The following is a 72089-nucleotide window of genomic DNA, read 5'->3' as shown; positions in this document are numbered from 1 at the left end:
AGAAGACCAGACCTTAAGCCTGTAGCTAGAGGATGGTTGGAGTTCATTCAACGCTCAATTATTCCTACTAGCAACCAGTCTGAAATTACTGTAGACCGGGCCATCATGATCCATAGTATCATGATTGGGGAGGAAGTGGAAGTTCACGAGATTATACCTCAAGAACTCTACAAGGTGGCTGACAAGTCCTCCACTTTGGCAAATTTAGCCTTTCCTCACCTCATTTGCCACCTCTGCAATTTGGCTGGAATTGACATAGAGGGAGATATCCTTATTGATGAGGACAAGCCCATCACTAAGAAAAGGATGGAGCAAACAAGAGATCATGAGGAAATTCCTCACCATGAAATCCCTGAGATGCCTCAAGGGATGCACTTCCCTCCACAAAACTATTGGGAGCAAATCAACACCTCCCTAGGAGAATTAAGTTCCAACATGGGACAACTAAGGATGGAGCACCAAGAGCACTCCATCATCCTCCATGAGATTAGAGAAGATCAAAGAGCTATGAGAGAGGAGCAACAAAGACAAGGAAGAGACATAGAGGAGCTCAAGAGCACCATTGGTTCTTCAAGAAGAGGAAGACGCCACCCTCACTAAGGTGGACCCGTTCCTTAATCTCCTTGTTCTTATTTTCCTGTTTTTCGTTTACTATGCTTCATGTTTAATTATGTTTATGCCTTTACTATATGATCATTAGTGTTTAAGTGTCCATGTCTTAAAGTTATGAATGTCCTATGAATCCATCACCTCTCTTAAATGAAAAATGCTTTAATTGCAAAAGAACAAGAAGTACATGAATTTCGAATTCATCCTTGAAATTAGTTTAATTATTTTGATGTGGTGACAATACTTTTTATTTTCTGAATGAATGCTTGAACAGTGCATATGTCTTTTGATATTGTTGTTTATGAATGTTAAATATGTTGGTTCTTGAAAGAACGATGAAAAGGAGAAATGTTATTGATAATCATAAAAATCATAAAATTGATTCTTGAAGCAAGAAAAAGCAGTGAATACAAAAGCTTGCAAAAAAAAAGAAAAGAAAAATGGCGAAAAAAAAGAGAAAGAGAAAGAAAAAGCAAGCAGAAAAAGCCAAAAGCTCTTTAAACCAAAAGGCAAGAGCAAAAAGCCAATAGCCCTTAAAACCAAAAGGCAAGGGTAATAAAAAGGATCCAAGGCTTTGAGCATCAGTGGATAGGAGGGCCCACAAGGAATAAAATCCTGGCCTAAGCGGCTAAACCAAGCTGTCCCTAACCATGTGCTTGTGGCGTGAAGGTGTCAAGTGAAAACTTGAGACTGAGCGGTTAAAGTCGAGGTCCAAAGCAAAAAAAGAGTGTGCTTAAGAACCATGGACACCTCTAATTGGGGACTCTAGCAAAGCTGAGTCACAATCTGAAAAGGTTCACCCAGTTATGTGTCTGTGGCATTTATGTATCCGGTGGTAATACTGGAAAACAAAGTGCTTAGGGCCACGGCCAAGACTCATAAAGTAGCTGCGTTCAAGAATCAACATACTGAACTAGGAGAATCAATAACACTATCTGAATTCTGAGTTCCTATAGATGCCAATCATTCTGAACTTCAAAGGATAAAGTGAGATGCCAAAACTGTTCAGAGGCAAAAAAGCTACTAGTCCCGCTCATCTGATTGGAGCTAAGTTTCATTGATATTTTGGAATTTATAGTATATTCTCTTCTTTTTATCCTATTTGATTTTCAGTTGCTTGAGGACAAGCAACAATTTAAGTTTGGTGTTGTGATGAGCGGATAATTTATACGCTTTTTGGCATTGTTTTTAAGTAGTTTTTAGTATAATTTAGTTAGTTTTTATTATATTTTCATTAGTTTTTAATTAAAAATCACATTTTTGGACTTTACTATGAGTTTGTGTATTTTTCTATGATTTCAGGTAATTTCTGGATGAAATTGAGGGACTTGAGCAAAAATCTGATTCAGAGGCTGAAGAAGGACTGCAGATGCTGTTGGATTCTGACCTCCCTGCACTCGAAATGGATTTTCTGGAACTACAGAAACCCAAATGGCGCGCTCTTAATTGCGTTGGAAAGTAGACATCCAGGGCTTTCCAGAAATATATAATAATCCATACTTTGCCCGAGTTTAGATGACGCAAACTGGCGTTCAACGCCAGCTTTCTGCCCTATTCTGGAGTTAAACGCCAGAAACAAGTTGCAAAGCAGAGTTAAACGCCAGAAACAGATTACAAACTAGCGTTTAACTCCAAGGAAGACCTCTACACGTGAAAGCTTCAATGCTCAGCCCAAGCACACACCAAGTGGGCCCGGAAGTGGATTTCTACATCATTTACTTATCTCTGTAAACCCTAGTAACTAGTTTAGTATAAATAGAACTTTTTACTATTGTTTTTAGAATCTTTTGGGATTATCTTTGGAACGTGGAGTCCTTAGACATTGGAGGCTGGCCATTCGGCCATGCTTGGACCTTCATCACTTATGTATTTTCAACGGTAGAGTTTCTACACACCATAGATTAAGGTGTGGAGCTCTGCTGTTCCTCATGAATTAATGCGAAGTACTATTATTTTTCTATTCAATTCAAGCCTATTTCTTCTCTAAGATATTCATTCGTACCCAAGAACATGATGAATGTGATGATAATGTGACACTCATCACCATTCTCACTTATGAACGCGTGCCTGACAACAACTTCCGTTCTACATGAAGATGAGATAGAATGCGTATCTCTTAGGTATCTAATACAGGGGACCAAGTCTGAGATATTAGAGTCTTCGTGGTATAGGCTAGAATTATTGGCGGCCATTCTTGAGATCCGAAAAGTCTAAACCTTGTCTGTGGTATTCCGAGTAGGATCTGGGAGGGGATGGCTGTGACGAGCTTCAAACTCGCGAGTGTTGGGCGTAGTGACAGACGCAAAAGGATCACTGGATCCTATTCCAACATGATCGTGAACCGACAGATGATTAGCCATGCAGTGACACCGTATTTGGACCATTTTCACTGAGAGGACGGGATGTAGCCATTGACAACAGTGATGCCCAACATACAGCTTGCCATGGAAAGGAGTATGAAGGATTGGATGAAAGCAGTAGGAAAGCAGAGACTCAGAAGGAACTAAGCATCTCCATACGCTTATCAGAAATTCTCACCAATGAATAACATAAGTATCTCTATCCTATTTTACGTTTTAATTATATTTTAATTATCAAAATCCTATAACCATTTGAATCTGCCTGACTGAGATTTACAAGGTGACCATAGCTTGCTTCAAGCCGACAATCTCCGTGGGATCGACCCTTACTCACGTAAGGTTTATTACTTGGACAACCCAGTGCACTTGCTGGTTAGTTGTGCAAAGTTGTGACAAAGAACTAAGATTATGAACGTGCGTATAAAGTTTTTGGCGCCGTTACCAAGGAATGAACGATCACGATTTCGTGCACCAAGTTTTTGGTGCCGTTGCCGGAGAATGAACGATCACGATTTCGTGCACCAAGTTTTTGGCACCGTTGCAAAGGAATGAACGATCATGATTTCGTGCACCAAGTTTTTGGCGCCGTTGCCGGGGATTGTTCGAGTTTGGACAACTGAGGGTTCATCTTGTTGCTCAGATTAGGTAAATTTTATTTTAATTTTAAGCTTTTTGTTTTTGTTATTTTTATTTTTATTTTCAAAAAAAATTTCAAAAAAATAAATTATTCTATGTTCTTCAGAATTTTTAAGAATGAATTCTAGAGTTTCATGAGATATGTTGAAGCCTGGCTGGCTGTAAAGCCATGTCTAAATTCTTTTGGACTGAGGCTTCCTCTTCACATGCTTGAACTATGTATGCTGAAGCTTGGCTGGCCATTGGCCATGTCTAGTATTTTGGACCGGAGCTTTCATTAAAAGCTTGGCTGGCTAGTGAGCCATGTCTAATTCCTAGACCGGAGTTTTAGACTAACATTGCAAGATTCCTAGAATTCTCATTAAAAATTTTGAAATCCTTATTTTTCTTTTTCCAATTAATTTTTGAAACATACAAAAAGAAAAAATTTAATAAAATCATAAAAACCAATAATTTGATGTTTCTTGTTTGAGTCTAGTGTCAAATTGTAAGTTTGGTGTCAATTGCATGCTTTTAATTTTTCTTTAAAATTTTGAAAACTCATGCATGTATTCTTCATGATCTTCAAGTTGTTCTTGATGATTTCCCTTATTTGATCTTTGCATTTTTTTTTTGTTTTGTGTCTTTTCTTATTTTTCATATGCATTTTCAATTTATTAGTGTTTAAGGTTTGAAAATTTCTAAGTTTGGTATCTTGCATGTTTTTCTTTTCTTAAAAATTTTCAAAAATAAGTTCTTGGTGTTCATCATGACATTCAAAGTGTTCTTAGTGTTCATCTTGACATTCAAAGTGTTCTTACATATTTTTCTTGTTTTGATTCATAATTTTTATGTTTTGCATCAATTTTTGTGTTTTTCTCTCTCCTCATAAAAATTCAAAAATAAAAAAATATCTTTCCCTTTTTATCTCATAAATTTTCGAAAATTTGAGTTGACTTTTTCAAAAAAATTTTAAAATCTAGTTATTTCTTATGAATCAAATCAAATATTCAAAAAAAAAAATTTTAAAAATTTAAATTAAAAAAAAAATCTATCTTTTTCAAATCTTTTTCAAAAATCAAATCTTTTTCAATTTTTCTTTCATAATTTCGAAATTTTCAAAATTTATTTTCAAAATCTTTTTCTTATTTCTATTTCATATTTTTGAAATTAATGCTAACAATTAATGTGATTGATTCAAAAATTTTAAGTTTGTTACTTGCCTAGTAAGAAAGGTTCATTCTTTAAATTTTAAAATCATATCTTTTTGGTTTCTTGTTAGTCAAGTAATCAAATTTAATTTTCAAAATCAAATCTTTTTAAGTTTTTTTTTCAAATCTTTTTCAAAATAAATCTCAATCACATCTTTTTCAAAATTAATTTCAAAATCTTTTCTAACTTCTTATCTTTTCAAAATTGATTTTCAAATCTTTTTCAATTAATCTTATCTTTTTGTTTGATTCTTATCTTTTTCAAAACCACCTAACTAATTCTCTCTCTCTAATTTTCGAAACCCTCCCCCCTTTTTTTTAGAAGAAGAAGAAGATTGGTGCGTGATTATCATTTCTCAGAGAGAATAAGGCACTGAGAGAGTTGTTTGTGTGAGGAAGAGTGGTGAGGCACGGAGAGTTGATTTTGCGTTTTACGGTTTAGGTTTTTTATTTTTAAAATTTTAGCTTTTTTTTAGTAACAATAGTTGAAATAGCCATTATAATCTATAGTATTAATGGCAAATATATACTTGCCACTAAAAAATGGTTTTGAGAAGAGAATTTACGACAATAATATTATTGCCGCTAAAAGTTTGTCGCTAAAAATTTTTTTCTTGTAGTGGATGTTCATTCTCAAGAGAGAATGAATTTAATGAAAGTTGAAAATGAAGTCCTCTTACATGTTTAAATAGAGATAGTGTGGCATGTTAATGATACACAAAAACAATCAATAAAATTCTCTCTCTCTCACTTTTATACTACTAAAACACTCTTCTCTCTCTCTTTTATATACGCTATTATATATTGGTAATATATATATATATATATATATATATATATATATATATATATATATAATTTCTATTATATTGAGATATTAATTGTGGTGAATATTAATACTAGAGTCTTCTACTTATACTTCTTTATTTCATATATCTTTTCTATTTATTTATTTTGCAACAATCTCCACTTTTATAGTCCGACAACCTGTAAAAGAACAGTCGCCAAAAAATATCGTTACATGTATAATGCATGAGGTCATCCTATTGTGACGACGAAAAAAAATATCTGCTGAAGAGGCATGGGACCAGGGGAAAGGTGACGTGTGCTAGCATTGCTCCTCCACTCGTAGTCGTAGACAGGTTTTATGTCAAAACAGACTGTGTACGATATGTCAACATCATGAATGTGAAATACATGGGATTAATTTGCTTTTAATGATGATAATTTATTTGTTGGGCTTTATTGATGTGTTACGGACACTTTTTGAAAAGCGTTGTCAACTTTCGATTTTTTGTGAATATTATCCAACAAGTTAGAACTGGGATTAATTTTTTTTATATAAAAAAATATTGATTTTTTGTTAAAAATATGATTATTTGGTGTAATTACAAGTGAGTAAATTTTGCAAGTGGGCAGTCAACACGCAGAGTGCGTATTGAACATGTGTGTATTAACATTCTGACCAACATGCAAAGTGCGTGTTAGATACGTGTCAAGTTATAGCAATACATTACTTGCGTGTTAGATCTGCATTTTTTGCACATCCATAATACTATAATACACTTCAAATATCAATATTCAACCAAAACACCATCTTCATTTTCATATTAAAAATAATTTCTGAAGAATTGGTCCATTAAATAATAATAAGGGTAAAGTACACCTTTTGTCCCTAAAGTTTGACAAAAGTTTCAAAAATACCCCAAGTTTTATTTTGTTTCAATTTTGTCCCAAAAGTTTTCGATTTGCCTCAAATATATTGTTAGAATATAATTAGGATCAATTAGTATTATTTAGTATATCTGAATATTTATTATAGGAGATTACCTCTTTACTATTACGATTCTCTTAGTACCTATAAATATCCTTTTATATTGTATCATTCCAGATAACTTGAACTGACAACTTGGATACACTCAATAATATACCATCTTTTTTCAATTTAGTCTCTTATTTCTAACATGGTATCAGAGCCATGGTATCCTCCTTGAAGAGGATATGTTGTTTTCCTTATGGTAAAATCACCGTAGTTTTTGCATTTTTTTTCTATGCCATTCTTCTTTCCCTTTTGTCACTCCTTTAATGCTTTTTCACCTCACCGACTAGCCTATTTTCTCTGTCTTGTGTTTTTTTTAGTCGAATGATCAAACACCATTGTCATCCGCTGCTTACCTATTCTCATGAAGAAATCATATAGTTTTTGCTCTCTTTCGCCAGTTCCGTCTGCGTTCTCTCATGATAGTTTCGTCTGCGTTCTCTCGTAGCAGTTCCGTTTGTATTCTCTCGTGGCAGTTCCGTCTGCGTTTTCTCGTGGCAGTTTCGTCTGCGTTTCGTCTGTGTTTCCTTGTGGTAGTTCTATCTGCGTTTCTTTCCGACAGTTTCGTCTGCGTTTTCTTGTGGTAGTTTCGTCTGCGTTTCGTCTATGTTTCATTGTGGCAGTTCTATCTGCGTTTCTTTCTGGCAGTTCCGTCTGCACTTCCTTCAGATAGCGGCAGTTCCGTCTGCGCTTCCTTCAGACTAGCGGCAGTTCCGTCTGCGCTTCCTTCAGACTAGCGACAGTTCCGTCTGCGCTTCCTTCAGACTAGCGACAGTTCTATCTGCGCTTCCTTCAGACAAGCGGCAGTTCCATCTGCGCTTCTTTCCGGCAGTTCCGTCTGCACTCGTTTTATCAGTTTATGCATTTTTTTTTCCCTCTTCATTTTGTTGTTTTAAATAAGTTTCAAACTCAAGTTGTCACTTGAGTTTGAGGGGGGATGTTAGAATATAATTAGGATCAATTAAGATCAATTAGAATTATTTAGTATATCTGAATATTTATTATAGGAGATTACCTCTTTATTATTACGATTCTCTTAGTACCTATAAATACCCTTTTATATTGTATCATTCCAGATAACTTGAACTGACAACTTGAATACACTAAATAATACCCAAATCTTTTCTCTAGTTTAGTCTCTTGTTTCAAACATATACCCCTAACAGCTAATTTTTCAAAAAATTTAAGACCAATTCAGCAACAATTTCATAAGAACAACCCCCAACATAAGCAAATCAAGTATAATTTTCATGCATTATTATTAGATTGGTCATAATTTTTTTGAAAATTTAGCCGGTAGGGGTATATTTGATGCAAATCGAAAACTTCTGGAACAAAATTGAAACAAAATAAAATTTAGGGGTATTTTTGAAACTTTTGTCAAACTTCAGGGACAAAAAATATACTTTACCCTAACAACAACAACAACAACAACAACAACAACAACAACAACAACAACAACAACAACAACAACACGACCTAATAACAAGAAAGAGTTAGGATATCATTGTTCAATTCTTTCTTTTTCACCGAAATTTTTATTTAAAATTGTATTTTTATTTTATTTTGAAAACTAAACTAGTTATTAAACTAGAAGATCTAAAAATTCTTTAATATAAGTTTAATTAAACTAGATATAAAAAAATAATATATTTATATATAAAATATAAGTTCTTTAAAAAAATAATGTTTTAATATTTTATTATTTTAAATTGGTTAGTTGTTAAAAAATCAAATAGGTTTGATTGATATATGAATTTTTTTATTGGTTTATCATATTTTAATTGATTTATTTACAAATTGTTTATTATCTTAAATCAAACTGATTTGATAGCAGATCTTTTAATTTGGCCAAATTTATCAATTCGGTCTGATTTTTAGAACCATAAATATAAATGAATGAATTGGATAAAAAAGTATTAATTAATTGTAAATTAAAAACTTACTGAAGTAACTTTCTTGAAATTTTGAGCTGGGTTGGAGCATTCACTGTATGGGAACTCAGAAGTGAAGAGCTCAATCATACACATCCCAAATGAATACACATCAACAAGGTCATTGTATTCCTCTTCATACAGTTTAGGTGCCATAAATTCCGGTGTACCAAAGACACTGTGCATGTTGTGAACCATCACGAAGAATTGCTGCAAGGCCTAAGTCACCAATCTTGACCTGACCCAAATGGCCATTCACAAAGATGTTGTCACATTTGATGTCTTTATGAATCACTCGTGGATCATGGCTGTGTAAATACTCCAATCCTCTTAGAATGTGCCTTGCCCAATTCTTAATTGCTCATATGTCTACTCTCTTGTACTTCTTTCTATGCCTACATATACGTATATATTACACATCACTATCATGTTGTCACAAAAATAACATAATCTATATTGGATAAAATCGATTAGCTTCATATGTAATATTGTCTAATCTAAAAAAGTAAAAGATTTGTAATTTATATACCTCTTGCGAATATCTCGACCAATTAGATTGATAAAGAAGTCGAGTTAAAAAGAAGGAAATCAACATCAAGAATTTCGATTCTTTCGAAATTGTCGAAGGTTGAAGTCAATAAATCGACATATCGAGATCGAAGACAAGCTGTGTGAAGGTGGCAGTTCTTTGGGTCTGCGTTTAGCGGAAATAGTTACTTTGCAATTGTTTAGAGATGACATTTGGTAGCACAAAATTGGTCAAACTGGTCTATAAATAGGCAAAGCTTGGAAGGAACAAGGGTTGGAATTCGATTCTAGAAACTACTCTCGTATACTCATATCGCCAGCGACTTTCTGAGTTTGCCAAGAGCTTTCTTTTTTGTAGGATTTCTTCCATTGTCTTTACATTTCTTTTAAAATTCCTTATAACTTTCCTTTTCTGCAATTTACTTCTTCTTCGCAAGTATTTTCTTTCTTCTTTTAAACATTTTTGCACTGTCTTTTGAATTCAAAGTCCTTCGACTTTGTTGAAGGTATTTTAGTGCTTTATTTTAACTCAAACTCCTTTACTTTGTTTCCTGTGATTTCAATTTCAAGTTATTTAATTTTACTTTACATTTCAAGTTTTTTCTTTCTTTGTTTGTTCAAAAAATGGAATATTTGGTGCACGTTTGAAAACTGATACTCATAAAGAAGAATAAATTTTGCTCCCAAAATTTAAATATCAAACCAGCCAGAATTTGCTTAAAATCTGCATAACAATACCTAAGGTTCAATAAGTGCCAATTTGGTATTAGGTAAGTGTTGAATATGAGTTATTAAACTAAAGCAAATCTATAGTGTATATAGAGAAAGAGATAAATATAATATATCGAGATTAAAATAAGAAAAATTGTAAAATTTAACAATCATGTTATATATATATATATAGTTACCAGATCAGTTTCTAGTATAAAATATATGTTCAAATACAAAATATACATTAAAAATGAGTTAAACAACATATTTATTTATACACGAATATATAGTGATTGATATGATAACTGATTTTAGTATGTAGATAGTGTCTTTAAAAAAATAAATATATATTAAATAATCTAGTCAAATTAAATATGTCAAATCATTTAATAATTTTCAATTATTATCTTTACATAAAGATATTTTTATGTAAATAATCATCGTAATTAAACTCCAATATTGACATATATACCAATTTAAGTGTTCTAATGGATATATCCCTATATTCAAATAATCATACAGAAGATAAATTGGTCCATTACATAATAAACTAAAACAATAATAATAACACCAATATCCTTCCATAACAACAACAATTCTTTCTTTTTTCACCGAAATTTTTATTTAAAGTTGTATTTTTATCAACAACAATTTTCATAATGTTTGCCTCCAAGACTTTGAGTTCTGGTAGGATCGAAGAGAATAATGTGTAATAACTCCAAAGGTCTCTTAGTTGAGACATCTTCCTTTGATTTGAAGAAACTTTTAGTTTGTTTACCCAGTTGATAAGCATCACAAGTGATGTCTTTGTCAAATTTAATTTTAGGAAGACCTCAACAAAATCTTTTTTGACTAGCTTAAAGATTTGAAACATGCTTGTATGTTCCAATCTCTTGTGCCACAACTATTTTTCCGAATCGATGGAGATAAAACATGCTACTTTTTATTCTTTTAGTTTCTCTAAAGTGAGGGCATACACATTGTCGCACCTTTTTGTAACAAACAAAATATCACCAGAATTTTTATTTACAACTAAGCATTCCAACTTTTGGAAGTAACCCAATATCCCAGATTGCAAAGTTGACTAATGCTTAAAAGATTGTGTTTCAATCCATCAAGCAAAAATACATTGTCAATGAAGGTAGAAAAATCTTTATCCACTTTACCTATGGCAATGATCTTGCCCTTTCCATCATCATCGAATGTCACAAATTCTCCATCATACTCGTTGAGTTTGATGAAGAATGTAAACTTTCCGTTCATGTGCCTTGAACATCCACTATTGAGATACTACATGTCTTTCTTTTCTTGGACGCAAGGTAAATCTGCACAAAGTTTCAAGTAATCTTAGGTATCTAAATAAATTTGGATCCTTTGATGTTAATCCTCCTTGATTGTCCAAGGACATTGAAATTATTCACCAATTTGTACACTTTGTTTCCAATTTTTTCTTTAATAATAAAACACTGAAGAGATGAATGACAATATTTTTGCAAGTATGACAATGATTCTTCTCTACTGATTTTTGCAAGTGATAAGAAGTTTCATGGCTTTTGGTTTTTGCGATTGAAGCTTTGGTTTCAACATGAAGTTTTTTAAAAATAGCTTCATTTTTATCAACATACCCAAACCAGATTTTCAAACAAGAATTTTTTACTAGCTAGCAATTTGTCCAAGTTCCAGAACTTTGAGCAAATTGTGTTATGTCTTAGTTCAAACCTCTAATCACTTTATATAATCTCTCATTTTCAACAATTTGGTCCAATGATGCATTAACTGTGTGCTTCCTTTTGAATTTTTCAATTTCAGATTTAAAAAATCTATTTCTTCGATTAAATCAGCAGCACTTTCGGTTTCCATAAGTTTTTTTTAAGGAAAATATTTTATCTTTTAAGGAATCATTTTCTAACTTACAATTATCATATTTATCCAGAATGTTTCTAACATGTGCAATTAGGTCATCAATGATTATATGCAAGTCCTCATTTGATAGGTTAGAATAATTTACTTCTTCCAGTTGATCTTGGCCCGCCATAAAGCACAATTGAGCTTCATGTTCTGATTTTTCTTCTTTTTCTTCTTTCGAGTCGTTTTCAAGATCTTCCCATGACGCCATCAGCACCTTCTTCTTTTTTGTCTTCATCTGGTCCTCCCTTTTGAGTTTGGGACAATCATATTTGAAGTGGCCAGCCTCCTTGCATTGATGACATATAATTTTGCTAAGATCCCTCTTGTGCTCCTTTAAACTCAAGCTTTTACTATTGCCTTTGCTCCTCATGAGTCCTTTCAATCTCCTAACCAAAAAAAAAAAAAAACAATTTCGTACCAAAAAATTATCATTGGAACATCTTCCAATGAATCAACTTTGGATTTTAGGGGCACTCCTTTCCTTTTTGTGTCACGGTTCAAGTGTGTGGTTTCATAGGTAAGAAGTTTTTCTCTCAACTCATCATAGGTCACTTGATTCAGATTATTGCTCTCAGCTATAACAGTTGATTTTGTTTTCCACTCTTTTGTAAGACTTATGAGTATTTTTCTCACTAGAACTTGTTCGGTGTGGGTCATCCCATAGCATCCAAGCTATTGATAATTATTAAAAATCTTTCAAACATTTCGTCTACGGATTCTCCTTCCTTCTTGGAAAACATTTTATATTCCTTTTTAAGCATATCAATCCTTGTTTCCTTGACTTGTTGGGTACCTTTATGAGTGACTTGGAGTTTATCCCAAATCTCTTTTACTATATTGTACCTTGATACCTTCTGATATTCCTCAAAACTGATGGCACAGTGTAACATGTTGATTGCCTTGGCATTCAGCTCCACCTTTTTCTTATCTTCGTCGTTCCATTCGCTCTCTTCTTTGGGAGTCACAACTCCTTTAGCGTTTGTATTTGATGGGACTTGTGGACCATCCACAATTATTTTTCAGATATTGTAGTCAATGGAGTACACAAATATTCGCATTCTCTCCATCCAGTAAGTGTAGTTTTTGACATTGAAGAATAGTAGTTTGTTGTTTGACTGTCCTTCGAAAAGGGTGTATGCAACAACATTTGCCCCCATGTTGGCCATATTGGATCTTTCCTCAAAGTTGTTAAACTTGATATTTGAGATCTGGCTCTAGATACCAATTGAAAATTTTCAATGGCCTAGAGAAGGGGGGTTGAATCTAGGGCCGCTTTTAAGTTCTTTTTATACTTCACCACCAAAAACAGATTCTATTATGTCTGTGAAAATGATTATGCAGGAGATAAATTATTTTTGTCTCATAACGAGCGAAATAAAAATAGAGCAGAAAGAAAAAAAGTACACAACCATATATCCTGGTTGAACCATCTTGTGCAATGTGGCCTACATCCAGTCTTCACCACAACTATGGTAGAATTTCTACTATCTTTTCAAAGATTTACATACACCAATTCCCAAGGATTATTTATAATCCTATCTAGGACAAACCAAACTTCTAACTAAACTTGATTTGGCTAGGTTCATTCTCCAGACTCATAACACTAAGTGCTCATCCAACTTAGCAAGGGATACCTCTTAGGTACAAGAAATAAAACAGAAACTGATTACAAAAGAGACTGACATAATCTTTGGCTTTTCTTCAAGCTAACTCTCTTTGTCTTTTCTCTTAGTGGATTTTTCTAAATTCTCACATATATGCCTTTTTTTTTCATTGAATAAAAATAAAGAAAGATACATTGAAAAACCAGAATATTTAATAAAGAACCATGAAAGAGAAAATTTAAAAAAGCTTGAAAGCCATTAGCATAACCTGATTTCAGAACTATCAAATGTTGCCTTTCATCTTGGTGGAATGCTCTCTTTAGTGTAAGTGTATTGCTTCCAAAATTTCAGACTTGAGTGGTGAGGGTGCTAGATAGATTCAGATCTGTGAGATCTCTCTCCTTGCTTCAATATTTGGATGATTACTCCCTTTTGTATGGGGTAATGCCTCCAAAGTTTGGTTAGAAGGAAGAGTCAACACCTTGAAATTTGAATAAGTTGAATTCTTCTTCTTCTTCTCCCCCCCAAGAAATTGAAACAAAAAATCAGAGTGAAAATCAGAGTTGAATGGAGCAGAGTCACCGAGGAAATGGCAGCAACAAGAGTAGTGTTAAAGTTCTGAAGTCTTCAATGTGTTTGCCAAATTCATACCTTTAATCTTGTGCTTTGGCTCCAAGTTTCATTTTTAACCTTTGGATGTAAATCAGAAAAAGCAATTTCCATTTTTTTTCTTCTTACCAAAATTGTGAATGCAGAGAAGAGGTAGCTTTGTCAGGTCATTTGACTTACACAAAAGTAGAAACAATACAACCTTTTTTTTAAAACTAGATCAGTCCATTAATTTGATTCATGGCTCCATTAATTTAACTTTGCCTCCATGTATTTTTCTTTTTCCTCCACGCCTCTTTGATGATTAAACAAAAGTGAAAACACATTTTTTTTTCTTGTTTTCTTATTTGGGCTGCACAAACAAACTTGGGCCTGCATAAATAAATTATATTTCAAATAACTTTGGGCTTTTAGCCCAACCAAATACAATGTATTTGTCATCACTAAAAATATAATTATTGTTCTCTAAACTCAACAATTGTATACATTATACTTATTTCATTTTTGCTCAATAATACAACATAGATAAACCAGAGTTCAATGTGATAGAAAATATTTGCTGGACCCTCAAGAAAAAGCTCAAGAACAAAATCATAATCATTAACGCAAGATTATTCTCATCTAATTAATTCTCCTCATACACTACTATATGCATGATCTGCTACGATGCAAGAACTGTCGGAGAGTTTAAAAACAACATATACATGCGTTCACTCTTTCACTAAACCATATACTTTCAGCACCTGCATAAGAATATTCTTTTCCTCACGTTAGTATTGACCTAATACATAACCTTTTCAAAATCTTGCAAAGTCTAATCCATTATGGCTGTCACATGTTACACTACAAGAACTAGTGTAATTATCAACGCTAAAAATCGACAGATAAAATTTTCGTTAATATTTTTCGATAGTTTGTCATCGATAAAATGAAAAAATAAAAGTTAAAAATAAAATATTAAAATCGACGATGGGGTTATCTGTTATTTTAGCAACTTAGACCATTTTAATATTATTGTCGCATTGTCGACGGAGAATGGGTTGATTGTTTTCCCCTTTAAAATCAACGAAAATGTCATGTATTTTAATATTTATTATATCAACGACCTTTGCCGTTGATAAATTTAAACGACAAAGATCTCTTTTTGAAATTAAATAAATATTTTAAATTTATTATATAAAATAGACGGTTAAAATATTGATTTTTTTTCAAATAAAATCGACAAAATTACCGTAAATTTTTATCAACAAAAAATTTCACCCAAGTTTACTCCTCGCATCCCTCATTTCGTCCCAATTCACCTCAATGTACCTCAGAAGTTAACCCAAATTCGGGCCTTCTCCATTTACCTCTGCCATTTTATCAACCCTCCATCTTCGATGCCACCGCGCCTCTTTGCTCCGCTGCCACTGTGTCGTCGCTCTGCTGCTCCCGCAACCGTCATCGCCTTGTCACACTCGCGCCGCCGTCCCTTCGTCCCCTGTTTCAAATCGAAAACACATCGTAGCACCTCCTTCTCCGTATATGAATCTCTGGCAATTTGCCACATGAACTATTACGATTGCTACTTTAATTTGCAACACATGATTTCACAGTTCCATTAGTCTTGCAACATCGAATAAGATTCGATTTTCCTTTTCTCTTTACTTTTCTATGTTGTTTTCCTTGTTTTGTGGATTGTGATTCCGAATTTCCGATTTTCGAATGGAGTTCTCTTCGGTTCATAATTTATGCTTACATGTGAGCTTCGCTTTCTTCTTTGCTCTGCAAATTGTTGATTTCTTTCTTTCTTTTTTTTCTGTTCTCTGATTTTTTTTCTTGGCTGCACAATTGATTGAGTTTCATTTTCGTATCCGATTATGTGATTCGTTTTGTTAATTGTAACTTGTGGGTATGTGATTTCAGTTTATATCTTCAGCATTTCAGAGATATCGATTATCGAAGCAGATATGCAAACTCTCAGTGATTCTCGCTCAATCTTTGTCTTCCTCTCTTTGAGTCTCAAGTAACGAGCACAAACCTTTACTATTAGCATGATTTTTTTCCATCAACCATGTGGATAGGGTGCTATTCTGTATAATTGTATCATGGCTTAACATTGAAATAGATTTCAATTATTTAATAGCGTTACTGTGTTGAATATATTTGTTATCAGGATTCTAATTGTAGTTTATGCAAATTATAGGTATTAATGATACTGAGATACATAACTATACGATAAATTTGAAAGCAAATGATTCCTCCAAAATAACTAGACAACCTTCAAACACAAAAAATGGTGCAAGATTCAGGCACGGAAAGTTATTAGAATACATTAATACTAAATTGTTAGTTTCTTAGTTAAGTTTCTTTTTCAATAACTGTGTATTTGGCCTTTTTGCAGTGACAGTGAAGTATGTCTCTCATCTTTTGTTAGCATTGATCTCTTAGTGGTGAGATTCATGTTTTTTTAAGAGAATGTAATGTTAACTTTCTTGTACCATTTCATCTTATCAATTTATGCAATATATTAATAAATTACTTGGGATGAATGTAAATTTGGTGAGAAGACATTTTCAATCTTAAACATGTTTGATCAATTTATAATATTTTTCTACACATGTGTAGATAGTCCTAGCACAATGACAATGGATACATTTTTTCTTTGTGTAAAATTTGAAGCATGAACTCAGATCAAGACTCTTTTGGGACAATTTTTTTATGAAATTAGGAGTATACTGATAGAAGCTAACTAAAAGAAAAAAAAAGAAGAGAAAGAAAAAAATATTAACAAAAAGAGGTTTTAGGATAGATTTACCAAACATGAGTTTGCTACCCCTATTTTTCTCTTCACTTCATACAAAAAATTGAAGTAAGTTTGCACTGAGGATTTTATTGTTGGTTTGATAATGTTTTCTCCCTACAGAACGTGTTGCTGTGTCTTAGAATGATTCACACTCATATATAGAGTACATAGCATTATGAGTAAGCACAAAAAAAAAGGGAAAAGAAAGAGATGAACCCAAAAAGTATGACATATATTTACTCCCTTCTCTTTACCTCTCTGCACATTTTCAATTTGCATGAGAGTAAGCACCTTTTAGAATTCCTCATACTTTTTCTAATTCTTTATTTACTTGTTGATTTTTTGCAGATGATCATTCTAAGTATTCCTATAAGTTGAACTACCATATTTATGGTATTCTCAAATATTCTAATATTCTTTTAAACAGCTATAAAACTTTCAGTGAGTGGGTGTTGCTGTTCGAGATCATTTTTCTTCTATCTCATTTGTAATCAGCAGCAAAGAAAACAAATTCACCAAATTAAATTATATAATTTCACTTTCTTATATAAAGGGAGAAAATGTTAGACTTTTAGAGTGGCGCAGCCGGAAGCGTGACATTCGGATAGTGAGGGTGTTACATTTGTGGTATCAGAGCAGTCTTTCCTATAGAGCCTGGGGAATGGACTGACTATGCTTCAATTGCATACTCTGAGCTTTTGTCATGTAATAGTCTTGTTCGAATAACGAGAATTAGAGCTTTTTTCACATGACAGTCTATCGATTAATGCTGTTAGTCTTGCATTGCATAATTCCTAGTATTAAGTTTGGCCAGCATAAAACGAGTGGATTATGTATATGAATGTACTAATGGGTTATCAAAGACAAGATACGAGTAATAGGTAATGCGATTCGTGGGTTTTGGGACCGTTAGAAACTATTTCTCGAGGTTACTCAGTTATGTGCTTTGGATTCTGTTGGAGTCATGTGACTTATTGCTTCTTAACCTATCTTGATGTTCTTGTTGTCTTTTCTTTTGGAAAGCAGTTTGGTGTTTCCAATCCTATTTTTCTGTTCATATGCATTCTTATTTGATCCTAAATTGCATATGCCGGTTTGAATTTCTTGGTATATCTGTCTTTCTCTGTTTGAACTCTTTTTCTTGATCCATGTGATTTTTCAACATGACTTTGAACTTGTCTTGATACAGTGTGCCTTTTTATGTCCTTACTCCGAGTCCTTTTTAAAAGAAATGGTGATTCAGTTTTTCTCTTAATTGACTGTATTTATAACTAATTTTCAAACTTTGATAAAAATCGCTTTTTATTTGATATACACCTATCTATATAAAACTTTGAAAATTCCTTATGCAATTTAAAAAACTATTTATTTCTAATACCTTGCATGTTCTTTTACTGGTTTACGGAACTCCACTTACTTTAAATACCATTTGACTTTTCAAAATAATTTTACTACGGTTTCTATACGTAACTCTATTTGATTATGTACTTAGCTATTTCTTTAATTCTTAAAGGAAAAGATTTTCGCTTTTATTCCAGTTAGCTTACGTTTGACAAATTGACTTTAATTTGGCATGATACATTATTTATGCATTCGTTGTTCTTTTGAAAATATTGGGTTCATACCTTTCCTCTCAAGTATGGGCTAATTCTTTAAGCTTTGTTTCTATGGTTGTGATACTTGATTTTGTTTTTAACTATTCTTTTCCTTTTTTACGAACACCACCATTAGTCTCAGTTTTCCTTCTCTTATAAATCTCATACTCATTCGAGTCAGCTTGAATTTGTTTCTATCTAGTGTGTTGTTTGTCCTCTCAATTGTCCTTCTTTAGTCAAAGGTTCTTTCTTGAAAATTCACTGTTGATTGAGTTGTCTTTCCTTACGAGTTTGTATTCTTTTGGACCAATGGAAAGCTTGTTTGATGTCCCCTGCTTCGTGGATCTTGTTTGAACTCCCTTGATTTGAGATCCTTTATTGTTTGGTCTGATTTCTTTTTAAGTACATCTTAAATATTTTTGAATGTTCTTATGTGATGGTAATTTCAAGTGTATTCTTAGAGTTTTGAGGTGAACTTTTGAAATAAGTTTTGGGTTCTCTTAAGAAATTTAAATCAATCCTTCTCGCTTAAATTGCATCCATAGCTATTCTTTAAATTGGCAAAGTTGTTTTGAAGTTGGCATGCACTGTTTTAAATAAAGTTTTGAAACCGACTGATAAGTAAATTTTTACCTCAGAGTTTTCTTTTCTAAATAGAGTTTAACTTGTTCCATATTTGCTATAAAATTTTATACACGCTTGTTTGAATATAAACTTTGAGAATTTTTGAACAAACATTTGATTTTCTTACAACCTTGCTGCAATTTCAGTGTATACCTTTAATTGATTGAGCACCTAAATGTCTTTCAGGATTTTCAAAAAATTGTTTTAGCCTTACCCAATTGACTTTCATTTTTCAAACCTCACTTATTCTGTCTTTTACTTGGAAACTATTTGGACAAAATGCAATTTAGTTTTCTTTTAACCCTATTGCAGTCTTGATATATGTTTCTATCATCCTTTTGTGAAATGCGAGTTACATACCTTTCTTTTAGCACATGAGGTGATCTTCCTTCAGTTTTTCATTCTTTATATTCAAATGTATTATGTGTACTTAATTATAAACTTTAAACCTTGAGAATGTCATCACTAGCTTTAGTTAACCTTCTTCTATGATTTTATACTTTTTAACTCAGCTTGATTTAGTTCCAAACTATTGCCTTGCTTATCCTTTTTGTGTTCCTATCAGTTATCTCTGGTTCGGGAGTCATCCTTGAGGTTGTTAAACTGAATTTTCTTCCAAAACTCTTCATCGATTGTACATCCTTGTTTACTTGTAGATTCAGCAGTTCTTTCAAAACTCTTACGGAGATTATCCTCGTTATTTGTCCTTCTTTTTCAAAGTCTTTTATCTTTCTGAGTAAACTCGAGAATTATTTTGATGTCACGTGCGATCTTTAGGTATAATAATGCGATGCGTTAGTTCTTTAAGACCTATTTGTGGATACGGAAGGTGAAGTGGTAAGTGTGCAACGTTATGAGAAGTGTGAGAGTTTCGTTTCACGCAAACGAGTTTGTGGATGTTAGGCTTGCGAGCGGTTATGGAGTTGTGAAGTGATTGATGGAGTTGGAAAGTTGAAGTTTTGAACGGGTATGAAAATGTGAGAGAACGTTATATCCGTTGTTTTAATACCAGCTTACCTTGTAGTCTTTTGCCATATTAACTATAGCTTTGCTTTGTGAACTCCTATCTTGACTTGTACCCTATATTGTTTCTCCAAGCTTTTAAAGTTTTGAAACTATATAACCTTTGCATCGAGCCTATCTTTATCTTTTACCTTGCACTATATTTCACCCTTATATTTAAATCTTATGGATATCAGGTAGTTGAACTTATATATATACATATATGTGTTAAGATCTCTTACTTTTCTAAAAAGTATTTAAAAAGTAGATCACTAAGGCTATGTACTATCTTATGCATTATTTTAATTTCCGAGGACGAAATTTTTTCTAAGGTGGGTGGAATGTAAAACCCAAAACTTTTGAAAAGTCCTATTTTAAAACTAATCTCAAATCAGATATTTATTTACAATTTTAATTTCAAAAAATTCTTTTTATTGAAAGTAATTTAAGGCAATTTTGATTAATTGAATTTGAAATAATTTAAGATTATTATCCAATTTTACAATTGTTGAATTATTTTCTATATTTAAATTATAAAGTTGGTAGTCATGAAATAATAAAAATTTTATATGATTTGAACTAAATAATTAATATTTTAAAATATTAATACTGCTGTTTTTGGAAAATAAAGAATTTAATTATATTATTCCTAATTATTGAATTTGAACATTTTATTAAAAATAATTTGTGAAATTGATGAACAAATAGTATTTTTATACATTATTATTGTTGGATTAAGAATTATTTTTAATTATTATATTATCCCTATTTTTATTTGAAATGACCAAATTACCCTAAAACCTAATTTCTACCCAAACCCTAATTTTCAACCCACACAAACCCTCACCCCCAGCCGCACACCCCACACCCCACAAACAAACACACACACACAAACAAACCTAGCATACGCACCAAGGTTCTGAAAACCAGACCGGACCGGCCGGTTCGACCGGTTTAACCGCGAACCAGCACTACAAACAGTCCGGTCCTCATATAAAAACCGTCCAAACAAAAACCGTTTAAGAACCGGCGAACCGGTCAAAAATCGGCCGGTTAGACCGAACAAATAAAAAAACGGACCCGACTCGACCCGCTCGTTTAGCATGGAGCACCCCACCCTCCTTTCTTCCCCCGACCCCATTCATTCATTCCCCCTTTCTGAATCATCTCCAATGGAGAATGGAGAACCCTAGCCGCCCTGAACCATAGCCCCCCTGTCGCCATCCTTCGTCCCCTGGTGTCGCCATCCTCAGCCCCAGTAACCCTCAAATCTCCATCGTCGCCTTCGCTTGGTTCCTGCCCAGTAGCCCTCCATCTCCATCCTCTGCTCATCTTCTCAACACCAGCACCGCAGCACGCAGTCAACACCGGTAGCCCTCCATCTCCATCGCACGGTCCTCAACAGTCAACACTCAGCACCGGTAGCCCTCCATCGACCCCAGGTCAGTGACTCGTCCTCTGCTCATCTTGTTTGTTCTTCGCCTCTGCTCATGTTCTTCCATCGACCCCGGTAGAAACCTTGCATGAAATTGATACTCTGTGAAGTGTGAACTTCCTCTGTGAAGTGTGAACTGTGGCTGTGGCTGATTAATTTAATCTCTGTGGACTGTGAACTGTGGCTGTGAACTGTGGCTGTGGCTGTGAATTTGATACTATGTGCAGTATGAACTTCCTCAGTAGAAAGTAGAAACCTTGCATGAAATTTATAATCTGAAAATTAACTTCCTGTTTGTTGCACAATTTCATTTTATTTGTCAATTTGTGTTTGATCCTTGGCTCAATTTCTGTTTGCTGCTGAGCATAGGAAATTAATAATCTGAAAATTAAGCAGCCTGGTCTTCTATATCGCAGCTCAATTCCTGTTTGTTGCACAATTTCATTTTGTTTGTCAATTTGTGTTTGATCCTTGGCTCAATTTCTATTTGCTGCTGAGCATAGAAAATTAATAATCTGAAAATTAAGCAGCCTGGTCTTCTATTTTGCTTCATCTGTGAACTGTTCAATTTCTATGAATTTGCTCTGTGAACTCTTCAATTGCTGGAACTTCATCTGTGAACTGTTCAATTTCTGTGTATGTTCATTGTGATGTGTTGTGTTGTGGGTTTGTGGCTGTTTTTACTTTTTAATTTCATATATGTTTTATTAATTTCAGTTATGGAAGATAGTATTAATCAAGAAGCAACTGCTGATAACAATGCTTTTGTGAATAATAACATGCCTGCCGATACTCCACTTCCGAATGATGCTGCTAATCCTAATTTCCGTAGTGCTAACGATAGTCAGTCACAAGGTTCTTCTAACCTTAGGGGAAAAACAGATTTAGCTTGGAAAAACAGATTGAGTTTGGATTTTGATAAGATATGTATTTGGTTGATGATATTTTATGTAGTGTTTTAAATTTCGAAGATATTTTAAGATTTATATCAGACTATAATTATATTTTAGGATGTGTATTTATAATTTATATATTATTCTATTCTAAAACGGTTTTTTTGGTTGAACCACCGGTTGAACCGGTTAGACCAGTAAACCAGTAAACCAGTGACTAGAGCGGTTTGATGATCGGTCCGGTTTTCTGAACCTTGATACGCACACACAGAAGTAAAAAGGAAACGGGAGAAAGAAAGAAACGAAGAAAGGCAGAGGGAACATAGAAGAGGGAGATCCGGTAGGAGGGGAAGAGGAAAGACGGCGCCGGTGGGTGTCACTGCCGCCGCGCCGCCGTATTGCACCGAGGAGGGAGAGTGCGTAAGGAGCCGCCACCTCTGTTCATCGACGCCGTTCAGGGAAGAAGGAAGAGCCGCGCGAGAGTCAGTGGAGGAGGGAGCCTCTGCTGCATCGCCACCGCGCCATTGCCGCACCTGGTTGCTGCTATTGAAGCCACTCCTGCCGCTGCTGCTACTAGGGTTGTCGTCGTCTAGCCACGCGTTGCCGCTGTTGGAGGAGTTTTGTGCATCACCGCCGCTAGAGGGGGAGAGAGAGACCAGCCAGTTCTACTTCTGGTTTCTAAATTTGACAAGAACTCCACTACTGCTGGAGTTGCTGTTGATATTGCCCTGGCTCCGTTTTGAACCGTTAGAACCTTTACTATTTGGGTAAGCTTTACCCTGTCTCCGATTCTCCCTTGTTCCATCAATTCGTTTCTACCTAGAAGCTTGTTGCTGACACTATTTGTATTGAATAAAATGGTTATAGTAAGTTACATTGCCAGTGCCATTACTGGAGGTAGTTGTTGGCTTTGTTTGGAGATTGCTGTTGCAACTAGTATTCGTTTTGGGACTGTTTTATCTGTTGCTGAAATCTTTGTTAGCTTCCCCTGTGCTGCTGAGTCACCACCGAAGCTAAGAACAGGTGCTGGGAACTACTAATGGAGCAGGCTGAGTCACGGTGATTCTGGCTGCCAAGGGCGGTTCTGTGGCTATTGGAACCACCGCTGAAGCTTCTGTCCTTTGGTTCAGTCAGTATTCTTTAGTTACAGTAAGTATCTCTGTCTTGAAACCTTCCCCGTTCATATCCCGTTATGTGTTTTAAGGTTTTCGCAATATTAATGTCTTTAGGATTAAGTTATCGGGGCCACATGTTGCGAGTAAGGGTTGTTTCTGCTGCTGCAAAATTGAGCGAAGCTGTGATTCAAGCTGCCGGTGATTTCGGGTTGAGAAAGAGGGTTCCTGTGACGCGTTTGGTTTATGTGTTTGACGAGTCGAGGTAGGGACTTTTTATACAAACTAATTTATTTTAAATGGAAATTGTTATAAATAGATATGCTGTGCGAAATGCATTTTTGGTGATTATGTGAGTCTTATGAATTGTCTCATTTGTATTGGATGAATATGATTGCCGGTTTGATTGAAATAATGTTTGATTTTGTTCAAAATAGAGGTTTCTGGTTGTTTTGAATTGAAAGGATTTTAGTAATTAAAGTCTAAATTTTTCTTACTGGAAATTGATTTGGTCTTGAATCCCTGGTAAAAAGAGTTGAGGATTGGTTTGGTTGGGACCCGAAAAAGGTGGCAAAGTCCAAGTTTTAGGGGAGATGTTACCAAAATTTCTATAAAATATGAGATTTTGATTGAAACGTTATTTTGAAAATAATGAATTATGCTTTGAATTAAATGTTTGATAAATAAATTATGTTTGAACTTGCCTTATTAAGAAAATTTTTATATTTCGGATGTAATTATTAAGAAAGGAATTATGCCTTAAAAATCAATCTAAATATAAAAATTTTTATGTTTTGGAATTTGATTTAAGTAAACAGATTTGGAGGAGTTTTAAGGGATTCAAAAGAAACCTGGTTTTCAATTAATCTATTTCACTTTACGACATTTTAGGAAAAGTTTGAAGTAGTCTCTAAAACTTTGATTTAGTAAAACTGAAACAATTTTCTGAGCCATTGGAAATAGATTTAAGAATGAAATTAAAATTTGGTTTTTGGTTTAAATGATTTGGCTTTGGTTTAAGTAAGTTGATTTTGAAATTGGTTCGGAATATTTGGATACATGACTTGGTTTTGGTTTAAATTCAATTTTATTTATTCAAATCAAGAAGTTAAGCTTTCGGAGGTTTTCAATGAATTTAAGAAATGAGTTAGGTTATTCTCCTCTGAAGTCTTGAGACTCCGCTGAGAAATTTTATGACTAAATCCTGATTTAGAAATGAATGATTTTGAGTCTTTCAAAAGAGATTTTGAATTTGGTATGGTTTTGAGATTGTTTGAAAGTGTTGGAAAGATGTGGAAAGTGGCTCCGTTTTGAAAAATGATTCCTGGTAAGATGTGAACTTAAACGTTTATTATTTAAAAGTAAATGGGCCAAAAATAAATTTGAAATAAGTTATTGAGCCTGATTGATTGTGATTATCATTAAGATTGAGGAGTTATTGTTTGGTAGGCATAAAGGCCGGGTTCGTCCCGCTTATGCTGAGATGAGATTGTTGATAAGACGCTATGCGCCCGGCAGAGACGGCGGTTGGATCCCGCCTGTCGAGGTAGCAGCGGCGGCGTAAGGGCGATGGTTCGTCCCGCTTGCGTTGAGATGCGAGGTTGGTGGCAAGAGTATCCCGCTCGCATCCCTTTGGATCAATAGAGCGTGCAGACGCAAAATCCTGGACAGTGATCTGAGCACTATATCTCGGGGGTTCCCATATGATGATTCCGAAGGGCGACGTTTCCATGGAGATGTGTCGGGTTGGCAGTTGAACCGACAATGTGATATCACAGCCAGTAGGACAGACATTCATCATTTGTATTTATGTGACATTGTTTGGGTGTGCATATTGTAATTGATTTGCCTATGTGAATACTTATGTTAATTCCTAACTGCTATATTTGTTGTAATTGCTATTGATTGTGTTTGAACTACATTATCTGTGATTATGTCTGATTGGTTGGTTTGTGATGAATTGGTTGATGATTGAGTTGTTTGGGTCGGGGGCCGTGTTGGATTGGATGGGCTTTAGGCCGTGATTGGTATATTGAGTTCTAGTTCTGTATAAAGTATCTGACTGGTTCAGCATAGACTTAATGAACCTATGCGTGGAAGAAGATGATTATTTATACCGTGTAGGTAACTGCTTTCATGGTTATGGTCTAGGAAAGTATGAAAAATCAAACTCTTACAGCATAGACTTAATTGAACCTATGTTTGGGACATGTTGGTCATTCATACTTTCTAGGAAAAACTTTTTAGATTTTGCAAGAAAGGGAAAGGTTTTATTTTAAAATATTTGAGAAATTTACCAAGTCTTCAAAAGGGATTTTTCTAGATTTCGAATGTGTACCCAAGGTTTTTGGAAAGACTCATAAGACGAACAATGATCACTGTACTCTAAGAATAATTTTATTTTATGTATCTTGTTATAGTAATTTCTGTAATCCTATAGTGAGAACAAGCGAGGACGACGTTCTTACTCCCCTACAAGTTATTCCTTTTCAGGATATGGATGACAGAGCTTCAGAAGAGTTATGTTTATTTTCTGTTTATTCGGTATTTTTGTATTATCTTAGCTATTATATTTTCGTCGCCTTATCTTTATTAAGTTTATAAGAGGGATAGCAAATTGTGATATGTATGTTTGTAAGCTAGTGTTATGTATATGTATTTTAAGGTATTGTATTTGGTTTGTATGTACATGTATGTTTCTGTTTTCAACGAAAAAGTGTTTTCGAAAGGTTATGCGGTTTTAAGATTTAAATAGGCTCCTATTTTAGTCTTAAATATGTTTAGAGTTGTCGTAATACCTAAGCTATTAGAGTGGCGCAGCCAGAAGCGTGACATTCGGATAGTGAGGGTGTTACATTTTGTTTCTTAGTATAAATTTTATTTCTATATTTTAAAGTTTATTTGCATTAGTTGTCTGTTATTCTCAAATAGAAAAAACTAAAAAATATATGGTTATCAAAATCAACGGCATCGTTGTCGCTTTTTAAATTTAATATAGACAAAAATTGATAGCAATGTTGTCGATTTTTATTTTAAAATAGACAAAAGAAAAAGAAAAATATGTCGGTAATTTAATAATTGAATCGACAGCTAATTTGTCAATTTTAATATATCAAATATCGACACAAGCGTCGATTTTAGATAATATTATTGACAACCAATGTGTAGCTTTTATTAAATATATAAAAATCTTAAACATATATTATCGACACAATAGTCGTCGATTATATTGAAAGCTTATCGACAATTCGAAAAGCCGTCAATTTTATTAGATTTTGAAAAATCGACATATTTAAAAGCGACGGTTAACACTGTTGATTATAACGGTATTTCTTGTAGTATTATTATAAAACACTTCACATACCTTTCTCATGCGTGGATAAAATTAACAATCTACGCCATAACATTCTCCATAAAATTATTACATTAAGGGTAGACAATTTGCAAATTTTATGTAACATTAATAAATCTTTTATTAAATAAATAAATATTATATATTTATATAATAATAAATATTTTAAAGAAAAATGACATTATATATATTTTGAGTTTTAAGACATACTTGAACAAAGTTATATGAGTGAATGGACTTTTTGAAAAAGATCGAAGATGATAATAAGGATATATGAAATGTCTTCATGTTAGTACCGAGATAATGACAGAGGTACTTGTAAGGAATTTTGATATTTAAATCAGCAAAAGTTTAAGTAATTTTAAATAAAAACTAATGAATTGAATAATACCTGAATATGTTGAGATATTTATAGGATTAGTGATGATTTAACCATCACTTCTAAAAGTCTCATATGAAGTAAGTGGGTGATTTCTTCTCTTATTGCAGAAAAAATTAACCCATGGAGTGTAGTTATTTTTAAAAGGTATTTACGAATTTGATTAATTAATACTAATAATAACATTAATAATAATATTAATAATTTTCGTAAGATAAGGTATCAAAATAAGGTTGTTTACTTGTGGGTATCTAATCCGATAAGATAAGGTTGTCTATGACTCGCTGTGGATAGAATAGAACGTGGTATATGTTTACTTACGGATAAAGTCGAATACAGATTCACGGTATATCCTAATCTACCATACTCTCATCCCTAATAATATTATTAACAAAATTATATTCGAATGTTTGGACTTTTGGTATGGCTTGGGATTTTTTTTTTTTTTTTTTGGTCGTGGACTTGGGATATCTTTGGTATCAAAATAGACCTTTGGACTTAAGGTGGTTTCATAAACCCTCGTTATTTGTATTGAGCCGATAATCAACATTTATTCGCTGTCCCGAGGCTTCTGTATACATATTTAAAATAGTAATGAGTTGATAAACTTCCTCCTCTCTATCCTTCGAGAAAATAATGTAGTCATCTGCAAAGAGGAGATGAGAAATGGCTGGAGCAGTAGGAGCAATTCTGACACCAGAGATTCTACCCTCTTCTTTAGCCTTGTCCATAAGGATAGTAAAAACTTCAGCTGCTATGATAAATAGGTATGGCGAAAGGGGGTCTCCCTACCTTAGTCTCCTCTGCGGCACAAAACTTCTTGACAAAATACCATTGATCTTAATTTTATAAGAGACCTGCGAGACACACATCATAATCATCTTAACCCAGTACAGATTAAACCCAAAAGCTTTCAGAGTTGCTTCTAGGAATGACCATTCAACCCTGTCATAGGCTTTGTTCATATCAATCTTAATGGCTAAGTTCCTGGAAGCATGCTGCCTTTTTTTTATTTAAAGCATGAAACATTTCCTGTACTATTACCATGTTATCTTGAATGAGGCGTCTCCCCACAAAAGCACTCTGGATAGGTAAAACAATCGTATCTATTATTCTTCTAAGCCTAATAACCAACACCTTAGAAATGATCTTATATATAAAGTTACAACAGCTAATCGGTCGAAGCTGATTAAGAGTTTCTGGGTAATTGGTCTTAGGAACCAAAACTATAATAGTATCTCCGATGCTACTTGGTAGGACCCCTTCCTGAAAGAAATGCTTAACAACTTCACAAACCTCTTTCTCAATAATTGTCCAATGCTTTTAGAAAAAAAAAGGCCATTTAATCCATCTGGACCTGGTGCCTTAAGACTTCCAAGGCTAAAAGTAGCTTTTTTGATTTCCTGATCAGAAACCTCTTTCATTAGCTCTCGATTCATATCTTCAGTCACTCTAATAGGGACTTTGCTAATGCATTCAAACATAACAAGGTTATCGGAAGCTTTAAAAAGATTCTGAAAATGAAGAATTGCCAGCTTAAATATCTCATTCTCCCCACACACCCATTCTCCACTAGTATCCTTTAATCTCTCAATCATATTCCTGTCCCTTCGTTGAATGGTAGAAGCATGGAAAAAAGCAGTATTCTTGTCGCCAAACTTCAGCCATTTCACTCTAGATCTCTGACCCCAATACTTTTTCTCTTGTTTCCATAGTCTAGTAATATCCATTTTCAATTAATTAATTTCCTGTTGTTGTGTATCTGAGTATTCTCTTTCCTCTGCTAGCTTAAGGTTATGCATTAGTTTTTGTATTTCAACATCTGCCCTCTTAAAGTTAACCTTGCTCCATTTGACCAATTCTTGCTTACAACCATTCATCCTTCGAGTTAAATTTGTCCAATGATCAACCGTACTATTACAAACACTGTTCCATCCTCTCCTTATGACATTACCACAATCAGCATGGTTAGTCCAAAAAGCCTCAAATTTAAAGCATCTGCTCCTTATTTCCCTTGGGTTTAACATTGAGAACTAAAGGCGTATGATCAGAGCTAATAGCTGGTAAGGCTGAAAGGGTGGCATGTTGGAAAGCTCTTCTCCATTCCTAATTAGCAAGTACTCTATCTATCCTTTCTTTAGTAACAAAAACATTCTTTGAGTTACTAAACCATGTGTATTTTGTCCCTTGTAATTCCAAGTCCATGAGAGCATTCTTATCTACAAAATACCTGAAAGTATCAATCTGACTAGTCGGCTTTGGATGCAATCCCACTTTTTCATGCTGTGCAATTACATCATTGAAGTCCCCAATAAAAGCCCTCGGCACATGCAGATTATTATTTACATAAGTTAACTCATTCCATAACTCTTTTCTTCTCTTATAATCGGGATGGCCATAGACAAAAATTCCTTCCCAATCTTTATCATTAACAGTGCTTATCTGAGCTTTAATAAAGTTTTCACACCAAGCATAAATATTAATATTTATATTACTTTTTCAAAAAAGACAGAGCCCCCGAACAACCCCCGGGATTTCACAAAAAACATATTATCAAAACCTAACTTTCTCCTAATCCTAACACAACTAAGATTGCTAGCTTTAGTCTCCATAAGAAACAAAACGGACGGCCTGAGAGATTTACAAATACTTCATAATTCAAACACTATCGATGGGGCCGCCATTCCACGACAGTTCCAGCTGACAACAATCATGGCTACTGGTGGGGCTTGATAAGGCCCGCCTCCTCAGCCATAACTGTTCCAGCAACATATTTGAACTTCTTACCTGATTTTTCCATTCTTAGTTGTTCATCATTCTCCAACTTGTCTACATAGACTGCTAGGCTGCTTGTATCCCTTGTCCTTTTAGAGTTCAGATTCAGCCCCATATCAAAAGCCAGCTCCAACACACATTGACTTTCATTCCTCAGCTCCGACCCAGCAGCAGTCTCCTCTTCCATTTCTTGCTGCTCCTCAGCCAGTTTAACGTAATACTCCTCCCCATTATCCATTCGTTGAATCATGGTTCTACCAGCTGCAGTAACAATTCTCTTCATTTTTAGTTTTTTCCTGTAGCTCCACAACTATCCTGCACCATGCTTAACGATTCGTGTCTCCTTCTCTGGTTGCTTATTGATTTCCGTATTGCCATGTTGCTTAATTTGGGCCTCTTTCTTGCCAAAAAGCTTCTCCAATTCTTCCCTGATTGTTAGCTTTTTGGGATTCCCCCAAGCATCGTCCTTTACTTGTTAGCGCTGAAAACAATCCTCCATCTGCTTGGGCTCATCCAAACGTCCCTCATTTAGCCTTGTTTTGTTACCAAAAGGTTGGCGCTCCTTGTTCTCCCCGACCTCAAGATGCTCCTGACGGCCCTTTTTAATATTCTGAAAATTACAAGGTCTAGAAGCCTCCTGCTCCATATAAAATGTGGCATTGGGCCTAAATGCACAACTAACTTCACCTACCTCTTAAAGCTTATCATTACCTTTTCTGATGTCAGTTTTAGTGTTTGCAGATTTGTCACCCCTTCTCAAAGCTTCCCCATCTGAAAACACATGTTTGATTAGCAGATTTTCTGAGACCTCTTCAACATGCTGTCTAGATCCCTGGCTTTCCCTTCCTAACGCCGTCTATTGGTCAGAATTTGCTTCGAGATTTCTCAGAAGCCCTGTTTCTAGTCCCCTGTCCGTACTACTCTCTTCTGACGAGTGCTCCTTCATATGCTCCATTCTTGCGCGCTCCCCCTCACATTCCTGCTTAGCCTCAATCCATTCCCTGTTCATTTCCTTATCATCCTGCACTTTTTCCCTGGTTGAGATGGCCCTGACTCGATTAACTCCTAAACCCAGCTCATACCTTGGTTTCATGTGGTCCCAGCTAGCCATTGCCATTGGGTTCCTACATTCCTTCTTAGTATGACCTAGGATTCCACAATTCAGACAATAATTGTCCTGGATCCTCTCATACTTGAAGTCGACCCAAAGAGTTTGATGATTCTGTGTCGCTAACCAGAAACCAGTTGGCAGAGGTTTAGTGATGTTCATTGTTACCCTCACCCTTAAGAACGTTCTCTGTAGTGTATCATTTAATCTGAAATTTTCTGTTTCCATCACAGCTCCTATTTTCTTACCAATAATTTCTGCTGTTTTTCATGTTATATAATTGAGTGGAAGTCCATGTATTTGTACCCATAATTCCATATACCTGTGATCCACTTCATAGAATGACTCTCATCCGTTCCATATCTGCAGATTAAGAAGATTTCCTCGAATACTCCAGGGTCCTCCATTCCGTATTTGGATCCCTTTCCGCACATCCTTAAAACTGATAAGTACTTTATTCCTGCCAACATCGGAGATGGCTACTTCTTCCGGATGACCCCAAATTCCCAAAAGAGCTGCTCTGCAGGTGTTGAAGCTAACTTCTTTGTCCGAGAGAATCTTTTCCACCAAATTGAAATTTTCTGCAGTAAAACTGTCATCTTCATCAGGGTTGATGGAAATAACTTTGCCTTCGATAGATTGCTCCTCTTGGTAGGCCATATATAGTATTGAGATAATAAGAGAAATAAGCTAAAGAAAAAAGTTTGCGCAAAAAAATGAACAATAAACGGGTAAGCACAACTTTTATTTCAGAAAAACTCTCCATATAAGAAAAGAGTTCTCCATGAGAGAGATAAGACTCCGAATTTCTAAATATTAGGACAAACACCTTTATAGAAAGATAAAAATTTAGTTAGTATTAATTAAAATATATTAAAAAAATTGTTTTTGGTAGTCTGACGGGGCTAGAATCCCAAGAATACATTAATAAAACAAATGTTGGTCATCTCCTAATAACACTTCTCTACTTTATCGGCCCAATACAAATAACGTTTAACCCATGTAGTGTAGTTATTTTTAAAAAGTATTTATAAATTTAATTAATTAATATTAATAATAACATTAATAATAATATTAACAATTTTCATAAGATAAGGTATTAAAATAAAGTTGTTTATTTGTGGGTATCCAATCTGATAAGATAAGGTTATCTACGATTCGCTATGAATAAAATAGAGTGTGGTGCATATTTATTTACTGAAAAAGTCGAATACAGATTCACGGTATATCCTAATCTATTCTAGTCGTACTGATTTTTTATTGATATATTAAAAGAGTCCGTTATCAATTCTACATTTAATTTTTTTTTAATTTGAAAAGCAACATTTTTTTAACGTGCTAATTAACTTCTCCTAAATTAAGTAATAAGATCTGTCAAATATCCCTTGTCCTTGGCAAAGAAGTATAAATTCAAACAAATGCCACTAATCATCAATTTAATGGTTACTCACGCATAAACCACCGCGGCTACCAAAGAATGCACACCACTCTAACTATATATATGGTTAATGCTATGCAATTTATCATCATGGTGAAAATTAGGATATACATGGTTCGGTCCGATCCGAACATTCAGTCTGACTTCGAATATTTTAGAGGCTAATTTAGTGTGATTTTATCGGGTTTAGGATTGGATAAGGGTCTCAAAAATAGACCCTGTCATTATTTCGGGTCGAGTCCGGGCCATAACTCGAGTCACCTGAACTCGGCCCGGTGGCCCGGTCATCATACACAATTAATATTTTATGTTATTAGTGATGGATGATGACTATTCTTATGTGGAATTTAAATATTGTAAACCTTAATATTTTGTGTTATTAGTCATTATAAGATTATAAGTTAATGTTTTATGTTTAAAATGCATAAGACTTTAGACTAATGCATAATATTGTGTTATTTGTATTGATTTAAATATTTGGTGTTATTAGACAATATTAGTATTGATTATGGTTATGCTTTAATTTTAGAAAAGGGTTGATTCTTGTTATATTTTTTTAAGTGAATTTTACTATGTGAATTGTGAAATAATGGTTGGAGATTAGGTGATTTTTACATGCTAAAGATCCGGTTTTCACCCGGTTGTCACCCGATCCGAAGGTACGTAGGTTTCATCGGGTCTAGGATCGGGTTAGTGTCTAAAAATTAGGCCCGGTTTGTATTTTGGGTTGGGTCTGGGTTAAGCCAAATCCAGTGTGGCCTGTCCCATGTACACCCCTAGTAAAAATAGTGAGCGAAAAATTTAGATATGAAAAAGTTTTGGCTTATTTAGGTAAAATATAAATTTTTTGAAATTATAATCCAATTTGTTCTGACAGTATAGATTATGCATGGCACAAAATATTTTAAAATCAAATTACTTTTACAAAAAAGTTGTAGATTGACAAAAGTCTCGGGTTAGACCATAGTCTCTGTAGATAAAAAATTAAATAACAAAATTTTTAGTTATTATTTTTATATGAAAAAGTCTAATTTTTTATTTAAATTATATTATTTTGTTTTTTGTAGAATAAAGATGTAGAAAAAATAAAGAATGAGAGAAAAGAGAGAGAAAGATAAAAATGAAGAATGAGAGTCAGAGTAAGAGTTTGTTAATTTTGAAAAAAAAAATATTTTAATTGTAATAAAAAAAATATCGGATGATATATTTTCATTTGTCAAATTACTAATATAAAATATAAATTATATATAGAGTGAAAATCGTAGAGAGAAATAGGAAAACGGGGAGAGGTGGATGAGAGAATTTAGGACGGGAGTTTATTAATTTTGGAGAAAAATATTTTCTCTCAATTTTAATAAGAGAGTGTCATGTGATACATTTGATTATTAAATTAGATAGTAATATATGATACATAATATAGGTATATTTCAATTTCAATTTTAATATTTCAACTTTAATTTTAATGCAATTAAAAAATGTCATGTTGCATATTTTGATTGTCAAATTAGTAATTAGTCATTGATATTGATAATGATATATAAAATAGATATAGTGGTTGAAGGAATGAGAGAGATAGAGAAAGAAAAAGAAGGAGGAGAGAACTCTTTATTTTTGGAAGAAAAGATTTGATTTCAATTGCAATGAGGGAGTGACATGTGACATATTTTGGTTGTAAAATTAGTATGAAGGAGGGAAGAATTCTCTTTAATTTTAAAGGAAAAGATTTAATTTCATTTACAATGAGTGAATGACATATGACACATTTTTATTGTAAAATTAGTAAGGAGTAAAAAAAAATTTCTTAATTTAAAAAAAAATACTTGATTCTAATTAATAAGAAAGTTACACGTGGCACATTTTAGTTTTAAAATTAAAAATATATAATAGATGGATTAATTTGTGTAATTGCAAGAAGGTGATGTTGCATTAATGTAGATAATATATAAAGTACATATTAGACATGTGTCCTCTCTTTATTTAACACGCAAAAAATATATTGGACACATATCATCTCTCTATTCAATATATAAAGAACGTATTGTACAATTCTTTTAGTAAATTCACAATATTAAAAAATACCTCAAATAATAATATTTTACAAAAATACCACCTGTTTTTCTATATAAAAAATAATTTTTAAAAAATGGTGGTTATGAAACTTTTTAACATTTTAGAGGTAGTGTAGCTAAATTTGAAGTTACATTTTTTAATTTGAAAATAAAAAAATAAAATATGTATTTAAATTAAAAAGTGTTGCCAAATAAATTAATATACTTATAAGTTATTTTAGCTCTTTTAGCTATGAGGGATGATATTAACACCATTTTTGTATATTCTTTTGCACACTTTTATTTTTGGAATTAAAATAATTCATAATAAATGAGAAAAGATAAAAGTTTGGCCATTAGTCACATATACATTTTAAATATGAAATATAGTTAATATTTAATTTGCTCTATAAATTTGTACGTAAGTATTAATTTAATGTATGAAATTTTAATGGTTTTTATTTAGTTTTTAAATTTTATAAACGTGATTCATATTAGTTATTGAAATAATTTTCGATATACAAACATTAATAAAGAGCTAATATGGACAATTAAATGTCATACTAAAACCTATAAAATTATGCCGTTGTAATTTTGGTGTTCAAATAGTCCGAAAATAATATTATATTACTTGTTTTAAGAAAAAAATTTTAATAGACACACTGATTTTAGACGATTTAAATGTCAAAACTAAAACGATATCATTTTACGTAGTATAGCGTGACATCTGATTATTCATGCTAGTATTCTATTAATGTTTATGTGTTAAAAATTATTTCAAAGACTAATATAAGTTAAATTCATAAAATTTAGCGATTAAATTAAATATCATGATGTGCAAGTTAAAAGGCTAAATTAAATATTATATTTTACAAATATCTTTTTTTTTTGTCAGGCCAAATATCTTTCTTTAAGAATGTTATATTGTACAACCTAGAGTGAGATGTGTAATATCTAGTTTGGAACAAAAACAGAGCCAAAATGAATATTTTTACTAAATTTATAAACAACATATATGTTGTAAATGATAAAATTTTTTTAGTTGACTTTTTTTATTAAAAAAAATCTTTATTTTTCAATAAAATTTTACTTTTTATTATAGTATTATTGTTAGAAAACTCAACAAATGTTCAAACAAGAACTTGTTTAACAGCGGAAGCACTAAAAATAATTTTTTCACAACCTGTGCAATTAAATAGGTAATTCCAAAGATGCTCCAAGCAGTAAATATAATGGTAGAAATTAAATAATCAGACACCAGAATTTTAACGTGGGAAATCCCTTAAAGAGGGATAAAAAACCCATGGGACCTAGTCCAGTAAAATCTTCCACTATCAAAATAATGAATACACAATCAGTCTTTCTAATAGTATTAGGACATCTCAACAATCAACAAAATACATCATCAAAACTGATGAAATTAACATAAACCCTCCACAAAGTGGGTATCTCAAATCAGGCAAAAGAGAAGGCAATACAATTAGTAAGTTATATCATAATTCTCATCTCTACACCACGAATAACATACTAAAATTTCATAAGAAATGGTGCACATTTACCGGTTCAATCAGATAAAAAATGGCTTGCCCTTTTTTCCCAAGTTTTCTTTTTCTCCCTCAACGATGAACCTTTACTGTTCCCTTTTTTCCTTTTGTTTTCAAAATGAGAGAGCCTTGCTCTCATTCTCTCTCCCTCGTGGCTTTAGCCACTTCTTTCTTCATTTTATTTTATTTTTTTTAAGTTGTGTGGGCCGCACTTGAGATTGGGGACCCACCAACAAATCTCCTCCTCACCAATTCAAGTGGAGATAGGCTATTCCATCAAGCCCGCCTTCTCTTTACAGGAATTAAACTTCACTGCAGGTAAACTTTTAGTCATCATATCTAAACCATTATAATTAGTATGGATCTTCTCAAGTGCATATGACTTCATCTCAAGCGCTTGACCTATCCAATGATACCTCATCTCTATGTGCTTCGATCTGGAATGAAACGTCGGATTCTTGCTGAGATGGATGGCACTTTAACTGTCACAAAATAATACAAACTTCTCTTGATTGATGCCTAACTCTTGTAGAAATTTCTTTATCCATAAGAGTTCTTTAGAAGTTTCAACAACAACAATGTATTCTGCCTCTGTAGTAGACAAAGCAACACATTTCTAAAGTCGAGATTGCCACGACACAGCTCCCCCTGCAAAAGTCAATATCTCCAGCCATATCTGCATCTATGTAACCATCCAACACAGGTTGGCCACTCCCAAAGCATAAACAAACTCTGGAAGTACCATTAAGGTATCTGAGAATCTACTTCACTGCTTGCCGGTGTTCCTTACCAGAATTAGAGAGAAACTGACTGACAACTCCAACGGCATGAGCAATATCCGGCCTAGCGCAAACCATAGCATACATCAAACTGTCAACTGCAGATGCATATGGAATCTTCTTCATTTCTGCTTTCTCTTTCTCACTTGTAGGACATTGTCGTGAACTCAGCTTGAAATGACTAGCAAGTGGAGTACTAACAGGTTTGGAATTACTCATGCTAAACCTCTCTAAAACCTTCTCAATATACTTCTGTTGTGACAACCACAATTTTCCATTCTTCCTGTCACGAGTGATACTCTTGCCAAGGATTTTTTTTGCAGTACCCAAATCTTTCATAGCAAAGGATCTGTTCAAGTCTTTCTTGAGACTTTCAATCTTCTTAGTGTTATGACCAACAATCAACATGTCATCAACATAAAGCAAGAGAATTATAAAATCATCAACAGAGAATTTCTTAACATACACACAATGTTCAGAAGAAGTCTTACTATATCCATGACCTTCCATGAAGGAATCAAACTTCGTGTACTACTGACTTGGCGCTTGCTGTAACCCATATAAGCTCTTCTTCAACCCATATAAGCTCTTCTTCAACTTGCATACAAGGTGCTCCTTTCCTTTAACCTAGAAACCCTCTGGTTGCTCCATATAAATTTTTTTATCTATGTCACCGTGAAGGAATGCAGTCTTCAAATCAAGTTGTTCAACCTCTAAATTCAAGTTAGCCACCAACCCAAGCACAACTCGAATAAAGGACATCTTCACAACTGGCGAAAAAATCTCCTCAAAATAAATACCTTTCTTTTGCTAAAAAATCTTTCACAACCATTCGAGCTTTGTACTTTGGCCGTGAGACATTTTCATCCGCTTTCAGTTTGAACACCCATTTATTCTTGAATGCTCTTTTACCTTTCAGTAGCATCACCAATTCAAACGTATGATTCTCATGTAAGGATTTCATTTCTTCTTGGATGGCCTTTAACCAATCTTCCTTATACTCATCAGACATAGCTTTCTGGTAGCTCTCTGGCTCCCCAATCTCAGTGTTCATCACATATTCATGAGGAGAGAATTTCTGAGAAGGATGACGCTCTCTAGTAGATCTTCTCAATTCAGGCTCAATTGGTAGTTCAGGTAGAACTTCAACATCTGGTAGAACTTCTGCATCTGGCACCTCAAGTTGAGGTGTAGGTTCATCATGCAAATCATCACCATCATTATCACCTTGTACATTTTCCTACCAACAGGAGGTCTAGTGGAAGGACCAGGTTCATCATCAGCAAAACGTCTAACAGTTATTGCTGACTTATCTGTCTTCTCAAGATCTTTAATAGTTTGGTCTTCAAGAAAAATTACATCACGGCTTCTAATTATCTTCTTGCTCACCGGATCCCATAATCTGTAACCAAAGTCTTCATGACCATAACCCATGAAAATACACTGCTTTGACTTTCCGTCAAGTTTGGACCTTTCATCTCTTGGAATGTGAACAAAAGCCCTACAGCCAAACACTCGCAAGTGACTATAAGAGACATCTTTCCCTCTCCAAACTTTCTCTGGAACATCACCATTTAGTGGAACTGAAGGAGAAAGGTTGATCAGATCTACTGCAGTCCTCATCGCTTCACCCCAAAAGGATTTAGGCAACTTTGCATGAGAGAGCATACATCTGACTCTATCATTGATAGTGCGATTCATTCTTTCTGCAACTCCATTATGTTGAGGAGTCTTAGGAACTGTCTTCTCAAACTTGATCACATGTCCTTTACAATACTCTTCAAACGAACCCCTCTATTCACTACCATTATCTGATCGAACACATTTCAATTTTCTTCCTGTTTCTCTTTCAACACTTGCATGAAAGTGTTTGAAGATTTTAAGCACCTAGTCTTTAGATTTCAAAACAAAAGCCCACACTTTTCAAGAATAATCATCAATAAAAGTAACAAAATATGATGCACCACCTAGTGTCTTAGTATCCATAGTGCAAACATAAGTGTGAACTAAATCTAGAACATGTTATCTCCTATGAGGTCTAGAACTATGAAATGATACCCTAGCATGCTTTCCAACAAAATAATGAGTACAAGTATTTAAAGTTGTACCTTTTACGGGAAGTGAGTGCTTCTTGGCTAAGATGCTTAGTCCTTTCTCGTTCAAGTGACCAAGACGTATATGCCACAAATCAGAAGAGGAATCATCAGCTATATTCGCCTTTTCTTTGCACAACTTTGCTTACAACCAGTAGAGAGTAGTGAGACTATTATCTTCTTTAGCAACAATGAGAGCTCCTTTGATAATCTTGCATTTTTCACTACCAAAAGAAGTACAATACCCCTCTTGATCCAATGCCTTCACAGAAATAAGATTGAACCACATATCTGGTGCATGCCTAACATTCTTCAACTGCAACTTGTATCCCATGTTGGTTTCAAGCCACATATCACCCATACCAATGATATCACACACTCCTTTATCTCCTAATTTGATCTTGCAAAAATTTTCAAAAGTATAGGAAGTGAAAAATTCACGCCTCGAACTCGGAGTGACATTACATGAGACACCAGAGTCCATAATCCAAGTGGAATCATCACAGACAAGATTCACTTAATTTTCATCATATGTGATAAGAATATCTTCATAAACAATAGTAGCAGCTTTTTTATCACTATCTTTACCTTTATCTTCGTTTCTTCCCCGTGATTATTCTCTTTTCAAGAACCTAGAATACCTCTTGATATGCCCCAACTTGCCACAATGGTGACAAATGAACTCCTTTCTTGGCTTGTATTTTTCCCTTGACTTGCTTCGACTTTCTAACTTGTCGGTACTGTGAGGTTTTCTACTTTGAGTTCTCCCCCGTGACTTTGAAACAAGTGCTTCTGACTTGGAGGAGGCGTTAGTCAAACCTCGCTCTCTTCTTCTAGCTTCTTCATTCAACATGCTCTCTTTAACCGTTGCTAACGTCAACTTTTCTTTTGGAGCTGAGTTAGTCAATGTCACAACCAGAACTTTCTAACTATCAGGCAAAGAGCTCAACAACAACAAAGCTTGCAACTCATCATTCAAAGTGATTTCATTATTTGTCAGTTGATTCACCATCTCATGAAAAGTGCTCAAGTGCTCCGGCATTGATTTACCTTCGATATACTTCATATTGACAAGCTTCCTAATCAAGAATGCTTTGTTTTACATATTCTTCCTCTCATATAACTCCTTCAATTTCTTCCACATATTTTTTGTATTCGTTTCGATGTCAACATGTGGATACACACTAAGATCAAGCCATTACCTAATCAAAGCAACTGCTTTCCGATTAAGCTTCTTCCATTCAGCATCGGATTTCGTACCTTTGGATTTGTCCCCCTCCACAGAATCATACAAGTCCTTGCTATACAACATATCTTACATGAGGGTCTTCCAAATCGAATAATTTTGGGAATTCAATTTAACCATATTTGGTCCATGAGTATTTTTCTCCATTTAATCAGCATAGAGATAAACAACCAATGCTCTAGATACCACTTTGTTGGGAAAACTCAACAAAGGTTCAAACAAGAACCTGTCTAACAGTGGAAGCACCAAAAATAATTTTTCTACAACTTATGCGATTAAATAGGCAATACTAAAGATACTCCAAGCAGCAAATATAATGGCAGAAATTAAATAATCAGACACCAGAATTTTAATGTGGGAAAACCCCCAAAAGATGGATAAAAAATCCATAGGATCTAGTCATGTAAAATCTTCCACTATCAAAATAATGGTACACAATCCGTCTTCCTAGTGGTACTAGGACATCTCAACAATCAACAAAATACATCATCAAAATTGATGGAATCAACATAAACCCTCCACAAAGTGGATATCTCAAATTAGACAAAAAATAAGACAATACAATTAGTAAGTTATATCTTAATGTTCATCTTTATACCAAGAATAACATATTAAAATTTTATAAAAAAATAGAGTAAATTTACCGGTTCAATCGGATAAAAATTAACTTGCCATTTTTTTTCAAATTTTCTTTTTCTCCCTCGACGATGAACCTTACTGTTCCCTTTTTTTCCTTTTCTTTTCAAAATGAGAAAGCTTTGCTCTGGTTCTCTCTCTCTCGTGACTTTAGCCATTTTTTTTATTTTATTTTTTATTTTTTTAAGTTGTGTGGGCTTCATTTAAGATTGGGCCCACCAACAATTATCTTGGCCTTAAGAAAAATGTTGCTTTAAACTGTTTGTTTGATTTTCTTTATTTTATCCGTCAACTATTTTTTTTTTTGTTATGTCGTATCTCTTTTTTATTTTGACTGGGCTATTTTTGTTTCATTTATTAAATTTTTAACCCAATATTAATTTTATGAGCAGATAAATTTAAGATGTTATATGATTGTTTGCCCAACTAATAATACTTTAATTTAGAGCATGTTCAAAACATCAAACAATAAACTTTTAATTACACAAACAAATTTAATCATGTATTAATCGAAAATCAACATTTTGCATTTTTTTTTATCAATATTATTTTTTGGACAATAATCCTAAAAGCTAATACAATTAGTGAATTAAGCTAAATCAATGCTATGACTTAGCATAGTGATAAAATACTGATGGAAAGATCAATTATGCTAAGTATGTATTAGAACAGTTTTATTAGGTTAAGAATGACTTTCGTAAATAATGTAAATAATGATTTTTAGAATTGATCTAATAAAATAAAAAAATATTCTACTCCTGAATTATCTTTTAAATTTTAATATTAGGATAACTATCAGCACATCTAATGAATTGAACATTCAACTATTTTTAACTGTGCATGAGTAAATCGAATCAAATGAAATAACCATCCAATTAAAAGTAATGAACATAATCATCTACATACCTATTGAATTGAACATCCGACATATCCATTATTCACATTGTTTAATATTCTCATTGTCTATCTATACTTTTCCGTATCAAAATTATCCACAAAGATAAAATATGTTTGAATTATAAATATAAATTGGGATAAAATATATTTATTGTTTTTGAATTTTTTAAAATAATTTTAAAAATATCCTTCATATTTAATTTGTTACATTTTACTCTTAATTAATATGTTTTAAAAATTAACACCAACTGAAATGAACGTGACAATTGTGTACTAATGTGTCAGTGACATATCAACGTAACATTGTCACGTCAGATATTGTTCAATTCAGGAGTATAATTGAAACACAAAAAATAAAATTGAAATTAAATATTAGGAATAAAATTAAAATAAAATATAAATGTTGAAGATAAAAATAGAATATATTATTTAATATTTTTTGTAAATAAAAATTATATTGATAATACTTGTAAAATATATATTTTTATTGAGACTTAATTTATTAATATAATAATATTTTTTATTTAAAAGAAAAATTATAAGTACTATATTCTTATAAAATTATAAAAAGATATGTTAAAAATATATCAGTTTTATTATATAAAAATAACTTAAAATAATATATTTAAAAATGTATTTAATAATGCCGTTAATAATTTACTAACAAACATGAGATTATGGCAAATAATTAAGTATTATATATTTTTATTATTAAATTATATAAAATATTTTTAAAAATATGCAAGTGACTTTTATATAATAAAAGCTATGTGATATATTTTTATATAATTTTATAAGAAAAATATGTAGTACTTACATTAGATTTTATTTTTAATAAAAAATATTATTGTATTAAAGTAAGTCTCAATAAAAATTATATATTTTAAGTGTATTATTAATATAATAAAATAAAATTATTGAATAATATATTTTATTTTTATCTCAAACTTTTATAATTTATTTTAATTTTATATATTTTTAATATTTAGTTTTAATTTTATCCATGATATTTCAATACATTTCAATTATACTCATAAAATAGACAATATATGACATGGCAATCATATAATGACGTGTTACAGAGGTTTATCACATGTTAGTGACACATTAGTATATAATTGCCAAGTTAACATTTCTGTTAACAGTGTTAACTCTTAAAGATATAATCAAAATATATTTAAAACGTTAAAGATAAAATTAAAATAAATTAAAAGTTGAAAACATTTTTAAAATTTTTCAAAAACTTAAGAGATAAAAAATATAGTTTACTCTATATATAAAAAAATATACTAAACAATACATATAAATAAACATTTGTGAGATACGATTTTTTTGAAAAAATGACTATATACCAAAAATAGAGGGCAAAATATTGAGATCACCCAATTGCATGCAAAAATTATTAATATCACCCAAAGCAAGAAATGGTTTGTGGATCATTCAAAGGCTTTTTTTTATGTAAATCGAATTAGATAGAATAGATTTATTAGGGAAGCTTTAATTACATATAATCCGAATCAGATTAGGTAGATTTAGCACACGATTTCGAAGCCCGTGGTAATTCGAATTAGTCCATGGTTTGGTGCCCATAGTAATTTAAAATAGGTGGTTTCGATTTACCAAGAGTAAATCTAACCAACCTAATTCGATTTATATAGCACCCTCGACTCATACTAAATCTAATTCACTTGTTTCGATTTACATGGAGCCTGACTCTATATAATTCGAATATACTTCATTCGAATTACATTTTACCAACCCATACCCCACCAAATCCAGAGAAAGCGGCACTGCCTAGCATAATGGAAGACGGCCCGAATCGGTGGGTCCCATCTATGCTAACCAGAGACTTGCAATGTCTGAACACCTCGATACACGGTGGAAAACTCTAAAAAAGTCGGTGGAAATACGCTTGCTCCTCACTTACATGGCCACCCAGTCGCACTGGACTCGTCCTTAACACTACAACACTGCCCGGCATCGTGATCTGCACCCCTAGCACCCATCACGGCAATTCATTATATGACTCCTCCCAGTCGCCATAAATCTGAGCCACGACCTACTGCTTAGCTATCCAAACCCTCCTGTAAGTCTGTCTGAAACCAAAATGGGACTCTGTCGCATTCTGAAGTACCTTGATCGACGCGGCAGCATCAACCCTAATCATAGAGAGTATGAACGCCGAGATCACATGGTAATCGAGCCTCATGTGATCACTAGATATGGAAGTGGTCAGACAGGTGTGCGGTCCATTGTACCGTTTCATCCCCCAAATACCTCTGAGTTGTCAGAGACTGATACGAATCAACCATGTGCACCCCTTGCCGAAATACTTACACTTCCCATGGTACTTGCGGTAATCCAATTCCATCACTTTATACTCAACCTCACGTCGGATGCTTACGTCTTCACACTCAACAGGGCCCCGTCTTTATCCTGAAACTGCTGACCAACTTGAAACTCAGCTAGTCCTCCGGTATCCTATATGTCTCTGGCCCCGAATTGGGCAGGCACAGTCGGATCCCCCTGCTGTCTCATGGCATCTAAGTCCAAAGCTGAAAAGTGTGAGGGGTACTGCAGTGTCCCTGAACTGCCTGCTACTCCTCCCTCATTTGGAGTATTCTTCTCATCCTCATCATCGCTATCATCGGCAATCATGGCGAGTTCCACATCATCATTATCCTCATCCTGAAATACATCTTCGACACCATCCAGGGCTCCACCCTGTTGGGGGTCTGGGACCACATCAACAATGCTGGCCACTGCAAACGTAGCATCAACTACCGGCACAGTATCAACTCGTTCTGTGTCACGAGTACGATCCAGGTCAACAGCGAAGGACAGGGAGGCCACCAAACATGCATCAGGCTCAATCACGGGTAGAGATGAAGAGGCACCAATAGGCCTCGAACACAACCCGACGGCCGTGGCTGAAGTCAGAGGAATCCGGTTAGAACCTCTTGAGCTAGAGACCACATCCACAAGCTTGGCCAACAGCTCAGGGGTCCTCACCTCCGGGAATTGCCGACGACAGTGGAACAACACTTCCAAATCTTCATCACTGCTTATGACGAACGAATCATACTTCACATCATCCCGCAAAACCGAGATCGAAATTCTGTAGAATAACTTCTCCACTCGTTTCATGCCTTGCAGATCTAGTTTTCGGATTATATTATCCTTAAACTCGGTGAAACTCGTCGAAGCTCTAACAAAAACACTAAGCGGATCCTTATCCGTAAACTTAATTTCGGAACATGTTTTTTTCTTAATCGACCCTCTATAGTGTACCAAAACCAAAAAGCTCTTTTCACTAGCCACTGTGAGGCTCACTATGATGAAGAATTCATATTCCACAGCTATTTATACACATTTTATCCCTTCTAAATCAAATTACTCTGCCTCCATTTAAATATGTTGCTGAAACAATAGTAAATCTGCTTTACCTAATTTGAATTATGTGTTTTGATCTACAACAAGGTAAATCGAAATAGCCTAATTCAATTTACTTGGAATCAAACAACCCATGCATAAATCTGACTAGCCTATTTCGATTTACTTTATTCATGTGTAAATCGAAATTGTCTAATTCAATTTATATATGGCCTAGTAATTCTACTTAGCTTAATTCGATTTACTAGCATAAATTGCAAATCAAATTACTCTAATTTGATTTATATAAACAAGGTCTTTGGGTGATCCACGTCTCATTTTTTGCTTTGGGTGATATTGATAATATTTGCTTCACTTTGGTTTATTCAAGTATTTTGCCCTGAAATAGATGTATTGATGATGTATTATTAGGAAACTTTATTCTAATAGGATATTTGGTTTTATCAAAATGGTTATATGCACACCAAAATTAATTACTATATATTTGTATATTAATATATTTGTAATTTAATTTATTTTTAATTTGTATTTTGTATTTCAATATGTATTATATACTGATGATCGATTTTGGTCTACATCTAATATAATTATAGTTTTATATGTATGAAATATAGCAATATTTGTTGTGATATGTATTGTTGCACTTGTATTAATGACCCATGAGTTTTGAAGATATGGTGAAGAAACTATCATGCTCGCATCAATACCTTAATTGAAGGATCTAAGGTTTGTGACTGAAACTTGGTTGACATTATAGATGGTGTACTAAAAAAGAAAAAATGCTGAATCCTGTCAGATTTATCGACAGAATACATCTGACGATATAAACGATGTCGAAAAAAATTATTGGCAAATTATTTTGTCTGACAATAATTATCGGTGAATTTTGCATTGAAGTTTGTAATAAATACAACGAAATAAGCGGTTTGTTACCGACGGTAATTTTTGGCGCCATATTATGTTTTGTGTCACTCATTTACCATCGGATTTTTCTGCCAGTAAATCCAACGGTAAGCAATTTTTTATTTCACAATTAGTGCACAATTAGTAGTCAAATTTTTTTTTTTACAAAATTAGTACATAAATTCTAAATACCAGAAATAAACTAATGATTTTATTAAATATCAAGGGTTTGAATATAATAAAATGTCAAAGAAGTAAAATACAATGACAGACTTAAAATAAATAAAATCCCTAAACCTTACGGATCCCGGTAATCGTCGTCTTCCCCCTGGTGAGGCGGCGGACAAGGTGGTGATGTCGGTGCCCCACCAGCAGCACCACTGTCTCCAGCATGCATCTTCTCGTTATACACCGCCATCTAGTCTCGCAAACACTCTAGCCGCTCCAGATCCTCCCTAAGCTACAGTCTGAAGGCAACGGTGGCTCCCACGCATGCAAGAAGCTCGTTGTACCTCACATCAGACTGCTAAGCTTGTTCGTGAAGCTCCTGTGCGAGCTTCTGCACCTGCTCCCTCAAATCGATGACTTTCTCAAGATCGGCAAGGTTGGTGGCAAAGGCAGAGGCAGATAAATTCGCCAATTTAGAGGTGCGGAGGCCGTTAGTGAAGAACAACCCCAACCTGTAGACGCTATTCTTGTAGGGCTCATGGGCGGAGTCGTGCTAAACCCTATCAGGATTGACGACTGAGGCCTTGGAGCTGGGGTCGTCCCCACTAGGCTGAGATTGCTGTGTCGCATCCTCCAATCTCTATGTATAGTCCTCTTGTGTAATACACGTTATGATTAGGATGACAGTTAATTGACTTTAAAACAAATACATTTCAAACTTAGAACTAATTGAAAACTCACATAATGAGCCGAGACCACTCATCAGCAAATCTCTCTTTGTTGACCTTCAACGTATGGGTATAATTAAAGGTCTCCGCTAATGTCGCCTCACGCTCCAACGACTTAGACTACACATATTGAAACCAAGTAATAAAATAAATCAAGTAACAATTAATTCAAGTAATAGTTAACAAAGAGGAGCAAACTATATTCCAGCCTGCTCTTCGTCTTCATGAAAATTGCCAACCCATTGATATACTTTGACGACCTCGACAATGCCCTGTTAGCTCTATCCATCAGACGGCGACGCCTGAACCCCTCATCAATACTAAAATAGTTGTCAAGTGCCTTTTTAATATCTGGACGGATCCAAATCATGAGGTGGTCGCACCCCTCACGAACGTCCTGCATCATTAGCTGAAGTCGTTTAGGTATCGGTATTCGTAGATCTTCTTTATCAAGAGATCATGCTCCCTATTCCATATAAAATTTCTCCTGCACAAAGTAATTCAACAACATTAAAATACAATTAAAATACAGTTAATTCAATAACATTGGATTTTTACCGCCCACTTCTAAAACCATCACTCTCTGGTCTCAGCAGGGATATTCGTGTAGCTCGGCCATGGGTTGTCGTATATGGACTTAATCACATTAGAGAGCTCCTGTGTACATGCAATGTTGTTTGATGCAAACCTATCAATGAAAAATTTAAGATTAGCAAACACATAAAACTTAACAAATTCAAAATAGATTGTGAAATACAAGACATTAAAATAGTACTAACGACATGCAATCAGGATAAATCCTCGTTCGTATAACGGGTGGTGGTAGAGAGGCATCCGACTGGGACGCATTAGAGGATTTGGCGCAGCGGTCTCTGTCACTGGAGTTGGAGGGGCGTAGCAGAAGGAGCCACATAGTTGGGGTTCAACACCGTGATGAACTACTGGTTCGTTGGACCTGCCTATGACGTCACAAGGGTCAACAGGGTAGTCGGGATAAAGGGTGATGGCTGAAAAGTTCCTGGGATACCGGTGGAAATCTTCTCTCTACTACGACCACGAGGCCGATTCGTGACATCTTTGCTACCTGTCGACATGTTTGCAAAGTGAATACTAACACTACAAGAAAAAAGGCCTATGGCCACGCTTTTTTCTTGCCACGCTTTAAAAGCGTGGCCAAAAGTGTTAATGGCCACGCTTTTACGAGGGTGGCGATAGATTAGAGATTTGGCCACCACGCTTTTATGAGGGTGACAATTGATTCGAGATTTGGCCACACTTTTTTTTGCCACGCTTAAAAAGTGTAGCCATAGAGAGAAACAGGCACACTTCTAAAGCGTAGCGATAGAGTTTTGTTATGGTGACATTTTAAAAGCGTGGCCGTTTTTTACAACTCTTTTGGCACACTTTAAAAGCGTAACCAAAAAGATTAAATTTTTTTTTTCAAAAAAGTTATAATTAATTAATTACGTTACACACTCTGTATGAAACTCTACCTTTCTCCTATCCTAACACTCTTCCCACCCTTTGTATTCACCCTGAAAAGAAAAGCCCTAAAAACCCTTTTCGAAAGAACCAGGTACTCCGTGACCCCAGCAATCCGAAGAACATTGCCGGTGCTCCCTGTTCCGGCATACTAACCATACCCCTTTTTAATTCACAAACCCTAACCTAACACCCACCACACTCCCCTCCTTTCCCCTCACAACAGCACCGCAGCCCCACTCCCCCTTTTCCCCTCTCCAGCGCACACAACACAATACACACACGCACCACCGCACCCACGCGGAATAGGAGACCTCGAGGAAGGAGACGCCGCCTTGTTACCAGCTCCGTCGAAGACCAGCCCGCTGCCACTGTCGAGTCAAACCCGAGAAAGAGAGTGTGTGCGACGATGAGAGAGGAGGAGCCGTCACCAAACGCGTCGCCGCCGCTGGAGGTGCTTCGCTCTTCGCCGTCGCCGAGGAGGGGAAAGAGGAGCTGCTCCCATCGCGCCAGTCACCGTCGTGCTTCCTGGTTGCCGATGAAGGAGCCGCGAGAACTGTTGCCGTCGTGGAGGAGGGGGACGCGCGAGAGGGAGCCGTCAGTGTGGTCGCCGTCGCAGCTGTTGAGTAAATCTTCGTGCTTTTTCAGTAAATCTTCCATCATCATTTAACTGAAGCCATCTTACGAAATTTTACTAACAGCAAGTTCAAAATGGGTCTACTAATTTTCATTGAATGTTATGTGCTGTCTGAATTTATGTTTTATTGTTGAATTTTTTATAGTTCTCAGGAAATCCAAGGAAATCAAGTTCTGGGTTGATTCTGTTCTGGTTCAGTAAGATGAGTTCTCAGGAAAAGTCTCTGACTTTGGGTGGAAATGAACAACAACATGTTGATGCTGATGCTGATGCTGATGCAGCAGCTTCTTGCAGAAGAACAGTTTCTCTGCCAGCTCAAAAGTTTCTACTATTGCAGAAGAACAGGTTCTGCTTCTGATTCTCTGCCTTTCATGATTGTTGGCTTCTTTGTTGATTTCTTTCCCCTCCTTTTCTTTTCTGATTTCTCTTGTTTTTCTATGATTATCCATGTCATCTGTTTGTGCTTTTCTTTCACCTTCTATTTGTTTTTATGTTATGTTTAGTTTAGTTGATGATTCCTCAGACTGAGATTTTTTTTTCAAAGTCATGTGTAGTGTTTTTGTTTGATATATCATAGACATGATCCTAATACTAGAACTAATTAGTTATGGTTGCAAAGTCGTCGTGCTGCCGTCTCCCTCTCCTTCACTCATCGCACCTCCGTTTCCATCTCTCAACCCTCCTCGTCGCCACCGGTCAGTGCTAACTCCCTCCCTTCTAATTATGGTAGTCAATCTGCTGCATGCTAATTTTGAAAATTGGATAACAATTTCGTCAATGATGAGATGCTCTTATACCCTAGTCATGTTTAATATTGGATGGAAATATGTAGAAAACAATAATTCTGAACAATTTGAAATTCTTCTGGACTGCTTCCCTTTCCATTTTTGACTTTAAGCATATAGGCAGCTAAAATGGCACTGATAGATAGTTTTCCAATCAAACTTCCCTTGACATTCATATGATTGAAGTTCTATTTATATAACTTGGAAAAGGTTAGCAGCTTTTTCAAACAAAATCCATGTTTGAATTTAGTAAAACAGCAAGTATTTATATTTGGTTACTGAGTTCAAAGGTGCCAAAATGAAATTTGTTTATGCTAAACTGTAAATGGTAGTATTATATCCTGTATTTAGCATAAAGCAAATTTGCATTGATGTTTAATCACCTTATTCATGATTTTCTTATATTTTTTAGTTGCATATTTTTTTAATAGCTACTACAATTTTCTAATGGTATATTTATATGAGATAAAATGTATTCATTGTCCTGAAAGCGTTTTTCAGATTTAATAGACCACCGAGTTTAAGATAAGGAAAAAAAGTATCCTACTTTTTTGGAGTCTAAAAGCCATATTTGAATCTTGAGAAATTTTGGTTGAGTTCTACCAAGTTTCATATTGATTCATGGCATTACTCTTTGCTAAATGCTTCCAAAATCTGTTAAAGTGAATTTTGTTCGAATGATAATTTGTTAAAGCTATTCTTGTGTAATTGCTAATTTATACTTGATCAAATTTTGCAATTGAATTATTTTAAAAATTACAGTTTTTAATATATGAATGCTTTAAAAGTGCAAGAGTTGGTTGTGGCTGTGTTGTGTTGAATGTGTTAGTTGAATTGATTTATTTTGTTTGCTTAATAGAACATGACAGTAATAGCTTTTAAGCTTGATAGAATATGACATATTGAGCTTAATATCATTTTTGTTGAATGTGTTATGATTGAAAGTACTTTCCTTATGCTTCAATTTTAAGCTTCAAATGTCTCTGCACCTGAAAAATTATGATCCAAATTGATTCAACATATTATGCACCAATTTCAGTTTGCATGCTTCTGTTGAACATAACACTTGATCAATGAAACTTTTAATACCAATTAGAAAAAACATTCAACTACTTTGATCAATTTTCTAACTATTATAATTATTACTCAGTCATCTCATTTTGTGTCCCAATACTTTCTTTCCTGCTGCTACAAGGACCTTTGCTGTTCTTCATTTATCTGCAATCTACACCAAAGAGAAAAAAAATTATCAATGTTATTAACCTAGTATTATGTTCTTCATTTATCTGCAATCTACAAAAGATAATTGGTATTATGTTCTTCTAATTTGATTGCCTTGTATGGTGGAACTCTAGCATGAAATTCTCAATGTCAAAGTGAAAGTTTCAGTAGATGGGATGTTTTCCATTGATTGATTCTATTAACCTGCTTATGAGTGTCTTCTTGTTAATTAGATTTAGAGATAATGTTCAACTTCGTTGCAAGTTTTTCTATCTGTTATGCATCTCACTGAAACCAATTTTTCTTTAATAGTTGGAGATCTACATGGAGATCTTAAGCAGGCTAGATATGCACTTCAAATGGCTGGTGTATTGATCTCTGATGGTCAAGACTTATGGACTGGTGGAGAAATGGTACGTGTCCTGTTTTTAGAAACTGATAGCTTTTAGTTTTAATTATAATTTATTCGCTAGTCTCTTTTGTCAATGTGCATAGAATCAGAATATGAAGTTCTAAAGTAGTTGTAAGGTTTTGGTTTGAGATTTATCACTTTAACATTGTGGACGTTTATTTTTGTTTCTTGTTCTAGGTGTTGATTCAAGTTGGAGATATACTAGATCGAGATGAAGAAGAAATTGCTATCTTGTCCTTGTTGCGATCATTGGATAAACAGGCAAAGGCAAAAGGTGGAGCTGTGTTTCAGGTTTGCCATTTTTAACCTTGACCATGTGAACAACTTTGGCCACTGTAAAACTCATGAACCACTCAAGTTATTGTCTCAAATAACTGAATGTCAAGGAGATGACAATTTCTTACTCATAACAGTATAGCTTCACCTATTAAATGTTAAACCTTCGTCTCCATTTAAGTCCCTTTACCAGAAATATATTGTATGCGTGGATATGAAAAGAATATATTTGATAGGCAAAAAGATGGTTTGATGGATTTCTTCTCTACGGATTCATATTTTATAGAAATACTAGAAATGTAAATTGATCTCCTCGTGTTTAAAAGTTAATTTTAGGAAATGGTTTATATATTGTTGTATGAATGTAGGTCCTTCTTAGAGGCCCAAAGAACTTCAGGGAAGCTGTGAAACACTTGGGTCTGCTTCTGGTGTTCTTTACAGCTATATCAAGCCTTATGTACGATCTAAGGGAAGGAAGTTTGAGAAGGTTAGAGGAAGGAAGAATAGCAAAAGACTTGGGGTTTAAGTTGTATTATTTCTGTATTTTTCTTCAATTTTTAGTTTTGGAATTTGAATTCGAGATTTATTTTGTATTTGAGTATTAGTTTTTTAATGTATAAAACAATTATAGCAAAAATTATATATGTCACTAATTACTGTTTGATTTGTCTTGTTATAAAAATTGCATATTATATTTATAGATTTGGTAATAAAAAATGATTGAAAATTTATATTGTGCAGATGAAGGTAAAGTTAGAAAAAAGATTTTTTTTTTAATTTGATAAGGCTATCGCCACGCTTTTAAAGTGTGGCCGTATCTCGCGCTATCGCCACGCTTCAAAAGCGTGGCCATATCTCACATATGGCCACGCTTTAAAAGCGTAGCCATATCTCCCACATATGGCCACGCTTTTAAGCGTGGCAATCTGTAAAAAGCGTGGCAAAAAAAAGCGTGGTGATAGGTCATGAAAAGCGTGGCGATAGAGCAATCGGCACTCTTGCAGTTGTGACCCTTTCAAAAGCGTCCCGATAGCTCGAAAAGCGTGGCGAAAAGCTATTGCTACGCTTTTTTCAGCTTTTCGCCACGCTTTAAAAGCGTAGCAAAAAACGTGTTTTCTTATAGTGTAATTAACACTAATTAGCATATACAACACAAATCATTCAACATTTATATTATTTCAAAAAAATTTTTGACATAACCTCCCCTAAAATTGGACATATATCCACATTTGCAGTTTTCACAAATCCAAACACTTTTCGACAACTTAAAACCTAATACTTTAAATCTGTCCTATCTTAACAACCTAAATACTCTAAAACTAAAAATTAAATCTAACTCAAACATAATACTAATTAACAACTATAACCTATAATAATACTGAGGATAACTAAAACAAAGATTGACATTAATATTAAAATGAAGAAGAACCTGGAATGCAGGAGTAGAGAAGAAAGAAGGGGACAACAGCGACGGCAGTAACGGCGACAATAGTGATGGCAGTGCTGACGGTAGCAGCGACGACAGCTGCAATGGCATCGGCGATAGGAGAATGTTGGACGGCCAGCGAAAGTAGGAGAGGGTTAGAGAGAGTGTGGGTTGCAGAGGGTGAGGGGAGAGGAGGCGGCATCGGCTGCAAATGAGCTACCAGCGGCGGCAGGACTGACAAAGCGGCAGGGCTGACGGAGGCGGGGAGAATGTTAGAGAGAGAGAGAGAGAGAGAGGGAGAAGAGGGGTAGAGAGAGGGGATTCGAAATGAAGGGTTACATGTTTTGCGCTTCAAATTTTAGGGCTCGTTACCAGTGGATTTACTGGCGGATAAATCCGACAGTAACGCATTACGGATCATCAAAATGCAGCATTCCACTAATTGGGTTTATCGGCAGAAAAATCCACCGTTAAATCCCACGCTAAATTTCGCGTCTATTTTTTCCGTTTTCCCTCCAATCATTACCGATGAATTTACTGTCAGAAATGAAAATTCGTCAGTAATGATTTGACCTTACGAATTCGACACCTAAACCGTCGGTAAATCCACCAGTAAAACCGACGCTAATGTTCAACGCTAAATCCGATGATATTCAGCATTTTTCTTGTAGTGGTGGATGCATAATGTAACATCCTTACTATTAGAATATCATGCTTCTGGCTGCGCCACTTTGATAGCGAGGATATTATGACGTCTTCTATATACTTAATAATAAAATAGGAGCCTTTAACTCGAAACCGTATCGTTGTTTTCTTTGAAAAATTGAAAATACTTTTTCTTAAAAACGTAGACACACACACACACACACACACACACACATATGAGTTCCTTATAAAAATAACTTACAAATATTACAATCACGACTCCTATCCCTCTTTATAAAAATATAATATTAAACGCGAAGGAAAATAATAACTAAGCTAATACAATAATATCATCAGAGGAGTTGTGCATATCTTGAAAAGAGAATTTTATAGAGGGGTGAGAACGTAACCACACGGTCTCATCAGAGGAGTTTCAGAATTATCATAAGAAGATATAAAAAAAAATTATTTTCAACCGCATTGATCATTATTCATCTTATGAATCTTTTTGAAAATCAACAGTTAAATGTTCGAAAATCCAAGTTCATATTTTAATTTATAAAAAGACCCAATCACACATAATATCCAAAATCCAAAAGATTTCACCACATACCAATAACTCATTCTAACCAGACTTACCAATAATTCAAATTATCACGACCTCCAGCCCAAAATAAAATCAAACCACGGCATCCAGTCCAACATATAATCAATCACGGCCTCCGACCTCAGGCAAATTAATCAATACTCAACCATCACAATCCAATCAACCAGTCACAATCACAATCACAAGTACGGAGGTTCAAACACAATCAAGAGCAAATACAGCAAGTATGACAATTAGCAGTAAAACAGAAATATTTACATAGAAAAACCAATTACAATATGCACACCCAAACAATGTCACATAGATGTATATGATGCATGCCTGTCCTAATGGCCATGAGCTCACCTGTCGGGTTTTAGCAGTTTAACCGACACAAAACCCCTTTTTCAATATAAACATATATATAAATCCGATTTCCAACATAAAACCACTTTTCAGTACAAACAATCAAATCAACTTTTTAGATCAATTTTTATCAACAACCGCACGCCAACTCAAGCAATCAATAATTCAATCAAGTAAACAGTGATATTCATCCAAAATAAACCAGTCAATCCTTAAGACTCACATAATCACCAAATATATATTTTTCGCATTAATATCAATTTTTAACAATCTAATATAAAATAAGTTTAAGAAAAATCCTTACCTCAAATAGTCGAAGCCCGTAAGCCATAAAACATATCAAAAACCTTTTTTCTCCCGGCCCGCAACAGCGACAGCCGTGTAACACCCTAACTTTTAGCACGACATGATCGTACCAAAAGTAAGGCGTTATGGACCTGATTTCCTTTATTATAAATTTACTATTGAGCCTTTACGTCGATATCGCGTTTCCGTTTTTAAGAAAATTTCAGAAAAATATTTTAGTAATTAAAATCACATAACAAAAGATCTTCAAATAATAATAACCACATAATTACTAATAATAATAGATGTTATACGATTAAATTCAATGTAAAACTCAAATACAATACCTATCCCTCTGGATAAAATAAAAAACCCTAAAGCAACAAGGACGAGGGAACTCTATAAAAACAACAGGAATCACAAGTAAATCTACTAATCGTCTGCAGCTTCTTACTGAATTTCCGAACCTGTGTCACTGAAAGGGTAGAAGATTTGGGGTGAGAACAAACCACACGTTCTCAGTAGGGAATGGGAATGCCATAAAAGTAATGGAATAAAATGCAAATAATTAACTTTGCTCAATAAAAATATATTTTTTATCAAACCCTTTGAAAATACTCTTGTTCTACTTTAGCTAACAAATTACCTCTTTTTAAAAAAAAAAAAACTCTAAACTCAAATCAAAACTTAAATATAAAATTAGTCACATTTTCTATCTCTCAGCCACATAGTTAATCCTCAGTCAAATGTCAACTCGTAATCACTTTAATACACTCACAAACAAGTAGTGCAAGCAAGAGATTCAATTCAATGTACAAGCAAGTCACAACAAGACAAAAAATACAATCACAAAGTAATAAGACAAGCAAGCGCAATCAAATGCAAATGTGCAAACAACATGATGCATGTCTATCCCTAACGCAGACCATGAGCTCATGTGTCGGTTGCCTACCCGCTCCCGACATTACCCAGGCACAAGTCCCAGGTATGGCTTTCCAGATGCATCAGTGTGCTTATAAGTCGTACGGCTAGGCCGCATACAGTGTGACTTTCCAAATCAATAAGCGTACATCTGGAAAACAGTTCTCAGTGTGTGGGCGTCCCCACTTTACATTTAGCACTAAGGCCCAAACAATATCACATCTGCTCTCCTGGGGCAGACACTTCATTAATTAATATATTCTTTACTTAAAACAAAATCTCTCCTTAAAATATTGGGTTTAAAACATTATATTTTTCTTAATAAATCAAACTTTAAAATAGAATAAATTTTTCTTAACTAAATATATTTTAAATAATTTAATTTTCCAAAACCAAATCTTTTAAAATAACCTTTCAAATAAAACCTCAGATTTTATAAAATTTCAGCGGCATTTTCTCTAAAATTCGGTCTAAACCACCCTTACGGATTCCCTATTCCTCAACAATTCACCAGCCTTTTTCTCAACAATTCTCAAATCAGCAAAATTCTTAATAATCAGAAAACAGTCACATTCACAGCAATAATCCATACTCAATAACATTACTATTATTAATATATACATATAGATATATTTGTAATTATTCAATTAATTTTGTAGGCATTATAAATTAAAAACGTTTATCTTTAAAAATAAATCCCCTACCTTCGTACGTAATCGAAATACTCGAAATTCCGGAAAAACTTTATGACCGAGCTGCTGAAAGGAAAAACGTCCGAAATCGTCTGTGCCTCCTAGAACTCCAGTTGGCCGAACTCAAAGAGAAGAAGAGTTACGTCACCGTCAACTCTTACCAGACAAAAGTAACGCCAATATATAGAGGAGGAAGATACGAACACTTTTATTGGACTAAATTTTTAATTAGAATTACGAAACTTAAGAAATCGAAGCCGAAACTTATGAAAGGGTTACAGTTCTCTCTTTTCTTTCTCGGCCCCTTTCTTTTTATTTTCTTCAAACTCAACTTAGTAATGAACGAAGAGAAAAGGAAAATTGATTAAGGGATGATAGTAACGAACAAAAATTTGTGGTGATTAAGCCTTAATATGTGTCATTACCAAACATATATATACTTGCATGCCATCCACGTTTCGTATCTTTATTTTGCTTTCTGGCTGTGAATGAATCCACGTTTTATATATATATATATATATATATATTTCGTATCTTTATTTTGCTTTCTGGCTGTGAATGAATCCACGTTATATATATATATATAGATATAGATAGTGCATGAGTCAAGCTTTAAATTTTCTTTTTTCATTCCTTAAAAGGCTTCGGCCATTTTTTTTCTAATAATAATAATAATAATTTTTTTTATTTTGTCTACTAAAATAATTTTTAATAAATAATTCAAACTAATAGAATAAATTATAATCAAATTAAATTTTAATAATAATAAAATTTTATTTAATTATTTTTGTTAGAAATAATTTTCTTAAAAATAAAATTCAACAAATATAATAACTCATAAATAGTTAATTATTTAATTTTCGAAAATTTGGGATTTTACAAGCCGCAACCACAACTCCATATTACTTTTGCAGCAACAACAACACTTTAATCGTGACATGGAATAACCAGAACTCAACCTTATGGCAATAAGGCTACAAAAACCTCAGCAACATATAACAGAACAATGACTAAAAGAATTTTTTGAGCAAAACAACTTACTGTACTTAAAGAAAAACTAGAGAATGGAGTAGCTGTAGCTTCGGTGGTGTTCCGACAAGCTCCAACAGTTTCGGCGGGCAGAACGGCGGACCTCACGACGGCAGTACCGGCAGCGACCTCGTCTGACACCAACAGTGACGATGTAAGCTCCGGCAGTGACTGAAAAATGGCTCGACGACGGCAATGGAGGCCCGATGACCGGAAGCGACAAACGGTGACAGCGTGACGAGACGCGGCAGCGCGGACCATTGGTGACAGCTCCTCCAGCTCACATCCCTGCCTCTCTCAGTGACGTTCGACGACGACGCATAGACAGCGGCGACGTAGGGGTGGCAAGCGGGGAAGCCCGCCCCGCCCCGCCCTGCCCCGCCCCGCCCCGCCCCGCCTAACGGTGGGCTGGCGGGCCGACGGGCTAAGCCCGCCAAATAACCTCTTTTTTTCTTTTTTTTTTTTACTTTTAACTATTATAATTTTTATATTCACAAACACTAAAGTCTTTGTAATTATAAATATCTAATAAATATAATTATAAACCAAGTTTTCATCTAAAACATAATTATAAATATTATTCCCAAAGCAAAATAAACATAATCCAAAATATAATTATATATATTGTATCTAAAACAAAATAAATATAATCCAAAATACTCAATTTTCATCTTCATTATCTTGTAAGTTTAGTTGAGAGAAGTTGAGTTTTGGCAAAAAAATTGTAAAAATACCCCCTGCTAAAAAAATTCTAAACCCGGCGGGGAAGCCCGCCCCGCCCCACCAAAACCTGCGGTTTAAGCGATGCGGGTTAGGCGGGCTTTTACTATTTGGCGGTCCCAATTTTCCAGCCCAACCCGCCTTTTTTGGCGGGTTACGCGGGCTGGCCCGGCGGGTTTAGGCCCGTTTGCCACCACTAGCTTGACGGCTCCTCCTCTCTCTCTCTCAACGCGAGCTTTCTCTTTCTCCCTTTGGTTCGACGACAATGACGGCGCATGGTGGCAGCTCGACGGTTCGGCGACGACAGCAAGCAGGTAGCAGCTCGATGGCGAGCTCCAAGGCTGCGGCAATGACAGCGGGACAGCCCTCCCCCTCTTCTCTTTCTTCTTCTTCTCCCTTTCTTCCCTCTACTTTCTCGTTCTCCCCTTCTCTTTTCTTTCTTCTTTCCGTTGGGTGAGGGTATTGCGGGGTGAAAGGGTAACGGCAGTAAGGTGGTAAGAAGAGTGTGTTAGAATTAGTGTGTATAATGAAATTAGGGTTAGGAGAGTGTGGGTTTGGGGATTAGGATTTTGTTTTGGAAAAAAAGGCTAGGACTAGTATATTTTTAATAAAAATAGGGATAATATAGTAATTAAAAATCAAATTTAATTAAATAATAGTTATCTATAAAAATGCCATTTAATTATTACTTACAAATTATTACAAATTATTAATCAAATTAATTTTCTTTTATTCATAAAATAAAATTTAAAATCTAAATATTCAAGTTAAAGTATATAAAATTTTTATTATTTTTAAATTACTAAACCTTTAAATTATAAATAAAAAATATCTAATTTATATATAAAAATCTATAAAAATATAATTTTAAATAAATATAAAAGATCATAAATAACTTATTATTTAATTTTTAAAAATCTAAAATTTTACCCTCCATAGTCTTGGAGAAGAGTTAGTAGAGTCTGTTTTTACTCTTATGTGAATGAAATTTTGAAATTCTCATTCTCTTTTTGCTATAGATTAATCATATTTTTGCTTTTTTTTTTGAGAAATATTAGAAAATTATCAAAATTTATAGTTTTTGGGCCTTACTTAATCATCAATCTACTTTAGTATAGTAATCAAACAATATATTTTATTCTATATTTTTAAATATTAATAACTAACTCACAACCAAAAGTAATAAATTTTGATGACCTGACTAGTATTTTTATTTTCTTGAGCAAATAGACTATTAATCTTGTTCATTAATTTATCCTTTAGATGTGCAGGGAGACCATGCTTTCTATAACAAGGTATCAATTAGGTGACATGATCTTCCACAAAATGAACAAATTAAAGTCTGGGACTGTGCCTTTCCTTCCAAATCCTCTTCTTTATCATTTCTGCCACGACCTCGGCTCCTAAAGGAGGGTCAATCTGTCATGTATTGTAGCGCCTATAGTGTCCTAAAATAAATTCGAAGAATATAATGCAAATTTCGAAGTCAAGTGAGATGTGCTAAGTTTAGTTTGGTCGGTTGATGGGTATGAAGTGTGTCATTTGATTAGTTGAAAGTATAGTAAAAAGCTAGACTTAAAAATTTACTAAAATAAGTAACAACTTTATTAATTTTCTCAAATAACACACATTTTGTATGCAACTTTTATATAGGCCGTTCCAATTTTAAATTTAGATTTTTTAAATTTTAAATTTTATTTAAAAAATATAATTTTTTATTATTATTTTATAAATAAAATAAAAAATATAAAAAATAAAAAATTATATTTTACTTTCTAAAATAAAAATTTAAAATTTAGAAGATACTAATTCTTCAACTTTACATGGGATGCTAAAACTCTAGAATGATTGCAGGCAGCCATATCTTGAATGCACACTATTCAAGATAGTTCTTATTTTACATTTTAAATGTATTTGGAAAGTGGTATTATTAATATGAAAAAGTCTAAAAAATTAACAATTTTTTTAAATTTTGGCTAGTATGTAATTAGTAAAAGAGAAATGAGTAATCTTACACTATTAAAAATATTATTGATGATTATTTGATAACTACAAATCACAAAAGTTACTACCCATAACACTCCTTTTTTAGACCAAAAAAAATTACAAAATGTCATCCGCTTTTTAAATTTTTAATTTTACTAATTTAATGACTGAAACAATTTTCAATATCTCAAATAAAAATAGTAGATTGTAGAGGCAAAAAATTATTATTATTATTATTACTTATGTTGTTGTTGTTGTTGTTTCCTAACGTGTGATACTCGTTTTTTGGTGCTTCAAATATTACTTTTTGTTGGAAAGTTAAAAAAAAAAGTGCATGGTAGCAAATACCTTTATATTAGAACAACACATATACTTCAAAACTTCAAAGAAGGCAATATTATACACTAGAAAGATGGACGTCGTCTTCCACCTATATATAGTATGATACACCAGAAGGATACGTTCACTTCCTTTATTCTTTCATTCTCTTATAGATCTACATACTATCACATATGCAAGGGTTCACACACAAGCGTACGTGTTGATTTTGATATGTGTATGCTACTCTGCTTAAAGTAGCTATGGTATTTTAAAAAATATTGTTAAAATTTTAGTAATATTTTTTTATTATTTAACAACGCTTTTTAAAGGTGTTGCTAAAAAATATTATCAAAATATAACTTTAATTTTAAAAATATTTGATAATCACCATAGTTACTATAAAAGTAAACATACTAGAATTCACCCTAAAATGCATGGCTAACAGTTCGTATTGGTAAAGGAAATCTGTTTCCCTGCGATATCATATCCAACATTGAGGTTAGCCAATTGAAAGTTCCCCAGCAGCGAGTCATTCTCAGTCGATCGTATAATGGCAAGACACCAAACTCCGCCATCAAATTCCAAATAAGTAACACCATTCACAAAACTAACATTTACTTTGTTATCGGCGAACTGAAACGTCACCTTTGGCAAGTTTTCCACCTCTGCTTTAGTCGCCTTAAAACAGAACTCGAGGAAATCGTGTGGACTCTTTGCAACAGGCTTAACCACCTCTTCTCTTATCAATTTCAGAAAAGGATCATACACCGCTTTTTTAAGCCGCGAGTAAGTAGCACCAGTATCAACATAAATTCTTCCAGGTTGACTTTTCAAGTTGACTATTTTGTTTCCTACACTGATTCCATTAAGTTTGACATAGTAGTATTTGGGGTCTACCAATGGTATTGAGTCTTTTGCAGATATAACGGCTTTTGACCCAAAATACATTGTAGTACTTTTAGAGCTTGTTTTAACGAAGCAGTGAGAGAACTTTTGGATACCTAATTGAGAGATGAAGGAGAAAGGGGTAATAAGGCTTAGTCCCAAACAACCATTGATGTCCTTCCCTTCGAATAAATTAGGGCTTGTATCCGTAGCGTAACCGAACTTTAAGATCCCCACGTCCTTTGCATCAAAGGAGAATTTGTCTTGCGAAATCACCCCCGATGTTGATGCTTGATCGGAGTATTTGATCTTATAGGTGCAATTTTGATTACTACGAATCTTGCAAGTTCTCTGATTTAGTTTCTGACAAAAACTTTTGTCGTCACATGGCAGAGCACCGTAAGTGGTGGAGCTTGCGGATTTGAATGCTGTTTTGGAATTGGTCCATATGACGTCACTTGCTGTGTCAACAAAGGCAAGGACATTTTGTGGTGGTGTGCCAATGGAATAGGAAGCTATGTATAGATCTGAATCAGGGTCATATGTAACTTTTGTTGAGAAATCTGGAGGAGGTGCTTCTAAGGGCATGAAGTTCAAAGTTGAGCATAAGAGAAAGATGAGGTAAAGGAAGAAAGTGGTGGTGGAAGCCATGCGCTTACTCTTGATTCGTTTCTTGTTGCAAAGTCATCAACACCATTAGTCTCCTTTTATAGAGAGACAGAGCGCCCAATAAATTTTCAAATCGGCACCTAATAATTTTTGGATTTAACTAACGTGTCTCTTTAGAGTACATGATAAGAACTTATCATAAACATTTGGTAACAAAAAAAAATATAAGACAAATTTTAAATTTTTTTTTCTGTCTTACTAATATTACTGATTTATTGTTAATAAAAAATTTTAAATATTTTTATTTAATAAATACAAAATAAATGTATTAAAAACTTAATTTTTTTTTTAATTTTAATAAAAACTTTTTAAATTTGTAAGTTTATCATGTGCCTTAAATATACATGTTAGAGCAGATGTTAGGTAAATTCGTGAATTTTTTTTTTGTAAGAGAATTTAATTTTATGCAAATTTCAATAACTAATTCGGTCTTTAACATTTTATGTTATTAAACAAATCAATTCTCACATTAAATTTTGATTAAAAAAAATAAGATAAATTAATCTCAATTCTTATTTAATAAAGATATAATAGTATCTAAGTATTTTTAAAATTTTTATTAGTTTCTTTCTATAGATGAAGATTAATTTATCTAACGAAATAAAAGTTTAAAAACTAATTTAATAATTAAATTTTGTTGAAAACTAAGTGTTTGACTAAAATTTTTTTAAAATCAATTAATTTGAGATATTACTCAAATTCAGTTAGAAAATAAAATTTTTATCGTAAAATTATTTTTATTTTGATTTTAGATTCTAAATCTTAAATGCTCTATGGTCCAAAAAATAAAAATTAAAAAATAATTTTATAATAATAAAAGTTTTATTGATGTTTACTAATTAAAAGTTAACTCTCTTATTCATCTGATACTATATTTTACATAGTTGTAAATTGATTAAATTACTTACAGTAAACGATCATATGCGCAGGGACGGATTTAAGTAGTACATTGTGAGGGTAAGTGTCCCCACTGATTTTTTAAAAACTTTCACTGCATAGTAAAAATTTATTTGTCCCTATAGTATAAATGAATTCAAAAATATTTAGTAATCAAAGAAAATCAATTAAAAATAATCATAATTTATTTTATTTAGTATTCATTAATTGTTACGATAATTAATGAATGCTAAATAAAACAAATTCTAACAATTTTTTTTATTTTCCTAATATTACCGAAATGAATTTGACCCGACTCATTATTTATTCTCTTGGTCACAATGTTCATACATAAATGAAAAAAAAGTTTAAAAGATCTCACTATATTATAAAATATTCTATTAATTATTTAAGAAAAAAAAAATTAAACTTTTATAAAGTGAAAGTTAGTGTATGTATGTGGAGGAAATTAATCTCTTATGTTTTATTATTGCATATTTTTTTTTATTCGTGTGATTACCTACCTTTACTACAAATAAGAAGAAAGTATAGCCAAAGCAGGAGTTCTTTAGTAGTGTGTATATAGACTATGATTTCACTATTACTTTTATTAACTACTTCTTATTTTGTTTTATATATTGATTTTGAAATTGTATTTGATTTTGATTTTGTGATGTTAGATTGTTAATAGGTTATTGTTGATATTTTCGAGTTTGGTGTTTTGCAAGTTACAACCTCTCCAGAGTTTAGTGTTTGATGTTTTGCAAGTAAGTTGTAACATCTCTGAAGTTTAGAATTCTCTCTATAACTCCATTTTTCAATTTTTTTTTAATTTAATTAAAGGTTGATTTTTATTTTACCGTACCTTTTTAATTTGTTCAATTGTTCTGTATTTATTTGTAATTATATTATTGTGTATTTTTTTATCTGTTATTATTTAAATTATTATTTTAATATTTTAATTTATTATTTAGTTAATTTAAAAATTAATTATATTTTACAATAATAAAATATAATTTTAAAAATAATTGTTATAGTATGTATATTTTGTCCTACTGACAAAATTTTCTAGATCTCACTACATATGCGATTAGAAATAAAATTAACCATGTGAAAATTGAAAAATTGCTTCATATACCTAAAAAGACTTTTTTCACTTGAATGTTCAACTAAAAAGTGCATAATTTTGTTAACATCAATATGAACTTGGATAAATAATTTTCTTAGATAGGCTAGATTTATTACAAGCATAGTCACTAAGATAGCGAGGAGATATTGAGATATAAAATTGTGTTTAACAGATGAGATATAAATAAAAATATTGTGTTCAAAAATACTGAATTAGTATATTTTATATCTATTCTGACAGAAAAAAATAGAAATACTAATAAAAGACACAATTTATTTTTTATTTTATTATTTTTATTAATTTTTTATAATTATATTTTTTATTATTATATTCTTTTTTCAAATTTTTTAAAAAAATAAAATAAATTAAACTTTCATAATTTATTTTAGTTTATCACTAAATAAAATATAAAAATTTTATATTTTATATTTTTGTCTTTTATATCTTTTTTTTTTATATTTTATTTTATCTTATTTTCATAACCAAACCCAAAAATTTGCAAATTGAGTTGCCTTGTAATTTGAACACATCAGAAACAATTTTCTTTTACAAGAATAACTTTGATAACATGTTTTTCTTTTATAAAGATATATTTTACTAATCACTACTTGTTTCTTTAAATATAATTTTTGGTCCATTGATGAAATAACCACTGGTGATCTCGTCATCCTGGTTAATTATTAGAGCTAAATACAATTTTAGTTTTTAAAGTATAAGTTAAAATTTTTTCTTCTTATAAAATCGTTCTTAAAGTTTAATTTAGTTTTAAAATCGTCCTTACTTCAGGGATCAAAATCGTACGGAGGTAACAACGAAAACAAAAACAAAAGTAGATCGTAGATAGCTTCTTCTTTTTCTTTTTGTTTTCCTTCTTCTTCTTTCCTTTCTCTTTTGCAGGAATAGAAACAGTACACTCTCTTTTTCTTTTTTTTTTTATAATTTTTTTGTTATGAATAATTTGGTCCAAAATTTTAATATTTAAATAAAAAAACGATTTTAAAATTTAATTTTAAAAATTAGTGACGATTTTGTATGTAAAAATATATTAAAAACAAAAAAAATTTTCGACCAATACATTAGAAACCAAAATCACACTTAACCCTAATTATTATTATTATTATCATATACTGCATACATAGGACTTCATTATTGATATCTTACTTTTAATAAATTCTTACTCTATATTGTTTCTAGAATAATAATGTTATATCACCAATAAATATTATTATTTTTTATCAATAATTAATCAAAAATAATTTATATACATATTTATAATTATTTTATACATAAAAATATATAATTTATATTTATCAAAATTTTATATATATATAAATTAATATAATTTATATTCATCATATTTTTTAAAATTAGTACACATAAATTAATAAAATTTATTTATTAAAAATAATTTAATATTTATATTAATCAAATAATAATAAAAAATATTAAATATTGCTGCCCCAAAAGCTTCTGTTGTTTTTATACAGAAGATATCTAATCGTGTTATACAAAAGTTTAAGTAATAGGGGAATATATTGATCATCCTGTACGGATTAGGATATACCTTTGAACTCTTTGTATGCTTCGTCCTATAGATAATCACCCACCCAAAAAAGTCATTCTGTCAACATCAAATATCGTAATTTTTGTTATAAAATAACTAAATAAATAAATAAGAAAGAGGTAACAAATATAAAATAAAAAAAATAATTAGATAGTTCTAGTAGTAATGTTCACTAGAATTATTATATCAATATAATAGATATAATTATGTATTGAATAATATTAAAATAAAGTATATAAGAGAGAGAATAGTATGAAAGAGAGAAAGTGATGAAGAATGTTTTATTTTTATTGTTGTTGTTGTATATGTTACATGAGGATATGCCCTCTATTTATACATATAAAATTCAAACATTCAACCTTCATTAATTCTCAATTTGTATTGAGAAGTTAAGTTTTGAAAAGCTCAGCCGCCCAATTGATAAATGGGCATTCATTCCATCTTTATCACAACACTCTCCTTTGGATGCCCATTTAGGATTATTGCCTCGTTAAAACCTTACTAAAGAAAAATTCAGTGGAAAAAATCTTAGTGAAGGAAAAAGAGTACAATATCCTTTGTGATGGGGCCTGCCTCATTAAAAACCTTGTCAAGAAAAACCCAATGAAAAAAAACCTGACCAAGGAAAAAAGAGTACAGTCTCCCCCCTCTTGCCGACATCATTTAATGTCTCGAAATCGGCGCATCCCAATCTCATGTACCAATCTTTCAAAGGAGGATTTTGGGAGTGACTTTGTGAATAAATCTGCCAGATTGTCACTTGAGCGGATCTGTTGGACATCAATTGTTCCTTGATTTTGAAGATCATGAGTGAAGAAGAATTTGGGAGAAATATACTTTGTTCTATCACCTTTAATGTATCAACCTTTAAGTTGAGCAATGCATGCTGTATTATCTTCAAACAGAACAATTGGAGCTATCTTATGATCAATCAGTCCACATGATGACAGAATATATTGGACCAAACTACTGAGCCAAAAACACTCGCGACTTGCTTCATGAATCGCTAGTATTTCGGCATGATTAGAGGATGTTGCAACAATCGTCTGTTTCGTGGACCTCCATGATATAGCAGTACCACCATATGTGAACAGGTATCCTGTTTGAGATCTCCCTTTATGTGGACCAGACAAGTATCCAGCATCTGCATAGCCAGCTAATTGTGACTTGGATCCATAGGGATAAAACAATCCCATATCAACCGTTCCATGAAGATATCGAAATATTTGTTTGATTCCACTCCAATGTCTTCTGGTTGGAGAGGAAATATATCTTGCTAGTAGGTTCACAGCAAATGATATATCGGGTCGTGTATTATTAGCAAGATACATTAGCGCTCCAATGGCACTAAGATATGGTACTTCTGGACCAAGGATATCTTTATTTTCTTCTTTATGACAGAATTGATCCTTTTTCACATCCAAAGATCTTACGATCATTGGGGTACTCAAGGGATGTGGCTTATCCATATAAAATCTTTTTAAGATCTTCTCTGTGTATGTTGTTTGATGAATAAAGATCCCATTTTTTGTATGCTCGATCTGCAGGTCGAGACAAAATTTAGTCTTTCCAAGATCTTTCATCTCAAACTCTTGCTTTAGAGTTTTTATAATTGTTGGAATCTCTTCAGGAGTTCCAATGATATTTAAATCATCAACGTACACAGCAATTATAATGAATCCAGATGCAGATTTCTTTATGAAAACACATGGACAGATATCATCATTCTTGAATTCATTTTTGGCCAGATACTCAGTAAGACGATTATACCCAATGTTCTGAAAACCGGTTCAAACCGGCCGGTCGAACCGGTCGAACCGTGAACCGGTAGCTGTAGCGGTTCGGATAATAAGAAAAATCGCAGGATTTGAAAATCGGACTTGAACCGACGAACCGGCCGGTTACCGATCGGTCGAACCGAACCGGGACCCGGCCGGTTTTTTAACATTGCCTCAATACGCTGCCGTTTTGTGCTGAGGGAACCCTAATTCCCTTTTCTGAGTTTTCTCCTTCGCAGCCTCCACTTCCTCGTTCCTCCATCTTCTCAGTTCTCAACTCCAGCCTCCCACAGAACAGAACACCACCCAGTTACCCACGACTCCAGGAGGCCCTCAACGCACTCACCGCCGTCGCACTCACCTCAACACACTCACCTCCGTCGCGCCTTCAGCACGGTGACGCCGTCACCAGCGTCACGCCGTCAGCTCCCTGGCGCCGTTGGGTCCGTCGCGCCTTCCGATACCTCGCGCAGTCAGCACCTTCCCGCCGTCAGCTCCGCCGCGCGCTCAGCTCCGTCGCGCCCTCAGCCACTTCGCATGTCACCTCCGTCGAGCTCTGCCTCTGAGAAAGCAGTAGAGAAGCGTTGAAGCGTTGTCCTTCGAGCTCTAAGAGAAAGCAACAGATTTCCTCATTTCCAGGTAATTTTTAATTTAGTTATGAACATGATTTTGTGATGCAATCCGATTCTGATGAAACTGTGCTCTGATGAACTGAACTCTGAGTCTCTACTCTCTGAAAACTGAAACTGTTATGAACTGATTTTGTGATTTCATTGATTCCGATGAACTGAACTCTGATGAACTGAACTCTGAGTCTCTACTCTCTGAAGGTGTTATGAACTGATTTTGTGATTTCATTGATTCTGATGAACTGTGAACTGTGATGAAAGTCATGAAACTGTGATGAAATATGAACTGATTTTGTGATGCTTTTGTGAACAAAGAATTTTTTGAACCTGAGATGTTGTACTTGTTCAGAGTGTTAAGACTTGAGAGTGCGGCATTCCACAACATGATGATCAAGTGTTACAGTTACAAAAATAATAAGAACAAGTTTTGAAATAATGCTTCTCATTTTCTCAGTGTACAACAGAGTGAGGACTAAGAGAAAATTAAAATTGTGGTTGGATCGACAAATTAAAGATAAGAATGGCTACATTATATTATGTTCAGTTCTTCAATTCATTGAGTCTTCTTTTTTAATTGTGTGCCAGTTGTTGTTGATCATCTCCATTTATTTATTTGCACTTGTGACATTTCTTTTATAAGAAATTGTACCACTAGTTTTGAATTTTGTAAGAATAATCAATGTGCACTTGTGACATTTCTTTTATAAGAATTTTTTGAACCTCAGATGTTGTACTTGTTCAGTTGTTTGTATACTCTGATTTTGAAATTTGGATGTTGTTTGTTCATTTATTGTGAACTTGAGAGTTGAGATTATTGGGTTGGATTGCTGGTAATATTGAGTTGAGATTAGTGAAAATGAAGGTGATGAAATCAATGAGGCAAATCTGCAGCAAATTATGGAGGATTTTGATGATTGATGACAAACTTGGATCATTTTGATGCTGCTATGTTATGTTTGATTGGTTGTTTGTTGACTTTTGAACTTTGAATTTGTATTTGAATGAGATTATAACATTTGGTTTATGTAGGACTTTTAATTTGAATGATATTTTAAAGTTTAGATTAGACTATAATTATATTTTCATGTGCTTATTTATATTTTAATTATTATTTTATTATAAAACGGTTTTTACGGTTCAACCACGATCAAATCGGTTGAACCTATAAACCAGTGAACCAGTGTCTAGAGCGGTTCGATGACCGGTTCGGTTTTCAGAACCTTGATTATACCACATTCGTCCAAATTGCTTTAGACCGTATAAAGATCTTTGCAATTTAACTGAGTATAACCCCTGTGAATATTCATTGGATGGTTTATATATCTTTAGTCCTTCATGGACTTTCATACAGATATTCCGATCTAATGAACCGTATAAATAGGCTGTTACCACATCCATTAAATGCATATGCAGTTTATGATATGCAGATAAACTGACCAAATAATGCAATGTTATCGAATCCACTATAGGGGAATACGTTTCTTTATAATCTATACCGGGCCTTTGTGAAAAACCTTGTGCCACAAGTCAGGCTTTGTAGCGCACAACTTCATTTTTCTCATTTCGTTTTCTCACAAATACCCATCGGTATCCAACAGGTTTTACATCTTCAGGTGTACGGACTACAGGTCCAAAGACTTCACGTTTTTCAAGTGAGTCTAATTCAGCCTTCATGGCTGCTTCCCATTTTGGTCAATCATTCCTTTGTCGACATTCTTCGACTGATCTTGACTCAAGATCCTTATTTGTAGGGTTATCGCCCGATAATGTTAAATTGATTCAAAATAAGGTAAAGACTGGTAAGTATACTCTGTCTCCATTTCCACTTAAAGTATTTTCTAGTAAAGAAAAAGCACCTAAGAATACATATTTTATTCATATTAATATAGATAAATCAACAGTTTATGGATGTTTATATCCTATTCTGGAAGATAATATTGTTATTACTGCGCTTGGGCACTTGCTTAATAGTAGATTGATATCTCTTAATATTCCTCATTCCTTATCCTTTGGATATAATCTTTCATGCATGATATTTAATGTCACATTATATGCAAATATTTCATTGACAATTGTCTTATTTCGGTCCCATTTCTCTCTTGTAAAGACATAATTTATCGAGATCTCATCATTTTCACAATTTTCAGGTACCTGAACGTCTTCTGGCATTAAAATTATATCAGAATTTTGGACAACTGCAGGTGTCTTTACTGTGTCTTTTTCAACAGGAATATTATTTATCTCTTTTCTCTTTCGAGGATTTTTATCTTTGGAACCGACAGGCTTGCCACGCTTCTGGCGTGTATTTGCTTCAGTAGCTATTTGTCCTACTGGGACATCAATTCGAATCGGGACATTTTTCGTCCTGCCACGCTTCTGGTGTAAATTTGCTTCAGTGGCTACTTGTCCTACTGGGACATCAATTCGAATTGGGGCATTTTTCGCTGGTATATAAGATTTGGTTATCTTCTTTGTATCAGAAAATGCATCAGGCAATTCATTTACTATTCTTTGCAAATGTATAATCTTTTGAACTTCTAGTTCACATTGCCCTGATCGAGGATCTAAATGCATCAAAGATGATGCATTCCAATTAATTTCCTTTTCAGGAAGCTTATTCTCTCCTCCTAATGTTGGAAATTTTGATTCATCAAAATGACAATTTACAAACCGGGCTTTAAATACATCACCGGTTTGTATCTCAAGATACCTCACTATAGAGGGAGAATCATATCCAACATATATCCCCAATTTTCTTTGGGGTCCCATTTTGGTGCGATTAAGTGGTGCAATGGGAACATATATGGCACACCCAAATATTCTTAAATGGGAAACATTTGGCTGCTTGCCAAAGGCTAATTACATAGGAGAGAACTGATGGTAACTCGTTGGACTCAAACGAATAAGTGTTGCGGCATGTAAAATAGCATGCCCCCAAACCGAGGTTGGGAGATTTGTTCTCATAAGTAAGGGTCTAGCAATTAATTGGAGGCGTTTAATAAGTGATTCTGCTAACCCATTTTGTGTGTGAACATAAGCTACTGGATGTTCAACACTTATTCCATTAGCCATACAATAAGCATCAAAAGCTTAGGAAGTAAATTCACCAGCATTATCAAGACAAATTGCTTTGATTGGATTTTCTGGAAATTGTACTTTATTTTAATCAAATAATTTGAGCCAGTAATCTCGCAAACGCCAGGTTGCGAAAAGATAATAAGCACACGTATGACCATCTCAAAGATGCGTCTATTAGGACCATAAAATATCTAAAAGATCCACATGGTGGATGAATAGGTCCACATATATCACCTTGAATCCTTTATAGGAATTCAGGGGACTCAAATCCAATCTTTACTGGTGATGGCCTTAAAATTAACTTCCTTTGCGAACATGCAGCACAACAAAATTCACTAGTTTTAAGAATCTTCTGGTTCTTTAGTGAATGTCCATGGGAGTTTTCAATAATTCTCCTCATCATGGTTGTTCCGGATGACCCAATCTATCATGCCAAGTTATGAATTCATTTGGGCTAGTAAACTTCTGGTTTACAATGACATGTGATTCAATTGCACTAATCTTGGTATAATATAACCCAGATGAAAGTGAGGGTAATATTTCTAATATAACTTTTTTATTTGAATCATGAGTTGTGATACATAAGTACTCATGATTTTTCTCATTCATAGTCTCAATATGATATCCATTTCGACGAATATCTTTGAAACTCAACAAGTTCCTCAGAGACTTGGTAGATAATAGTGCATTATTTATTACAAATTTTGTTCCTCCAGGAAACAAAATTATATCTCTTCCGGAGCCTTCTATCACATTGTCCGAGCCAATAATAGTATTAACATACTCTTCTTTTGGCACAAGATGGGTAAAATATATATCACTTTTAAGAATAGTGTGCGAACTTGCACTA

General features: G+C 33.7%; 3 protein-coding genes and 2 long non-coding RNA genes across 8 annotated transcripts; 1 reads left to right on the top strand and 4 right to left on the bottom strand.

The window, feature by feature from the left end:
- Nucleotides 1–44130: 44130 nt before the first annotated feature.
- LOC110265138 (uncharacterized) lies at nucleotides 44131–45177 on the bottom strand. Its single transcript, XM_088502496.1, has 2 exons — nucleotides 45159–45177; nucleotides 44131–44981 (listed from the first exon to the last, which is right to left on the bottom strand). Exons 1-2 carry the CDS (start codon nucleotides 45175–45177, stop codon nucleotides 44131–44133), a joined length of 870 nt encoding a protein of 289 aa, XP_088358622.1.
- Nucleotides 45178–46217: 1040 nt separating this feature from the next.
- On the bottom strand, nucleotides 46218–47930 carry LOC148575688 (uncharacterized). The gene is made up of 3 exons (XR_015902228.1): nucleotides 47621–47930; nucleotides 46855–47529; nucleotides 46218–46767 (listed from the first exon to the last, which is right to left on the bottom strand). It is a non-coding gene; the product is annotated as an uncharacterized LOC148575688 (long non-coding RNA).
- A 416-nt stretch (nucleotides 47931–48346) lies between these two features.
- Nucleotides 48347–52326, top strand: LOC107622497 (uncharacterized). 4 transcript variants are annotated; one of them, XM_016324611.3, is made up of 6 exons: nucleotides 48347–48944; nucleotides 49106–49305; nucleotides 49566–49655; nucleotides 51279–51379; nucleotides 51556–51669; nucleotides 52023–52326. In XM_016324611.3, the coding sequence occupies exons 2-6, from the start codon at nucleotides 49200–49202 to the stop codon at nucleotides 52257–52259; spliced, it is 648 nt and encodes a 215-aa protein (XP_016180097.1). In that variant the 5' UTR covers nucleotides 48347–48944; nucleotides 49106–49199; the 3' UTR covers nucleotides 52260–52326. The 4 variants fall into 4 exon arrangements, with proteins under 4 accessions (XP_016180097.1, XP_016180021.1, XP_016179943.1 ...); XM_016324535.3 differs by having other exon boundaries at nucleotides 48347–48949; XM_016324457.3 differs by having other exon boundaries at nucleotides 48347–48970.
- On the bottom strand, nucleotides 50736–56949 carry LOC110269427 (uncharacterized). The gene is made up of 2 exons (XR_002358310.2): nucleotides 56588–56949; nucleotides 50736–50970 (listed from the first exon to the last, which is right to left on the bottom strand). It is a non-coding gene; the product is annotated as an uncharacterized LOC110269427 (long non-coding RNA).
- A 3731-nt stretch (nucleotides 56950–60680) lies between these two features.
- LOC107622425 (putative aspartic protease At2g35615) lies at nucleotides 60681–62190 on the bottom strand. The gene has a single exon (XM_016324343.3). The coding sequence runs from the start codon at nucleotides 62165–62167 to the stop codon at nucleotides 61070–61072; it is 1098 nt and encodes a 365-aa protein (XP_016179829.1). The 5' UTR covers nucleotides 62168–62190; the 3' UTR covers nucleotides 60681–61069.
- Between the last annotated feature and the right edge of the window lie 9899 nt (nucleotides 62191–72089).

Source organism: Arachis ipaensis, chromosome B1, assembly GCF_059453495.1.
Source record: "Arachis ipaensis isolate K30076 ecotype BB chromosome B1, ASM5945349v1, whole genome shotgun sequence".
NCBI lineage: Eukaryota > Viridiplantae > Streptophyta > Magnoliopsida > Fabales > Fabaceae > Arachis > Arachis ipaensis.
The sequence above is the reverse complement of the archived record's forward strand: the minus strand, read 5'-3'. Positions and strand labels throughout refer to the sequence as shown.

Coding starts and splice junctions, on each gene's coding strand:
- LOC107622497 (XM_016324611.3), top strand. CDS start 49,200: ATGAACAACAACATGTTGATGCTGATGCTGATGCTGATGCAGCAGCTT. Junction 49,306..49,565: donor CTACTATTGCAGAAGAACAG/GTTCTGCTTCTG, acceptor AGAACTAATTAG/TTATGGTTGCAAAGTCGTCG. Junction 49,656..51,278: donor AACCCTCCTCGTCGCCACCG/GTCAGTGCTAAC, acceptor TTTCTTTAATAG/TTGGAGATCTACATGGAGAT.
- LOC107622425 (XM_016324343.3), bottom strand. CDS start 62,167: ATGGCTTCCACCACCACTTTCTTCCTTTACCTCATCTTTCTCTTATGC.